The following is a 72,089-nucleotide window of genomic DNA, read 5'->3' as shown; positions in this document are numbered from 1 at the left end:
ACTATCCAACAACACTCTCCAACTTAATTGACGTGAAGTAGGCTTAGTAACATTAAGATTATATTCTCTAATTATTAGTTCTCATCTTTTATTGATTACACACTTAATTCGATAGTATTTGTAAGAAAAAATCAATGTTCGAACTAAGATTGTGATTTTGGTCTTTAAAGGTCAATTGTATGTTGCTACATCTAGAGTTAGAAATGTCAAAGGTCTAAAAATTTTGATCCGTGGTGACTCAAAAATTGTAATTCAATTACTATTGTAGTTTACTAAATTCTTTAAAATTTGTAATATTAAATACTATGTACTAAATTTTTAATATAGTTTAAGATTTGTAGTAATCACCCACCTTAAATATTATTTTAATTGTAAATATATTTATGTTCATAATTTTATCATAGAAATTCACACATAATAATTATTAAATAACAAAAGTTTTATATATGAATAAACCTCATATAGGGTATATTTTTATAACATATTTTCCGTGCATTGCACGGGACAAATACTAGTTGTGTTTTTTAATAAAATAATAATAATAATAATAATAATAATAATAATAATAGTAATAATAATAATAATAATAATAATAATAATAATAATAGTAATAATAATACTAGTAATACTAGTAATAGTAGTAATAGTAGTAATAGTAATAGTAATAATAATAATAGTAATAGTAATAATAGTAATAGTAATAATAGTAATAATAATACTAGTAATAGTAGTAATAGTAGTAATAATAATAATAATAATAGTAATAATAATAATAATAATAATAGTAATAATGATGATGATGATGATGATGATGATGATGATGATGATGATGATGATGATGATGATGATGATGATGATGATGATGATGATGATGATGATGATGATGATAATAGCAGAAGAATTATTCTGCGTTTTTTTTATCTCTTTGTGCGCAAACTAAGGTTTCGAAAATCTTTGAACAAAGTCAGTCAACAACGCCGGACGAGAAAGGAAATCCCCAAATGCATCTGGTTCGGTTATGTCAGCGAAGAAGCGGCTGGGCGGAACAATATAAAAGGAGTCCAAAGTTCATCATTAATCATCAATTTTTCTCCGACGTGATTCCGGAGGCGGAAACCAGATGGTTTCTGTTCGGGCAAAAATTTAGGTCGTTTCTGGTGTTCAACGGTTGGCGTGGACGGCAGCTCTAAACTAATCTTCTTCCAGCAGCAGCATCGTTAGTGGAGAATTAATTCCCAGTGTAGCAGGCTCCTCACCAGTAGCACTCAATTGTAATTTGGTTTGGCGGCTTTGATTCTGTTTGGCAAATGTTCATAGTATAGTATTTAGTATTTGTATTCATGCAGCAGCATCTTAGCAATTCTAATACGGCAATTCATCACTCCCTTTATTACTTTTATAATTGTTAATTTATTTTGATCACTCTTTATATTGTTAATTTACTTTGTCTTCAATATTGGAAGATTAAATGTTTTGATTTAATTGATGTTATTTCATGTTCTTAGACCTTTCTAATTTGATTGGTTAGTTAATATACTGATTTGTGGTAATTTACTTGTTTACTTTCTTAAGTTTTGATTCAATTATTCATTCGTTTAGCTTCCTGAATTTCAATTATTTTGCGTTTGATTCTTAATTAGCTTTGAACCTTTAAATTGTTTGATTAGTTAATTTAATTTTATGTTGTCCATCAATTGGTTTATGTTCCTAGTATTTATTGGATCTCTTGCTATTTCATTTTGAGGTTATTCAATTACTTTTTCCTGTCGTTATTTATTTTCTACTGGTAATTTAATTTAGTTAATCCATTCTGATTGTCAATTATGTTTCTTTCACTTTTGATTATTATATTTTCCTAAGTTGTTCTCGTTCGATTTAATTTCACTGCAATTCAAACTTTATTTTCTCTTTTCCCTCTTTTAAGTAATTAAATTGCATTGTAACAATTCCCTGTGCGATCGATCCTTGCTAAGCACACTATCACAACAACTGATTCGTGCACTTGTGAGGACATTAATTAAAATTGTTCATCAATTTTTAGCGCCGTTGCCGGGGAATTGTTTATTTTGCAATTTAACTTTCTATTCTTTTTCTTTCCTTAATTGCTTGAATTTTTTCGTATCCCTTGATTATTGTCATCTTTTTCATTTTTAATCTTGCTATTTATTTAATTCATTAGTCCATTTACAAACTGCTTTATATTTGTTTTTGCTTTCCCTATTCCCTTTATTTATTTTTCCCATTTTGTAATAATTGCTTTCCTTTTATTTATTTTCCCTATTTTTTTCTATCTCTTTTTTTATTATTATTATTATTATTATTATTATTATTATTATTATTATTATTATTATTATTATTATTATTATTATTGTCATTGTCATTTTTTTTTTCCTTTTTAATCTTTCTTATTTATTGATTCATTAGTTCTTTCAAATTTTTTTCACAAAAAAAAACAAAAAATTTTGAAAATTTCTACTTTTTGGAAAAATGTATGCAGTTAATCACAACACCGACTTGACTATTCAAATAAAAAATTTAACCAATCAAGTGAAAAATATGTGCTCTTTTTTAAGTTCAAACAAAAATAATCATTTTTGTAAATAAGAGAAGTAATAATGATTTTGGATAGGCAAATTCAATGAATGCTTTTAATCAAAGACATGTGCAAGACCCGTTTTATAATTATTATCATTCGGGTTGGGAAAACCATCCTAATTTTTCTTGGGGTCATAATCAAAATGATCTTCAACAAAATCATCATAATTTTATTTTTTTTTTGTGATTGTAATCAAAATGACTTTCAACCAATTGACCCAACCCAACCTGAAAAACCATCTTTGGAGGATACTTTACAAAAGTTCATTCAGGTTTGTAATGTTCCATTCCAACCTAAAAAACAATCTTTGGAAGTTACCCTACAAGATTATATATAGGTTGCAATAGGCAACAAGAAGCAGATGAACAACAATTGTAACAAAACGGGGTTTCCATGAGAAGAATGGAAGTACATGTAAGTCAAATTGTTAAAGCTTTGCAAAAGGTATGTGCCAGGTAAGTTACACAGTCAACTTGAAGAAGTTAAGGCTGGTGAAATGATTAAAAACAATTTAAAAGATAATACTACTTTTGCACAAACTGAAATGATTGAAAAATTGAACAATGATGCTGATGATATCATCGTTGAAAAGGATTAGTCTCAATTGCATAAATATGATAATGTAACACCCCCAAATTCTAAATACAAAAGCCAAAGAAAATGCAGAAGCGAATTCAAAACTTTAAACTCAATGGGGGTGTTATGCCACATTTAGGCCATACTAAACCTAAATGCACATGCCACAAAGGTTTTTTTTACTCAAATCCAAATACAAAGCTTTTATCTAATACAAAAGGTTCTATCTAATCAACTATACCATAATCGAGGTACAAATTCTACTCTGCACTCTCGACTAGCCACAAGATCCAGATTCTGAAATCACATTTTACAAAATTAGCGAATAATGCTAAGTAAAACCACTCCAACACGTAAAATTACGTAAGTATACTTTTATATCCAAAATAGGTTTTGCAATGGTATGATTACATATATATAAGACAGATACTCAATCAATAAAGCTCAATTCTAGGGGCATTAAACTCAATCAATAGAGTACTCAAATGTATTGAATTCAAGAAATTCAATGGGGAACCAACCCAACTCAACTTAGATTCAAGAGATCAATACCACAACATGAACAAGATAGAGTTCTAAGAGTTCTCTCATCAATCAAAGCATAATGGTATATATACATAGTCAAAGAATCATATATATAACAATAATCAAGTATTCAATATCAATATCTATTGGAACCGTTGGTAGAAAACAAATAATAATCAAATAAAATATGACTATTATTTTCTGGAAAGATGGAAAGAAAAGACGAAGAAAAATTGGCTAGTGTTTGGTGTTGGGTTTTTGCAAGAGTCAAGTGAGCACTCTTTCCTTAAAACCTTATTTGCCACCTCCCAAAGATGCTAGGAGCGTTGTGGCCTAGGCTTCCCAGGATAAAACTTGCTAGTGATTCAATGTTTGAGCACTCAAACAAGGAATCCGGCGAGCAAGAGAAGGAGTAGAAGCAGAATTTTGAAGCTGGAAAAACAAAGTTTTGTGTAGTGTGCTTGTTGTTCTCTCTGTGTGAAAAACTGCTTCTCACTACCCTCTCTTATATAGGGATCAAGGAGTTAGATAGCTTTTATTTTGGCATTAAAAGGCACCCCACAACTCCTGTAACAGCAACCAATACCTTGAGTTTTAATTCAAAATTAAAATTGGGATTAATTTCAAAGAATTAACTCCGTAACAGTTGAATTAAAACCCCAACGGTCACAGAAGGAGCTTCAGTTTAGCCACGAAAGGCCGAACTTTCGGGCACCAGGCCGAAACTCGCAAGTTTCGGCCACTGGGTGCATTAGGCCGAAACCAAGCTCGCAAGTCTCGGCCACGAGGCTTCTTGGTACCGAAGTTTGGCGTAACTTAGCCCGCAATGCCATCCAATTTCCAGACGACATTCGTGCCCGCAGGTGCCGGCGCACACGAGCTCGGGCTTGAATCAAGCTTTTTTCAAACTCGTCTAGTTGGAATTTGATTTGCACACCCCCCCTCCCCCCACGCGAGAGAGCCTCTATACTATATAATTCTACAAGCTTCAAAAGAGCTCTTGTATATAAGGGGGGCAAATCCTCTTTCCAAACCAATGTGGGACAAAAGCTCACTTTTTCCCTTCATTTTCCAACTCAAATGGGTCTACTTTGAGAATCAATATCTCATTCACCCATTATCCGTTTTGAGCGTACAATATATTGATCTCTTCGTCTCACTACGAAGAATCCGAATCCACTTTGACCCGACCCAAATCGGAAGTGGACCCCACTGATAATTGTACCACAAAATAGCCACTTAACATGCCATTTTATGCCATTTTAAGCTATTTTTTTCCAACAATATCAATATCAATATCCAACCGAACTCCAATCCAACCTTTAGACCACGAGTCCAACTTGTACACTAGTCCAACCTTATCCACTAAAGCGGAGCCAAAACTCTCTTCCACCTATGCAATTTATATTTCCACCAATGCAAATAGCCGAAGCTCAATAATACAATATAGCCAATAAGATGTATATATATATATACCATCATTTAACTCACGAATCATTTGGTATTAAGAAGCATGGATTCACAATTCAAACGAAGACCAAAGGGGTCACAAAATACTGGGAAAGACTCACAATGAACCAAAGATTGCTCAACAATGCATCAAAGGATAAACTCACTGGGCAGAATGCTCTCAGTGGTTGGCGGGCTGGAGTGGCGGGTGTTACCTACCCGTCACTCACCCTTGCAACATATCTTGCGGGTCTGTCTTGTGGGGATTAACCACCGGCGAGGTCCACCCACAAGGCAAAAAAAATGAACTGGCGGGGCTGTCTCACGGGGGCCAACCACCCGTTAAATAAACCCCTTAGGTAAAAAAACAGAGATACGAAGCAGTAACAGCAGACTTCAACATCAGGAGGCAAAATATACATAAGATTTTCCAAGCAATACACACCTCTATCAACAAGAATTCAAGAATACAAGGAATGTCACATTTCCAACACAAGAGACCATCAAGAATCAAGGCATACTTCAAGAATATCAACAAGAACATACTCGATAGGTTCATGAACAGCAAGAACATTTATATAAGTTGGAAATAGATTTTGATGGACATGGTATTTACCTTTCAAGCTAGGAAATCCAACCTCAAATCCCCAAGCAAATCACCCTAGCAACTCTTCTTCCTCTTGAACCTCTAAGAATCCCAAAACCCCAAAAGAGAAGAACGAATGCATGCTTAAAGATGATGAAAAGATGAAGGAAAATGAGAATACATGGAGTATTTTACCTATTATTGTGATGTAGATGAAGAAAAGATGAATCTTGATGAGTTATCTCTTGAAGAAGATGAAGGCAATATTTCTAGGGTTGAAGGAATGAAAATGGCGTATCAGTGAGGTGAGAGTGGAGTGGAGAGAAAGATAAGACTAGATCATTTAATGTAGGAATAGATAGGATAAATGATATATATATATATATATATATATATATATATATATATATATATATATATATATATATATATATATATATATATATATATATATATATATATATATATATATATATATATATATTGTATGTATTAGGTTAGGAAGATATGTAGATGGGTTATAATATATGGTTCATGGGCTATTATATTAATTAAGAATATAAGACTTTACTTTAGAGAAACTGGGCCAACACACCAATTAAATATAACTACAAAGAATATAACTACAAAGAATATGCTAGGGATTTATTTATTGTGAAGGAAATTGAGCTTTTAAATAAATACATATAGACTAGGAATTATCCATTTGAAGAATGTGGGATACTAGAAATAATAAATCCCTTACAAGAATAATTACGAGATATAACTTCCGGGATGAAAAAAACAGGGTGTCACGGATAATCCTTATGTGCCTCCCAAGCTTTATGTGCCTCTAATCCCTGTTGATGAAAGCTTTGAAAACACCAAACCTGTGCAAAATGAAGATTTTGAGGAAGAGGAACCCTATGTACCACCCAAGCCTTATGTGCCCCCAGTTCCTTATCCAAACAAGCACAAAAGTTGTGTGCCTGGGATGATAAGTGCAGTGCTACAAAATGAATTGCCTCCTATCCCAATTGATGTTCAAGCAGACAAATTGACCAAAAATATGTTTGATGAAACTACTGAGTTTTCAATTTTTACATCTATAAATTTACCTGGTAGATCTAACCAAGTTTTTGTAGTTAAGGGGTTAAATTTTGCTGAGGATGGTAAGTTGGAGTTTGATAAAATTCAAAAAAATCTTTTGAATGACGTTGATAAATCAGTTTCTTCTTGTTATTCTCAAACTGCAGGGCTAAATGAAAATTGCACAAAAGAAAAAATGAATAAGGGAGGGATTTCTTTATCTTCTTTTCTTTCCTCTCACAACATTGGGGACAATGTTGAAAATAAGTGTGGGGAAGGGGTTCTACCCACAAATCACAAAAAATAAAAAATTTCAAAAATTTTAATTTTCTTATGTACATTTTCTTAAACCTTCTTATTTTAAAATTCTAGCATTAGTTGAGCTTTACCCTTATGAGTGTTTTAAATACACGGTGATAGAAATAATGCAAGTTTTTGTCGGCTCTTAGTGTGTATATTTCATGTGGCTAGTTATTAATTTCTTTATTTTTATATTTCGAATAACATTGTAAAAAAAAAAAAAAAACCAAAAAAAAAAAAAAGAATTTGCAAAATCACAAATACCCTTATATGTGTTATGCATTTTCATTGATAGTTTATATGTTCGTTTCACTTTATATTACCTTTTTTCAAATTCTTAAACAATTCTTGAGTGCTATAAATTATGGTGTAGTGTTTTGGTTCAAGGATCATCTTTGTAGCATAAGTGAGGTGAAAAAAAGCTTTAAAAAATATATTTAAAAAATAAATGAGAGTGTTTGTTTATTTATTTATTTATTTTATTTGCAACAATTCATGGATTCTACGCCGCTGAATCAGTCACCTGCACATGTACCATAAATAAATAAATAAGTGTTGTGATCTAATTTATGAGTACACACAAAATTGAAAACCCAAACATGCTGGCGTAAAATGGCGAGGTTTTTTTGGGAAGTTCTCTTCGGAAAAAGTCATCAATAGAAAAAATAAAATAATGAGTGAACTTTGGAAGAGATGAGCATTTGAATTTGAATTTTAAAAATGCCTTTGATCATTGTTTCCTTTATATTCTGCACCTGCACTGTGATAGAATATTTTTGAACTTGGTTTAGTTTGTATTTTGTAAAATTTTCATATTTATTTTATTGAGATTTTGTATAGCTCATATAAGGGGTACTATCACACTTGCACATATTTCCTTATTTTTATTTGCATAGCAATAAAAAAATTCTAGTAAGTGTTTTATGCATTCTTTGAGTTGACACTAACCCTACATTTAAGAGACAATAAATTTGAAAGGATACTTGGGTAAAGCTCAGTTTAATGTTTGGTTATATTTTAATTTCTTTCTGATTTTTTTTAATAATGCTTTTGCTTGTGGACAAGCAAATAAATAAGTGTGGGGAAATTTGATAAACATTATTTTATTGTTATATTATAATTTTTATAGTTAATTTGCAATAGTTAATTAATTTTATATCTACTTTTATTTATTATTGTTATATTTAGCTTTACTAATATTGTTTAATTTTGAGGTTGTTTTTGTTATTAAATTAATTTTGTTAATAAATTTGTTAGCCCAATAATTTCTTAGAGCTAATTTAATAATAATAATAATAATAATAATAATAATAATAATAATAATAATAATAATAATAATAATAATAGATGAATTATTCTGCATTTTTTTATCCCTTTGTGCACAAACTAAGGCTTAGGATCTTTGAACAAAGTCAGTCCACAATGCCGGGCGAGAAAGGAGATCCAAATGTATCTGGTTCGGTCATGACAGCAGAGAAGCGGCTGGGCAGAACAATATAAAAGGCATTAGCAATGTTATTTTTAGTTGTAAATATTCTCTTTTCTTTCCTCATATTATTTTTCTGATCTTTTGATATTTATTTTCTTTGCATTGTATATTTTCCTTTTTATGTCATTAGTTTTCTTGGAGATCGGACAACCTCTTTGTATATATGTACTGTATTATTTTCAATGAAAGTGGAGGTGAATTTTTCCCTTCAAAATTCTTGATTTATTATGGCATCAGAGCCTTCAACAAAGAAACAGAGAGTGAAAAGAAGGCTGCTATTACCTACGTAGCTTCTTCTTATGCCTTGAACTCCAATGACAACCTAGGTAGTCTAATCACCCAGGTTCAATTGAAAAGAGAAAACTATGATGAATGGGAGAAGGCCATTCACATAGCTCTTAGGGCAAAAAAGAAATTTGGCTTTGCAGATGGAAGCATTCAACAACCAGTAGAAGACTCACCAGATTTGGAAGATTGGTGGACAGTAAACTCTATGATTGTCTCATGGATTCTGAATACTATTGAGCCTACTTTGCGATCTACTATAACACTTAAAGAAAAAGCAGCGGATCTATGGGAAGACATAAAACAACGATTCTCAGTAGCTAACGGGCCTCATATTCAACAATTGCGTTCAGCCTTAGCAAACTGTAGGCAGAATGGTGAGTCAATTGCAAATTACTTTGGACGTCTCAAATTGCTTTGGGACGAACTCAACAACCTTGAACGGATGCCTGTGTGTAAATGTGGAGGGTGTAAATGAAGTCTGAGCATCTAGTTGGAGAAAAGAAAGGAAGAAGAACGCGTTCATCAGTTATTGGTGGGCCTTGACGGAGAACAGTACAACACCATTCGTTTTAATATTCTGAGTCAAGACCCATTACCCAATCTAAATCGAGTTTATCATATGGTTGTTCAGGACGAACAAGCAAGGACGATAATGAGTACACACGACAATCGTTCAGACCCCGTAAGCTATGTAGTGCGAGCAAGACAAGGAAATCGTGTTACGCTAGGGGGGGGGGGGGGGGGGCTAAAAAGGATGGAGTGACATGTGGACACTGCCACCACATTGGGCATGATACAAGCGAATGTTTTCAACTCATTGGATACCCTGATTGGTGGGGTGCTAACCCACGATCTAATGGTTGAAGTGCAAGTCGGGGCATGCAACAACGACTGGACGAGGAAAAAGTGCAACACCAAGAGTCAATGTAGCACAAGCTGTTGTAGATGAAACCCCTTCTCAAGCTGCATCGGTGATAAATACAGAATAGACTGCTATTGAAGGACTTTCAAATGAACAATGGAGTGCTCTCTTGGCAGCTCTTAGTGTCCATAAAACTGAAACCATCCAACGTCTTTCAGGTAACTTACCATGGAATATTGACACCAGAGCGTCAAACCATATGACAAGGACACTCAATCATATGATGAATGTGACGACAATCGAACCATGTCATGTTGGGCTGCCGAATGGGGAAGAAACTTATGTAGCAAAGCAAGTCACTGTGGTGCTTGGTGAAAAACTGAGGCTGCAAAAAAGTTTTATTTATGCCTAAATTAAATTGCAATTTAATTTTTGTATCTCAACTCTTGGCTGATTCGCCCTACCGTGCTCAATTCATTGACAACTTTTGTGTTATTCAGGACCGCACCTCAAAGACGCTGATTGGAACGGGTGAACAACGGGGGGGGGGGGGGGGGGACTTTACTTCTTGAAGAAGACAGAATCCATGCAAATCAATAATGTTTTAAGTTTGTTGCAGGCAGAGTTGTGGCATCAAAGGTTGGGGCGTCCATCACCAATAGTTATGAATTTTCTTCCTAATTTTGAAGATGATAGAAGTTTGAATAATAGACACTGTGAAGTTTGTTTCCGGGCCAAAAAAACTCGTGAACCTCTTTCTTTAAGTTCTAATAAAGCAAGTTCAATTTTTGAGTTAGTGCATTGTGATTTGTGGGGTGCTTATCGTGTTCCTGCTCTATGTGGTGCTTATTACTTCTTGACAATTGTTGATAATTTTCCCTGTTCTGTATGGGTTTATTTAATACGGACTAAGGGTGAAGTTCCCGGGATCCTAAAAAATTTTATTGCCTTGGTTTACCATCAGTTTGGCAAACAAATTAAATTTGTTCGGACAGACAATGGGACATAATTCACATGTTTGAAAGGTTATTTTGATAGTGTTGGGATTATACACCAGACTTCGTGCATAGGAACACCCCAACAAAATGGTAGAGTTGAGAGAAAGCATAGATATATTCTAAATGTGGCACGAGCGTTGCGTTTTCAAGCCAATTTGCTAATTGAGTTAGAATGCATTCTCACTGCAGGCTATCTCATTAATCAGACACCCACTAAATTGCTCAAAGGTAAAACCCCTTTTGACATTATTTTTGGGCACTCACCCGATTATTCTCTTCTTTGCACTTTTGGGTGCTTGTGTTATGCGAAGAATGATGCTCGAATTAAAGACAAATTTGCAAGTCGTAGTCGTAAGTGTGTGTTTATTGGTTATCCATACAGCAAGAAAGGGTGGTGTTTGCGTGATTTGGAAAGTGGGGAGCGTTTTGTTTGACGGGATGTTGATAAGCCTCAATATATGCTAGTTTTAAGAGCCCTTTTAAGGAGTTTTGCGCATGTTTTTGATAGGAAAGTCTTGCATTATAGAGGAAATTGTCCTAAAAGCACGATTTAGTACGGAATTATCTTCTCAAATGTATTTTACTTGTTTTTAGGTATTTTTGGACAGAAAACGTGGTAAAAAGGTCAAAAGAAGTAAAGCCGAGAAAAAAGGCGCACACAAGATCACAAAGCCACACCGTGAGGAGGGAGAAAAAGGGAATTATTTCCCATTCACGCCTGCTTCACGACATGAGAGTAACGTGAGGGATGCACGGATCCGGAGCAACAAAGGGAGAAAGCTTATTTCTCATTCACGGGAGCCTCATGGTGTGAAGATTTGCGTGAATCTGAAATAAGGACGCCGAACAAAGCCAGACGCGGAAGAGAGGTAAAACCTATTCACGTCGGCCTCACGGCGTGACGCCGTGCATGAATAGTAGGCCGATGAAAATAGGCTATTTAAGTGCAAAATTTCTAATTTGAAGGGAGGGCAACATTTTTCTAGAGAGAAGTTTTAGAGAGAAGTTTTAGGTTTAGGTTAGTTTATATTTTTCTCTTTCTAGGGTTTTAGCCAAGATCTAGTTGTTTTGCGAGGATTGGAGATTTGGAGTAATTTGTAGTTTGGATCTTCATTTCCTACCCGCCATTGAAGAGATCTAGCTTGGATTTGGGTGAAATCTATTCCTTGACTTTTTATTGATTATCTATCTTGTTTCACATATTTTACAATTGCTTGATCTTGATCTTTATAATGTGTGGCTAAAATTCTAGGGGCATGGATTGTTGTGTAGATTGTATTGCTTGATTTGACTTGTGATTTTGTGATTCTTGTTGTTGTTAGCTTGAAATGTCTTGTTGGAAGAAGAATCTATTGTGACTCTTGTATGTGAGTGCACCACATACATGTAGGTTTAGGAAGGATTATGTCGTCAAGAGATTGAGACATAGTCCTAGCCCCTTCTCTTGCATTCCCTATCCTTCGATTCGAGAGGGCAAGGATCGGGAAGGAATGTAGGCAAGCTGTCCGATGAAATGCCTCGTAGAGAATGAGAATTCCTACGAGCGGCGTTTAGACCGAATTGGCTACACACTGGCAACACCATTCCTCTCGACTAGTGTCTCAACACTCTTTAATCACTCAAACTTCGGTATGGACACCCGTTTGATACAATCGACACGCAATCCGAGCCCCTTTTCACTTCTTTTGTTTCATTTTTTTCTATCTCCCCTTCACTCATTCCTCCTAAACCAATTAATGGACTTCCTCAACTAAGAACCTCAAACCCAAACGACCTAACTATAAAATTTACTCGACACTTCCAATTTATCACTCTTTGAGTACGACACTCGGGGTGGTTCTCACTCCCCCCGTTTTTTTCCCGTTACATCTTAAATCCCTACACGACCCTTGCACATCTAATCTTTTGATGACGCAATCTAAATAACCGTAAACGAAAAGTGACTCTGTCAGATGTCCAGTTTCTAGAGACCATCTTTCCCTTTTCATCTCCACCTACTGAGCATCGTATGTCTCCCATAATTGAAGATGTTGATGATTTTTCCAATAATCTTCCAGAGACAATTACTGCATCATAAGTGTTATTGACAGATGAAGTGACTAATATGAATGCAGCGAACTTACCCACTTCCAACTCTGTTTCCAGTGATGATGATGAGAACCTTGGTCATGGAAAATGGGAAAATGGGTTCCTACATATCTCTAGGATTATGTCACACACTATGCTAATTGCATATCCCCCCGCCATGTTCCACCTCTTCCAAAACGTCTTCAGGTACGGTACATCCCATAGCTCACTTTGTTAATTATGATAATTTTTCTGTGGCACATCGTCATTACCTTGCAGTAATTACTGCTTCACATGAGCCCACATTATTCTTGGAGACTGTAAAAGCTCCTCATTGGCGAGAGGCCATGCGCCAAGAGCTTCAGGCACTTGAAGACAATGGCACTTGGGTACTTGAAGATCTCTCTCCTGGTCATAAAGCCATTGACAGCAAGTGGGTTTACAAGGTTAAATACAATGCGGATGGCTCGATTGAGCGCTATAAAGCACGGCTTGTTGTCTGAGGAGATGGACAAATTGAAGGAGTTGATTACAATGAAACCTTTGCACCCACCATTAAAATGGTTACAGTTCGTGCCTTTCTCGCTGTTGCTGTTGCTCGTGGATGGCCTCTTTACCAAATGGATGTGAGTAATGCTTTCTTGCATGGTGATTTAACAGAGACAATTTACATGATGCTCCCCCCTGGATTTGTGTCCTCATGCCAGAACAATGTTTGTCGTCTCCGAAAGTCTTTGTACGGTCATCGTCAAGCTCCTCGGTGTTAGTTTGCAAAGTTGGCAGACTCTCTCACTAATTATGGGTTTCACCAGTCATCTTTTGATCACTCATTATTCACATTCAATCACAATGGTGTGCAACTGTATATTCTTATCTATGTAGATGATCTGGTTATCTCTGGCAATGACGACATTGCTGTGCATCGTTTCAAGCTCTACCTGAGTAATTGTTTTCATATGAAGGATTTGGGTACATTGAAATACTTTCTTGGTGTCGAAGTCGCTCGCAACGCATCTGGTATTTTCCTTAGCCAACGAAAATATTCTCTTGATATCCTTGAAGAGACTGGTCTCTTGGGTGCAAAACCAGCTGTTGTCCCACTCGAGGAGAACCACCAATTAGCTTTGGCTAATGGAAACGAGATGGCCGATCCTACCAGTTATAGGAGGCTCGTTGGTCGGCTTATATACTTGACCGTTACTCGTCCAGATATATGTTATAGTGTGCACATTCTCACACAATTCATGCACAAAGCGTAGGTTCCTCATTGGGAAGCTGCACTTCGTGTGGTGCGTTATTTGAAGGCTAATCCAGGGCAAGGGCTCTTCTTTTGGGCTGATTGTGATATTCGTCTATATGCCTATTGTGATGATGATTGGGTAGGATGCCTACTCACTCGTCGCTCATTAACGGCTCATTTTGTTCTTCTAGGAACTTCCCCGATTTCATGGAAAACTAAGAAGCAACAAACTGTCTCACGCTCTTCTGCTGAAGCTGAGTATTGTGCAATGGCTGCTGCAACAAGTGAATTAAAATGGTTGAAAGCACTTCTCCTTGATCTTGGTATTTCTCATGCTACACCAATGCAAATGTATTGTGACAGCCAAGCAGCATTGCACACCGCTCGTAATCCAGTCTTTCATGAGCGAACCAAGCACATTGAAGTCAATTGTCATTTTATTCGTGATGTAGTTCAGTCTGGTAATATTCAACGATCTTATGTTAATACTTCTATACAAGTGGCAGATGTTTTGACCAAGGCCTTAGGCAAATCTGAGTTTAAGTTTCTTTTAAACAAGTTGGGCATTCTTGATGTTCATGCTCCATCTTGAGGGGGGTATTAGCAATGTTATTTTTGGTTGTAAATATTCTCTTTTCTTTCCTCATATTATTTTCTGATCTTTTGATATTTATTTCCTTTGCATTGTATATTTTCCTTTTTTTTTTTGTCATTAGTTTTCTTGGAGATAGGACAACCTCTTTATATATATATATATATATATATATATATATATATATATATATAGTATTATTTTCAACGAAAGCAGAGGTGAATTTTTCCCTTCAAAATTCTTGATTTATTAAAAGGAGTCCAAAGTTCATCATTAATCATCAATTTTTCTCCGGCGCAATCCCGGAGGCAGAAACCGAATGGTCTCTGTCCGGGCAGAAATGTAGGTCATTTTTTTGTGTTCAACGGTTGGCGCGGACGACAGCCCCAAACTAATCTTCTTCCGGCAGCAGCATCATTCGTGGAGAATTAGTTCTTGGCGTAGCAGGCTCCTCATCAGCACTCAATTGTAATTTGGTTCGGCGGCTTTGATTCTGTTGGGCAGCGATGGAATTCTTTGGCAACAATCATTTATTCACTGCAAATATTCTCTTCACTCATCATTATTAATTACAACAGTATTTAGTATTTGTATTCATGCAGCATCATCTTAGCAATTTTAATACGGCAATTCATCACTCCATTTATTACTTTTATAATTGTTAATTTACTTTGATCACTTTATAATTGTTAATTTACTTTGTCTTCACTGTTGGAAGATTAAATGTTCTAATTCAATTTCTGTTAATTTCATGTTCTTAGACCTTTTTAATTTGATTGTTTAGTTAATATTCTGGTTCGTGGTAATTTACTTTTTCACTTTCTTAAGTTTTGATTCAATTATTAATTCGTTTAGCTTCCTGAATTTCAATTATTTTGCATTTGATTCTTAATTAGCTTTGAACCGTTAAATTGTTTGATTAGTTATTTTAATATCATGTTATCTGATAAGTGTCAAAGACACCAGTTTTAGGGTCTCATTAAGGTGTATTTTGAGCTAATTATGATCCTTTGTGCACCATTTCTAGGCCATTTAAGCTATGATTATGCATTATCCTATAAAATATCACCCCACTTTGTATTTTGTGCTTTTATAGGAAGTTTTGGCTTAAAACGAGGGGAAGTGGCACTTCCCGGAGCAAAGTGGGACAAGAAGACAATCCGATGCCAAACCGGGAGGAGGCAACGCACGTTGTAACGTGCGTTGTGGAAAAATAGAAAGTTCCACGCACGGCACAACGTGTGTTGCGCGAATGCGTGGATCGCGAAATAAACCGAACAACACATGTTTTCCAGTGCGTTGTGGAACGCGTTGCGGCTTGATAAGCGTCAAATGGTGTTAGTTTTTAAGAGCATTTTAAAGGTATTTTGCGAATGGTTTAGCCTTAAAGTCTTGTGTTTTACAGTAATTTATCCTAAAACACAGTTTAGCATAGAGATATCTTTCCAATGTTACTTTTCATGATTTTAGGAATTTTTGGACAAAGAAAGTGGAAAAAGAAGATAAAAAATGTAACATTGGAAAGATATCTCTATGCTAAACTGTGTTTTTAGCATTGGAAAGTGGAAAAAGAAGATAAAAAATGTCAAGGCTAAAGAAAGAGTACAACTGAGACCAAATTACGCTGCAGCCACGCACGTAAGGAGGAAAATGGGAATTATTTCCCATTTACGTTGGCCTAACGGCGTAACAGGCAGCGTAGCAAGCTGGAGGAGAGACGCACGCGGAAGGAGGGATTATTTCCCATTTACGCATGCATCACGGCGTGAGAAATAACGTGACTAGGAAGCTATGCGGATGAACACGCGCAGAGGAGTTATTCTCCATTTACGCCCGCGTCACGACGTAAGCACGGCGTAATTGGGGAGCCGAACCATTTAAAAGGCAGAGGCGAGAAAGGCTGGGGAGATTTTATTCATTCCAATTTTTACACTTTCCCCAATTCTAGAGAGAGAAACATTGATAGTTAGCTAGGGTTCTTAGATCTAAAGGAGATTTGTAGAGATCTACACATCATTTTGAAGGAAATTGATGCAATTGGAGGATCTTGTGTTGGTACAATCCTTTCTCTATCATTTGATTGCTATTATTGTGCTTATATTCATGGATTGTTCTAGCTTAAATTCTCCTATTGGGTCTTTTGAATTTGTGATGTGCTGTAACACCCTCGATTTTCAGCATATTTTAAAACCACTGAAGCTTACGAAATACGATAAAATCTATCATTAATACCAAAATAGAGCGGAAGCTAAACATAATAGTTTGGGGGTGCTATGCTACATCTAAGCTTGAGAACCTAGATGCACAGGCTACTAACTAACTAATCATAATCCATAAATATCATTCGAATACAAAATGGCTCCAAGATCAAGACTCAAGACACAACAACAGACTCGATGTTATAGAACAATCATAAAGACTAGCATGCGTCCTAAGAACACGATACGGGACATAGTAAACCGGCAGCCATATAAATAGCAAGTAGAGACAACAAAGGAACTCAAGGCAGTCAATTAACAAGTAAACATCAAGGCACACAATCCATCCTCCAACCTTATACCAAGTTCCAACCTTGTGGCTCCCCTTCGTCCTTATATCTGTTCCAACCTATACATCCAGGCCACCCTTATATCGCATTCCTTATTCCTCCAGGTAACTACATGCCCCCACCGACAAACCACCTATCAACCACCTCATATCATGATAGCGCCGTAGTGCCATTCGCATGATCCGTACCTCTAGTACCAATACCAAGGGGTCAGCGCATATAGCCCCGACATGGCACCGCAACACTTATAACCTGACCCATGCTCAACGGCAAGCTAGTCGAAGGTGGGTTTGTGCCTTTAGCACATTAACCGCTAGGTCTGTACCTTTAGTACAATGACCGGACACTAGTTGTGTCATCCACTAATAATTCATTTCCACCAATCATGATCTCATCATCATCATTAATCACACCGGTCATTGCGCAATGACCACGATACCCATCATCATTCAATTAATCAACACATAGTCAATCAATAACAATCAAGACATAACAACAATGACACATACTAGACATAGATTCCTAGAACGGTATTCAAAACATCCAACGAGACTCATATACGAAAACGGGGTACAACGGGACACGGGGAAACAACAAATGGGGAAAAACATCACGACCCACCAACAAATTCCAACGGGTGGGCGGCGGGTGGAGGACCACCCGCCAGCTACACTGGCTGCCCACTGGACAAGGGCGAGCCGGGCAGCGGAGAGGCGGCGGGTACCCGTGCCCCCACCTACCCTCCACTGATACACAGGTAACTTTTCGGTCCTGGGATCTCTCGTGGAACCCAAAACCTTGTCCAGACACATTCCAACACATAACAACAATACCACGGATTCAATTAACGAAGATTAAACCAAGAATCATTCCAAATACGTTCTATCACGACTCCTAAACATGCCAAGTGTAACACCCCGAAATTTTGAAACTTTTAAAAATTATATAACAATGGTAAATTCTCATTAAATCCCAAAAGTAAGCATAAGAGTACGGGGTGCTATGCCACACTTGAGTTAGAGAGCTCAGGTGCACAGGCAAACTAACTAAAATCCTCAAAGTAAAGGCAGTACATAAGCATGGCACGCAGGCCGAAAAGGGGAAACTAGCTACTCTACGCTTCAGGTCTCTAGTGCGCTCCGGTGTCTACTCATCTGTGCCTGAAAGCCAAATATATCTATTTAGCGAGAGATGCTGGTAACCCACTCCAACGCGTTGAAATACATTATAGATAGATATATATAGACATACAAAAATCATTTTGAAGCAGGAAGATATATACTTAAGAGACTCTAGCTTTAAAACCAGGAATAGACTCAGCAAATAGGGTAAGCACACAATCAATAATAATAGTTAAGGAGAATCATCATAAAGAGCACGCAACTAAGGTCACAGTCTATTTCCACATCAATTATATCATCATTTGATCATCATTTAATCATCATTCAATCATCATTTGTGACACTCAATCACACTGCACTGGCGCCACGGGACCAATCGCATGCCCCGAACATGAGGGTTAATGCGTATAGCATTAACATGGCCTCGCAGCACCCTACCTCATACAGCGGCATGAAGGGAGTTGATCGTAACAAACCCATAGAGGACCACTGACGAACTCAACGTCGGACCACAATCCGACACACCGCTGACGCGCACAGTCGGTGGACCGTGATCCCCTTTACAAGGGGGGACTTACGACCCTACACACCGTTGATGCGTACAGTCGGTGGACCGTAGCAGATCAAACCCTACACACCGCTGAGGGACTCAGTCGGTGGGCGAAGATCCTCGGAGACTACGGCCCTACACACCGCTGTCCCATCACTCGGTGGATCACAGCCAGCCGTAGCCCTACACACCGCCTGATTACTCAGGTCGGTGGACTACAGCCTTCCTCGGCTTATTGGCCCTACACACCGCCTGGCGCGTCCAGGTCGTTGGGTCATATCACCGAGGCCCATGTGGACCTGTAGTCCTATATAATCTTTATATACCTGACCGATCTCAACCAGCCTGGTTAACAGTTGGGATGGTTCTCAGCCCATTCAACTGCCCGTATAGCCAACTTGATCGCAACCAAGTTGGGGAATCATGCATCACATAACACACAATAGCGCATAATAGCACATTGGGAAGGGGGAGACATATAATTAGCTTACGTGTGATCATTCACATACTAAGAATAGTCCTAAGGGATTCATACGACTTCCAACTAGGTCAAAGGGTTACCAATTCAACTAGAATGCAATTCCTAAGACTCTTTTATCCTACGGACAGCACCCGAAACATCAAACTAGACTCAAGCACGACAAACGGAGTCCGTTGGGACACCACGGGGAATGGGAAACATCAAACGAGGAAACCGAGGACCCGGGGTGGGTAACAGACCAGCGGGTAGCCGGTGGGTGGGGGATCACCCGCCGGCTGCCCGCCGGAGATCACTGCCCGGCAGCGGGTTGCTGGTGGGCGGACGCCTGCCCGACGCCTTCCCGCTGCCCGGCGGTGATCTTCGGGCAGCGGGTAGGTGGCGGGAACCCCTACCCCCACCTACCCCACACTGACTCTTTCATCACAAATTCGTCCCGGGATCCTTTGTGAAACCCGAAACCATGCTTAGACAGTTTTAAACGCAATTAGCGACACCACGTAGTCAATTAATGGATCAAAAGCAAGAATCACGTATAACTCATCCTATTACAACTTCTAAACATAAACGAACGTGCGAATTCCCACCCAAATATATATCAAGAACATTATAACACAAATTCCCAATCCACCCTAGGGCTCTAATCCCTCCCAATTCATCAAAATCACAATTTTATCTTTAACATCAAGAAATATCAAGTTTTTTCAAGAATCATCACATCAATATCAAGAACATCTTTTAATCATCAAGATCATCAAGATTTCCAAGAATACACATGAATCATCTTATCAATCATCAAGAATATATCACAAACAGCATAGAGGAATTAATCAAGTCACAAGCATATAGAAGGAGGCCAAGGAAGGAGATTATAGCGAAGAAAATAGGTTTTGTTGAGACATGGGTTACCTCTTAGCCTTAATTAATTTCCTTGGCTATGAAGGGTCTTTCTTTAAGATTTCTTCTTTCTTGATTTCTCCTAAGGGAATTCTTGGAACTTCTTGTGTGGTGAGAGATTATTTGTGGTGTGAGTTCTAGGTGCCTCCTATGTCCCTATTTATATAATTAGGAGTCCTAATTAGGGTATAAGTGACATGGGTTCACTAATTCTATTTCTTATCGGACTAAGGGATTGGCTTTAGGGATAAAGACCCATGGACTATGGTGGACCTCATTTTAGCTAATTAGTGGATTTTAACTCCCTTTTTGGGCTGAGTAATTAATTAATTAATTTGGGTTTAGGGGTTGTAACACGGGGTGTTACACTCTCCCCCCCCTTACAAGAGGCTTCGTCCCCGAAGCCGGTGCGTGGATCCATTCTTTCACCCCCGGACGTCGCGTAATTTGGCCTCCCGATTAGGAAGTGTGGCCCCGCGCGTTGTCTTTTCTGGGGTGGACTGGATTTCTGGTGAAGTGGTGATTGGAAAGTTCGGGTCTACCTTGGTTTCCTGCTCCCGAGCTAGATGCCCCGCGAGTGCCCAGGATGGTCTCGATTGCTGCCACCCTCTGATCTAAGACGCGTGTTGCGTGGATTAGGGCCGAGAACCCTTCGTCCATGATTTGGTTCTGTCGGGTGAGCTGTGCGAGGATGCGCTCGTTGGTGGTTTTTTCATTTTGGCCCCCCGGGTTTCCCCTTGCTTGTGTGGGAGCGGTGGTTCGGGTTCGCTATCCTCTTCTTGCTCCCCATTTCCCCCACATTCTTGCATCGCCCGTTTAAACTTCTTGTTGGAGATATTTAGTCGATCAACTAACTCCCTCCGTTTCTCTTCAGGTTTAAGGCAAACCTCCTCGCGGATGATGTATTGTCCCCCTTCGACGTAGTAGATATCATTGCGACGGAGATTCTCGGCATTGAAAATCATGTCGCTTGCGGTTTTGACCTTGGTGTGGCTCAGGTCCACTCCTTTTTTCTCCATGATCCAACTTAGGATCATCCCGTAAGGTAGGCTAAGCCGGTTGCTAGTCTTGCAAAACTCCATTTGTTTCAACATAAGGGCCGGTAGATTGAACTTGATTTTGTGCTTTAGGAGGTAAGCAAACGTGCACTCCAAACTCCCCACATCCTTGCTCTTATTATTTGTAGGCAACATGCTATCTGTTACAATCATGACTAGTATCTTTTTTTCCGCGGCTAGCCATTTCCTGTTTGGTCGGGTGGCCGAGGTGAAGCCTTCTTCCTTTCCGAGTAGGTACCCGAGGTAATCCTTATACCCTTTGTCTTGGGTACCGATCCATCCCTTCCGGTCGTATCCATCCCTTCCGGTCATACTCTCCGAAGGCCGCTTGGCCAAACTCTTGAGACTGACCACCACGGGTGTGTCAGACTAGTCTTGCAAAACTCCATTTGTTTCAACATAAGGGCCGGTAGATTGAACTTGATTTTGTGCTTTAGGAGGTAAGCAAACGTGCACTCCAAACTCCCCACATCCTTGCTCTTATTATTTGTAGGCAACATGCTATCTGTTACAATCATGACTAGTATCTTTTTTTCCGCGGCTAGCCATTTCCTGTTTGGTCGGGTGGCCGAGGTGAAGCCTTCTTCCTTTCCGAGTAGGTACCCGAGGTAATCCTTATACCCTTTGTCTTGGGTACCGATCCATCCCTTCCGGTCGTAGTCTGACACACCCGTGGTGGTCAGTCTCAAGAGTTTGGCCAAGCGGCCTTCGGAGAGTATGATCTCCTTGCCTCGGACTTTAGCGGTGATTTCCAATTTATCACCCCGCTTGACGGCTACCAAATGGTGATAGAATTCTTTCACCAATTCGGGGTATGTATCCCCTTTGATGGTGAGATACGTATCCAAGAGTCCTTGAAACTTAAGCATATCGACCAACTCCGAGGAGAATTGGTCGGGTTCGAGGGCTTTACCTCCGATCACGGTGTAGTCTGCGTTGCTCCACTCCGGGGTTCGGATTCCGAGGGGCTTTTTCGGCATTGTTGGGATTCTTCGGGGGGTATTTTCCAATGGGTTTCCGGCGGCGAGTTTTTCCGGCGACGGGAGGGACGGCGAGGTCTGCCGTCTCCGGTGTCGATGGCGTGGTGTGATGTCCCGGTTAAGTAGTTGACGGCGGGAGGAGGCTGGGCGACGTACGACAGTGGCGGTGATGGAGGCTTCGTGGCAGCGGGGTGCAGCCGGGTGGGTTCCGGCTCCTCGACGGTGGGTCTCCAGCAGTGGGGTGGGCTGGGCGGCGGATGGCGGTTGCTGGCGACGGTTCGTTTTGTGGGACGGCCGGTGGTGCTGTTTGGGTGGTGGGCGGCAGTATGGAGAGGAGGAGAGGGAGAGAGAGAGAGAGTAGTTGTGTGTTTTGGAGGAAGAAGAAGGGTTTTTGATTTTGGGGTATTGTGGGTTTTAGGGATTTGTAGGGGTTTAAGAATGGAGTGTTCCCTTAAGGTTTCAAGAAATACTCATGGCTTAGTGGTTAGGTGCTTGGGCTTACTATTGGGAGGTTTAGAGTTCAATCCCCCTTTATGACATTAGTTTTCTTTATTATGTCTTCCTTGTCTTTTTCCTTCTTTTGTGTTCTAGTGATAGAAGATTTGGTTGGTTCCCCTTGTTGTTGATGTGGATAATCTAGTTCCTTTTCTTTATGCTAAGATTATTTTTATTTATAATAATTCCGAAGAAATTAATCTAAACAAGAAATTCTACTACGAGGGTGGCTACAAGGGGTTGTCGGTTATCCTAAACAGAACTCATCTTCTGGGTTTTCTTCTGGCGGTTCTGCGTGATCCCCGTCTTCTGGGGCCCTGTTTTCTTCGTCGAGGTTGCCTTGGTCCTCAAGTTCTGCTTGCGTGCGGCTCATGACGAACACTTTTCCGGGGGCACTGTTATTTCCTTGATTGTTCGTGCCCCCGCGTTGGCCCATGGTCACAGGGCGTGAATTCGAGGGTAGAGTGCAGTGGAAGGCTTTGTGCCCTTCCTTCCCACAGTTGAAGCATCGTAAGGGGTTCCCCATGCAGTCCTTGCCCCTATGGCTTTGTGACATTTTGGGCAAGGGAAGCCCCCTGTATTAGTTTCGTTGTTTCTTGGGGGTGGCCTTTGTCCAGCTGGGTTGCTTGGCCTTGCGTTGGTGTCGATTCTCGTTCTTTTCATAGGTGGTGCCCCACCTCCTGTGCTCCTTTTTCGAATCTGTTCTTGAACCCCACGTTGTAGTAGTTGGATCCGATAGAGATTGGCGGCACTGGAGTAAGCTTCGTTGAGGATCCAGGGCCCGCTTACTACTAGTGCTTTTCGCGCTTCGAAGTTGAGGCCCAATACAAACCTTTCTATTTTGGTTGATTTTGTCGGGACTAGTTCTGGCGCGAAGCGTGCTAGTTCGAGGAATCGTTTATGGTATTCCATGACGGTAGTCGTTCCTTGTTTTAGGTGGAGGAACTCTTCGTGCATAGATGCTTTTATGTGTGTTGGGTAGAATCATTCTCGCAGTCGTGCTTTCAGGTTTTCCCAGTTGAATCCCGGTTTTTGTCTGTAAGTGGGTCCCTCGTGGATCCACCAAAGGTCTGCCTCGTGTCCGAAGTAGAACGAGGCTATCTCTACACGACGTTCTTTGGGGCATTCTACCAACCCTAGAATTTTGTCGAAGGTCTGTATCCATTCTTCGAGGATGGCGGGGTCTTCTTTTCCCGAGAACGTGGGTGGTCGATGATTTGAAACTTGTCGGGCGACTTCTGAGTTTGTGTTTGGTGGAGGTGGTGGTGGTCTGTTGTTGCGGAGAGCTACGTCGCTTAGTGCTTGGGCGACTTGGGTGAGTTGCTGTAGGGTTTGAGTCAGGGGGTCTTGTGTAGCGGGTTCTGGGGTCCTTGATTGTCTTCTGGTTGGTGCCATGATGCTGATCTATAGAGCCAATGTTTATAGTTTGAGTTTGAGTGTTGTACCCTTACCTTGGTGTGATAAGCGAAGGGGAGTTCTTTAATTAAATGAGGTGAAGGTTACGTGACGATGGGCAGGCTCACGATCTCAACGCGTGTCCTAAGATTCCTAATTCGTGTGTTCTTAGGTACCTAAATCCTATCCTTACTGAACTCCTAGTGTTTTAAGCCTATTGTCCTAAGGTCTTGGTCTTAAGAGTCTTGTCCTAGGGTCAAACTTAGGCTCTAATACCAACTGTAACTCCCCGAAATTTTGAAACTTTTAAAACTTATATAACAAAGGTAAATTCGCATTAAATCCCAAAAGTAAGCATAAGAGTACGGGGTGCTATGCCACACCTGAGTTAGAGAGCTCAGGTGCACAGGCAAACTAACTAAAATCCTCAAAGTAAAGTCAGTACATAAGCATGGCACGCAGGCCGAAAAGGAGAAACTAGCTACTCTACGCTTCAGGTCTCTAGCGCGCTCCGGTGTCTACTCATCTGTGCCTGAAAGCCAAATATATATGTTCAGTGAGAGATGCTGGTAACCCACTCCAACGCGTTGAAATACATTATAGATAGATATATATAGATATACAAAAATCATTTTGAAGCAGGAAGATATATACTTAAGAGACTCTAAATTTAAAACCAGGAATAGACTCAGCAAATAGGGTAAGCACACAATCAATAATAATAGTTAAGGAGAATCATCATAAAGAGCACGCAACTAAGGTCACAGTCTATTTCCACATCAATTATATCATCATTTGATCATCATTCAATCATCATTTGTGACACTCAATCACACTGCACTTGCGCTACGGGACCAATTGCATGCCCCGAACATGAGGGTTAATGCGTATAGCATTAACACGGCCCCGCAGCACCCTACCTCATACCGCGGCATGAAGGGAGTTGATCGCAACCAACCCATAGAGGACCGCTGACGAACTCAACGTCGAACCACAATCCGACACACCGCTGACGCGCACAGTCGGTGGACCATGATCCCCTTTACATGGGGGGACTTACGAGCCTACACACCGTTGATGCGTACAGTCGGTGGACCGTAGCGGATCAAGCCCTACACACCACTGAGGGACTCAGTCGGAGGGCGAAGATCCTCGGAGACTACGGCCCTACACACCGCTGTCCCATCACTCAATGGATCACAGCCAGCCGTAGCCCTACACGCCGCCTAATTACTCAGGTCGGTGGACTACAGCCTTCCTCGGCTTATTGGCCCTACACACCACCTGGCGCGTCCAGGTCTGTAACACCCCCCTAAAACAGGCTAGTTAAAAACCTTAAAACATGCAGATAACACAACTAAATAACAAACACAGCGGAAGACTAAAAGATAACTGGATAAACATAAATCCAAGTCATGGGTTGTTATGCCACGTTCACCAACCAGGATGAACGCTACGGCAATATCTGCATTGTTTACAACTATCCAAAAGTCTCAAAAGTCTATAACTAGAGCGGCACACAGGCCATAGAACAAACGGGAGAAGCTATGCTAACAGGCACCAGACTGCGCACTCGCCTAGACATCACCTTAAAGAACACAATAAAACATGCGACAACGCCCGGTCAGCGAATAGTGCTGGTAACCCACCAATACATGTGAAATAACATACATAGATAAGATATAAGTTGTAAAGCCATTTTCGAAACGGAATACATGAGTATATAAGTCAAAAACCAAGATCAACAGTCAACACAAGACTCAACGCTCTCAACAAGGATACGGGAACTCATCCTAAAACCACAAGGGATAACCACAACACAAAAGATAACGACAAGACCAATAGCAACACATGCCCTTGTGACTACACACGTCACAAGAAAGAGAACTCACTACAATGGCTACACAAGCCCTCGTGACATCACCCATCACGAGTTGATATGCCTTCCTTATGCTCAGTTCCAACCTTATGGCTACCCCCAACCTTGTATCTTCTTTCCAACCATTACCTCCAGGACCCCTGTACTTCTTAGTCCAACCTTTTCCCTCCTGGGACCGTCGTCCCCCACCAACAAACCACCAACAAGACCACCAATTTCATAGTACACGAGGGTACCGTACACACACACGGCAACACATGCCACCCAATAATCACGTGAACCTTACACAAAGGTCACAACTCCATAATCACGTCACGGCCACCATGAGAACCTCTGCAAAACCTTGGTGACTAGTGTCCCATTCCACTAATCGTGCAATCCAGGTAAAGCCACACACACATCACATCTCAACAGGAATCAATCAACAGATCACAACGAAGATATGAAACCAAACTCAATCAAGGAATGGGTCACAGCCAACAACAACAACGATGAATAACACAAGTTATCATCAACCAATAAGAAGGTACAACCAACACACACGCTAGCATTTAAACACCGAACTAGCATGCTTATCAAACGGGTAAACCAAACGTAGTTCCGAAGAACACACACAAGACCCATCACGGTTCAACGAAACACAATGTTGAACACTTAGCACGATTCAAGACACCAAAACCTACATGGATTCCTACCATATAGTTCTAGACATACGAAACATCAAGAAGACACTCAAATAGTTCCACAAAAGAACAACGGGAAGTCAAAAGACCAAATACTGAGTCAAAAGAATCACGGGGAACAAATCCCAAATCATCCACACTTGTGTACCCGCGGGTGGGCCCACGGGTGGTGCCCCGCCTGTGGTTCCGCCCGCGGGAACACATTCCCACAAGCCTTGTACCCGCGGGTGGGGCGACCGGTGGTGCCCCGCCCCCGGGTACATGTCCTGTACCACAAAACACACTTCGCGGATTTTTCATCTCCAACTCAAATTCAAGTCCAAAACATGCCAAATCTCACCAAATACAACAAAATGACTTGAATCAGATGAAGGAGACTTTGAGCTAACTGTTCACTGGTGACGGCTTCTGAAGACCTTGTACGACGTCTCGATGGTGCCATCCTCAACTTCTACAGCAACAACACGATAACGGGAGGAAACTTAGGGTCCGCACCCTTACCTGGTGCCTCAACTAAAGAGAACCAAAGCTGAAAGGAAAACAAAGCACAGAAAACGACACAAGAACTCACGACCTCACCGCGTGTCCTAAAGTCCTAAGCCTAACACTTAGATTCTTAATGTCGCTTAAAGGTCTCAAACCACACCAAGCCACTTAGAAAGTCTAGACTTAACTCCTTCCTAGGCTCAAACCTAGGCTCTGATACCAACTGTAACACCCACTAAAAATGAGCTATTTAAAAGCCTTAAACATGCAGATAACACAACTAAACAATAGACCCAGCGGAAGACTAATAGATAACTGGATAAACATTAATCCAAGTCATGGGGTGTTATGCCACGTTCACCAACTAGGATGAACGCTACGGCAATATCTGCATTGTTTACAACTATCTAAAAGTCTCAAAAGTTTACAACGAGAGCGGCACACAGGCCATAGAACAAACGGGAGAAGCTATGCTAACAGGCACTAGACTGCGCACTCGCCTAGACATCACCTGAAAGAACACAATAAAACATGGGACGACGCCCGGTCAGCGAATAATGCTGGTAACCCACCAATACATGTGAAATAACATACATAGGTAAGATATAAGTTGTAAAGCCATTTTCGAAATGGAATACATAAGTATATAAGTGCAAAAACCACGAGCAATATTCAACGCAAGACTTATCACTCTCTCAACAAGGACACGGGAACACATCCCAAAACCACAAAGGATAACCACAACACAAAGGATAAAGACAAGACCCATGGCAACACATGCCCTTGTGACTACACACGTCATAAGAAGAGAACTCACAACAACGGCTACACAAGCCCTCGTGACATCACCCATTACGAGTTGATATGCCTTCCTTATGTCCGGTTCCAACCTTATGGCTACCCCCAACCTTGTATCTTCTTCCAACCATTACCTCCAGGACCCCTGTACCTCTTAGTCCAACCTTTTCTCTCCGGGGACCGTCGTCCCCCACCAACAAGACCACCAATTTCATAGTACACGAGGGTCCGTACACACACACGGCAACACATGCCTTCCCAAGAAAATACGTGAACCTGACACACAGCTCACAACTCCATAATCACGTCACGGCCACCACGAGGACCGCTGCAATACCTTGGTGACTAGTGTCCCATACCACTAATCGTGCAATCCAGGTAAAGCCACACACACATCACACCGCAACAGGAATCAATCAACAGATCACAACAAAGATATGAAACCATACTCAATCAAGGAATGGGTCACAACCCAACAACAACAACGATGAATAACACAAGTTATCATCAACCAATCGGAAGGTACAAACAACACACACGCTAGCATTTAAACACCGAACTAGCATGCTTATCAAACGGGTAAACCAAAGGTAGTTCCGAAGAACACACAAGACTCACCACGGTTCAACGAAACACAATGTTGAACACTTAGCACGATTCAAGACACCAAAACCTACATGGATTCCTACCATATAGTTCTAGACATGCGAAACATCAAGAAGACACTCAAAATAGTTCCACAAAAGAACAACGGGAAGTCAAAAGACCAAATACCGAGTCAAAAGAATCACGCGGAACAAATCCCCCAACAACCACAATAGTGTACCCGTGGGTGGGCCCACGGGTGGTGCCCCGCCCGTGGTTCCGCCCGCGGGAACACTCTCCCACAAGCCTTGTACCCGCGGGTAGGGCGACGGGTGGTGCTCCGCCCGCCGTTCCGCCCGTAGGTACACGTCCTGTACCAAAACAATCCCTTCGGGGATTTTCATCTCCAAACTGAAATTCAAGTCCAAAGCATGCCAAATCTCACCAAAACACAACAAAATGACTTGAATCAAAGGAAATGCCAAGCAATGGCACACAAGAACCCTAAACACAAGCTCTAGATATGCATTTTCACAGATCATGCATCAACACTCACATTTCATAGCAAAACACATGTAGAATCCAAGAAATCACATATAGGTAAGCAAAATAGATTTTGTAGAGCATGAGTTACCTCTTATAGACTAAAGACTTCACTTTACACCTTAATAAGCTCTTCTCAAGGCTCACCTTCCAAACCCACTTCAAGAACAAACCAAAAGATCATAAAGATCCTACCTTTAAGAAAAGACACCTAAGATGAAACCAAAAACACAAGATGAACTTAGATCTTACCCTCCTAGATGCCCAAATATAAGAAAGGTTGAATCTTGGAAGCAACTCTTGAAGTTTCGGCAAGGTTCCATCTTGGCTTGGAAGAAAAGCTACTCACCTTTTAGAGAGAGGGTGGAGTTAGATTTTTAGAAAAGTGTAAGGAGAGAATGAAGGTGGTCTTACTAGGTTAGGTTACATTACCAACAACAAGCTAAAGGTCAAGAATACCCTTACTAACATAATGAAGTGTAAGGAACAAGGGAACTCCTTATAAAGCTCAATGTACAACTTGACATTGGGGTTGACTAGTCAATTATTAGTCCCCAACTATTAAATTTCAGGAATTTAAGGAATTAAATTACAAATTGAAATAGGGTTAATTACTATATTAATCCCTTAATTGGATTTGGATTTTGGGGTGTCACAAGGTCGGTGGGTCATATCACCGAGGCCCATGTGGACCTGTAGTCCTATATAATCTTTATATACCTGACCGATCTCAACCAGCCTGGTTAAAAGTCGGGATGGTTCTCAACCCATTCAACTGCCCGTATAGTGGACTGCAACCCTATATAATATTTATATACCTGACCGATCTTAACCGGCCTGGTTAACAGTTGGGATGGTTCTCAGCCCATTCAACTGCCCGTATAGCCAACTTGATCGCAACCAAGTTGGGGAATCATGCATCACATAACACACAATAGCACATAATAGCACATTGGGAAGGGGGAGACATATAATTAGCTTACGTGTGATCATTCACATACTAAGAATAGTCCTAAGGGGTTCATACGACTTCTACCTAGGTCAACGGGTTACCGATTCAACTAGCATGCATATCCTAAGACTCTTTTCTCCTACGGACGGCACCCGAAACATCAAACTAGACGCAAGCACGACAAACGGGGCCCGTTGGGACACAACGGGGAATGGGGAACATCAAACGGGGAAGCCGAGGACCCGAGGTGGGTAACGGACCAGCGGGTAGCCGGTGGGTGGGGGATCACACGCCGGCTGCCCGCCGGAGATCACTGCCCGGCAGCGGGTTGTCGGCGGGCGGATGCCTGCCCGCTGCCCGACGGTGATCTTCGGTCAGCGGGTAGGTGGCGGGTACCCCTACCCACACCTACCCCCACTGACTCTTTGATCACAAATTCGTCCCGGGATCCTTTGTGGAACCCGAAACCATGCTTAGACACTTTTAAACGCAATTAACGACACCACGTAGTCAATTAATGGATCAAAAGCAAGAATCACGTATAACTCATCCTATTACGACTTCTAAACATAAACGAACGTGCGAATTCCCACCCAAATATATATCAAGAACATTATAACACAAATTCCCAATCCACCCTAGGGCTCTAATCCCTCCCAATTCATCAAAATCACAATTTTATCTTTAACATCAAGAAATATCAAGTTTTGTCAAGAATCATCACATCAATATCAAGAACATCTTTTCATCATCAAGATCATCAAGAATTCCAAGAATACACATGAATCATCTTATCAATCATCAAGAATATATCACAAATAGAATAGAGAATTAATCAAGTCACAAGCATATAGAAGGAGGCCAAGGATGGAGATTATAGCGAAGAAAATAGGTTTTGTTGAGACATGGGTTACCTCTTAGCCTTAATTAATTTCCTTGGCTATGAAGGGTCTTTCTTTAAGATTTCTTCTTTCTTGATTTCTCCTAAGGGAATTCTTGGAACTTCTTGTGTGGTGTGAGTTCTAGGTGCCTCCTACGTCCCCATTTATATAATTAGGAGCCCTAATTAGGGTCTAAGTGGCATGGGTTCACTAATTCTATTTCTTATAGGACTAATTGATTCGCTTTAGGGATAAAGGCCCATGGACTATGGTGGACCTCCTTTTAGCTAATTAGTGGATTTTAACTCCCTTTTTGGGCTGAGTAATTAATTAATTAATTTGGGTTTAGGGGTCGTAACACGGGGTGTTACACCAAGAGTCCACATCAATCACACAACGGTTCAGGCGCATCCGGATCCACAAGAACATCAAGAAGTCCATATGCAAAGTCCTAAATACAAGTCCTAGGCTAGACTCAACACCCGATCATGCATAAACCCACCCAAATATACCAAGAACACCATAATATGAAATTCACTATATAAACCCTAGGGGTCTAGATATAATTAAAATACAAGATCACACATATAATCAATTCATAACATCAAGATCACCAGATTATCAAATAAACACAATATAAATCCTAGGCAAAGCTCTAACAAGACTCAATCACAGAATCACACATCAAAGAAGCCAATAATAAGATATAGCGAGGAAAATAGGTTTTGTAAGACATGGATTACCTCTTAGCCCTAACCAATATCCTTGGCTACTAAGTTTCTTCTCTAAGATTCTTCTGCCAATTTATCTTCCTAGGCTTGTTGGTGGGGGATTTCCTTGACTGGATTACCTGAGAGTATTTTCGAGTGAGAGGGAGGTGAGGAAGGGTTCTATCTGCTTCCTAATCCTCTATTTATATGTTTAAGGGAAACCTATTCAGAGTCTGAATAATAAGGCACACTTTTCTTATTCCCAAAGGGCTTAAGGTTCCTAGTTCAGGCAAAGGTCCATGATTCATTGTGGACTGCCTGGATTAATTAAGACAATTATAATTGGATTAAATCCCTCTTAATTACTTTAATTAACGGAATCAATTTAATAATTAATTCAGATTTGAAGGCCGTAACACGGGGTGTTACACCCTCCCCCCTAACAGAAAGCTTCGTCCCCAAAGCTTAGACGTGATGAGGTCAAACCTAACTCCTTAGTTTAAGGTTCAGTCTTTTTTACCTTGTGCGAATAGTTCGGGGTAGAGTTCCATCATGGTGCTTACGAGTTCTCATGTCGCCTGCTCGGTTCCGTGGTTAGACCAGAGGACTTTAACCATTTCTATGGTCTTCCGGAGGGTTGCTCTTGTCTTTGTGTCCAGGATCTTCACAGGCTTTTCCTCGTAGGACAGGGCGTCATCCAAACACACGATTTTGGGTTGTAATACGTGAGCCGCTGTATCACCCCGTATTACGGCCTCTAACCCAAACTAATTATTTAATTATTTACCCTTAAAAGAGAATTAAATTCCCTTAATTAATTAGGAAGGGTCTACCATAGACCATGGACCCTTATCCCTAAACCAAACCCTTAGTCCTATAAGAAATAGAATTATTAATCCCATACCATTCAGATCCTAATCAGGACTCTTAGATATATATAAGGACATAGGAGGCACCTAGAATTCACACCACAATAGATTTCACCACACAAGAATTCCCAAGAATTCCCCTATCACCAAATGTAGGAGAAATCAAGAAGAGGAGATCTTAAAGAAAGAACCTTAATAGCCAAGGATTTTAATTAAGGCTAAGAGGTAACCCATGTCTCAACAAAACCTATTTTCCTTGCTATAATCTTCTTCTTTGGCTCCTTTTGATATACAATTCTATGCTTGTGTCTTGATAAATCTTTTATGGTGATTATGATATGATCTTGATGTTGATGAGATGATCTTATGTGTTGATCTTGATAATCATGATGATTATAAGAGGATCTTGATAATTGTGTGTCGTTCTTGATAAATCTTGATGTTCTTGATTTTAAAGATAAAAGTATGATTTGTTGATTTAAATATGATAAGAGCCCTAGGTTAAATCGTGAATTTTGTATTGTGATATTCTTGGTATATTTGGGTGGGATTTTGAATGATCGGGTGTTAATTATGTTTAGAAGTCATGTTATGATGTATTTAAATGTGATTCTTGGTTTTGATCCATTACTTGACTACGTGGTGTCGTCGTTTGTGTTAAAAGGTGTTTAAACATGGTTTCGGGTTCCACGAAAGATCCCGGGACCAAAGTATTGCAAAAGAGTCAGTGGGGGGTAAGTGGGGGTAGGGGAACCCGCCACCTACCCGCTGCCTCTAAGGGTGTCAAAGTTTTAAATTTTAGTTGGTGAAAGTTGGAAATCACCACCAAGGTCCGGGGCAAAGAAATAGTGCTCTCCGAAGGCCGCTTGGCCAAACTCCTGAAACTGACCACCATGGGTGTGTGAGACTACGACCGGAAGGCATGGATCGATACCCAAGGCACAGGGTACAAGGATTACCTCGGGTACCTACTAAGAAAGGAAGATGGCTTCACCTCGGCCACCCGGCCAAACAGGAAATGGCTAACCGCCGAACAGAAGTTGCTAGTCATGATGGTAACTGACAGCTTGTTGCCCACAAACAACAAGAGCAAAGACATGGGGAGCTTAGAGTGCACCTTTGCCTATTTTCTGAAACACAAAGTCAAGTTCAATCTACCCGCCCTCATGTTAAAACACATGGAATTTTGCAAGTCTAGCAACCGGCTTAGTCTACCCTACGGGATGATCCTAAGTTGGATCATGGAAAAGAAAGGGGTGGACCTAAGCCACACGGAAATCAAACTCGTAAGCGGGATGATTTTCAATGCCCAGAACCTCCGCCGCAACGACATCTACCATATCGGAGAGGGACAATACATCACCCTCGAGGAGGTTTGCCTAAAGTCCACGGAGGAACGGTGAGAGTTGGTTGATCAGTTAGAAATCTCTAACAAGAAACTAAGGCGGGCAATGCAAGAATTTGGGGAACAAGAAGAACAAGAGGAACAGGAGGAAGATAGCGAGCCTAACCCACCTGCACCCGCACAAGAGAGAGGGAATCCGGGAGGCCAAGATGAAAGAACCGTCAATGAGCGCATCCTCGCGCAACTCACCCGACAAAACCAAATCATGGATGAAGGGTTCTCGTCCCTAATCCACGCAACGCACGCATTAGATCGGAGAGTGGCAGCAATCGAGGCCATGTTGGGCAAACGCGGGGCATCTAGCTCGGGAGCGGGAAACCAAGGTAGACCCAAACTTTCCAAACACCACCTCACCAAGCTCCACTCTACCCCCAGCAAAACGACACGTGGAGCCGCATTTCCTAATCAGGAGGCCAAAATACGTGACGTCCGGGGGTGAAAGAATGGATCCACGCACCGGCTTCGGGGACGAAGCCTCTTGTAAGGGGGGGGGGGGGGGGGGAGGATGTAACACCCCGTGTTACGGCCTCTAACCCAAACTAATTATTTAATTACTTACCCTTAAAAGAGAATTAAATTCCCTTAATTAATTAGGAAGGTTCCACCATAGACCATGGATCCTTATCCCTGAACCAAACCCTTAGTCTTATAAGAAATAGAATTAGTAAACCCATACCATTCAGATCCTAATCAGGACTCTTAGATATATATAAGGACATAGGAGGCACCTAGAATTCACACCACAATAAATTTCACCACACAAGAATTCCCAAGAATTCCCCTATCACTAAACGTTGGAGAAATCAAGAAGAGGAAATCTTAGAGAAAGAACCTTAATAGCCAAGGATTTTAATTAAGGCTAAGAGGTAACCCATGTCTCAATAAAACCTATTTTCCTTGCTATAATCTTCTTCTTTGGCTCCTTTTGATATACAATTCTATGCCTGTGTCTTGATAAATCTTTTATGGTGATTATGATAAGATCTTGATGTTGATGAGATGATCTTATGTGTTGATCTTGATAATCTTGATGATAATAAGAGGATCCTGATAATTGTGTGTCGTTCTTGATATTCTTGGTATATTTGGATGGGATTTCGCATGATCGGGTGTTAATTATGTTTAGAAGTCATGTTAGGATGTATTTAAATGTGATTCTTGGTTTTGATCCATTACTTGACTACCTGGTGTCGTCGTTTGTGTTTAAAGGTGTCTAAACATGGTTTCGGGTTCCACGAAAGATCCCGGGATCAAAGTATTGTAAAAGAGTCAGTGGGGGGGTAGGGGAACCCGCCGGTCACCCGCTAGAAATTCCCAATGTGGGATGGTGGTTTTCCCCGTTTGATGTTTCCCCGACCCCCGAGGTGTACCAACGGACCCCGTCTGTTGTGCCTGAGTCTAGTTTGATGTTTCGGGTACCATTCGTAGGATAAAAGAGTCTTGTTTATTGCATGCTAGTTGAATTGGTATCCCGTTGGCCTAGGTGAAAGATGTATGAACCCCTTAGGAATATTCCTAGTATGTGGATGACCACGCATAAGTTTATTTATACGTTTTCTCCCCCTTCCCAATGTGCTAATGTGGGTTGCATGTACTTGCTATGTGTTATGTGTGCATGATACCCCAATTTGGTTGCGATCAAATTGGCTATACGGGCAGTTGGATGGGTTGAGAACCATCGGCTGTTAACCAGGCCGGTTGCGATCGGTAAGGTATATAAATATATATAGGGTTGCGGTCCACCGTTTGGTTGCGATCAAACGTTATACATGAGCTGCGGTTCATAATCTGGTTACGATAAGAAATACACTTTTTGGGTTGCGGTCCACCGTTTGGTTGCGATCAAACGTTATGATGAGCTGCGGTTCATCGGTTGGTTGCGATCAACCCCTCGTGCTGCAGTACGAGGCAGGGTGCTGCGGGGCCGTAAGCGCTATATGCGCTGACCCACATGTATGGGCATGCGATTGGTCTTGTGGCGCCACCAAAGTGTGCTTATGTGTTGAGATAATGATTGAATAATGATATGAATAATGTGAAATAATCTTGTGACCTTAGGATATATGCTAGTATCTTTATATGCATGATTATATCTGTTGAATGTGCTTGTCCCTACTTGTTGAGTCTATTCTCGGTTTTAAAACTAGATCTCCTAGTATATATCTTCCGGCTTCAAAATGGTTTTCATATATATATATATATATATATATATATATATATATATATATATATATATATATATATATATATATATATATATACACCTATGTTGTATTTTAACGCATTGGAGTGGGTTACCAGCATTATTCGCTGAACAGATATATTTGGCTTTCAGGCACAGATGATTAGCTCCGGAGCGCGCTAGAGGACCCGAGGCTTAGATAGTTAGTTTCCTATTCGGCCTGTGTGCCATAATGATGTAATGACATTGTTTGAGGATAATTAGATAGTTTAGCCTTTGCATCTGAGTTCTCCAGCTCAGATGTGGCATAGCACCCCAAACACTTATGATTAGTATGCTCTGTTTTGGGATTTTATGATAATATTACCTTTATATAGTAAGTATTCAAATTTTCAAATTTTAGGGGTGTTACAGCCGCGTCGTGCACATATTTCTTTAGTTGCGACACGTGAAATACGTTGTGTACCCGCTCTAGTTTGGCTGGCAATGCGAGGCGATAAGCTAGGTTCCCGACTTTCTCCAGGATTTTGTAGGGACCAATAAATCTAGGACTTAGTTTCCCTTTCTTTCCGAATCTCATCACTCCTTGAGTGGGTGAGATCTTTAGCCAAACTTTCTCTCCTGCCGAGAATTCGGCCTGTTTCCTACATAGATCGGCGTAGGACTTCTGGCGGTCCTGTGCAGCCTTCATTCTCTCTTGTATGTGTTTGATTTTTGTTATGGTGTCTTGTAAATACTGTGGTCCCAGAGTCACTGGATTGACCATGTCCTCCCAACATATGGGAGTCCTGCACTTTTGGCCATATAGTGCTTCGTCGGGTGCCATACGGATGCTCGCGTGATAGCTGTTGTTGTACGAGAATTCGATTAGATCTAGATGTTCCTCCCATGTTCCCTGGAAGTCTAACATACAGGCTCTTAACATGTCCTCGAGGGTCTGGATTGTCCTCTCGGTTTGGCCGTCGGTAGTGGGGTGGAAGGCGGTGCTCAATTTTAGTCTCGTCCCAATGCCGATTGTAGTGTTTTCCAGAATTGCGAGAGGAATCTGGGATCTCTATCTGAAACGATGTTTCATAGGATCCCGTGATATTTGACTACCTGATTTATGTAGGCTTTGGCTAGTTGTGTCATTGTCCAAGTCTCTTTCATGGGAATAAACCACGCCATCTTGGTTAATCGATCTACTATTACCCAGATTTTGTATTGAGGACAACGATGATCCATTACGAGTCCTAGTAGATGGTCCAATAACAAGGGCGAAGGCTAAACAATTACAAGATGCCGTTGGAGGGCTAATTAGCGCTCAATGGGATATGGATCAATTTGATGAGGACAAGGAGCGGCCGGTTAATCTAATTGGGGTCCAGTTGGAGGGCAATTAATATAATTGGGTTGTGCTGATTACATGGATAGTAAATAAACTTATTGGACTATCCATTAGTATTCAAATAATGAGTAGCATATTATTTCTTTTATAATAAGTAGTCTAGTTATTTGTTTTAGTTAGACTTTAGTGCTATGTTTGAATTTAAACTATCCATGTCCTAGTCTTTAGGCAAGAGGCATGCAAGGGAGCTATATATAACACTCATAATCTCTTTGTAAAGCACACACATCAGTTTTTGAGAAATAGAAAACAAGAGCACTACTTGTGCCTTGCCTTGTTCTTGAGTTCTTCAAGACTTTCCGACTTATCAAGGATTGTTTTCTTCCTTGTGGCGTCTCCTTCTTCGTATCACCTTCAAACCAGGTGTGGGCGAATCCCAATCTTAGAAAACAACATAACCCTTCTCGCAACACAACCCAAATCCGTCTAACAGAACAACATCACAAACTAACCGAGACAATGCTAGCTCCGTTCTACTAGAGACGTGGAAAAGCCCGAGGACCAAACAAGAACGCAAGGTTTCCAAACTTCGTCTCTAGCCCGAGGATCACATCATCTTTGGAATCAGAGCCAAGTTGGCTTATTCACGTCTTAGAGGTTACAAATCACAACCTAATTTATATATTTTCTTACCGTCTATCCTCTATTCAATTGCTGTCAGTTTTCTTCCTATTGTGTTGTCTTTTTATGATGCGGCCCAACATAATGAAGATCCATCAAGAGTACCAATTGGGCCAATCACAAGGCCCAAGTCCAAACGATTAAGACAACTCTTCATTGGTGATATTCAAAGACGGTGGAAATCCAAGTCAAGCCCATTTGCAAAAGATGAAGAAGATTACAAGGCTTTTTATATTTGTTTAAGTGCTGATTTTGGTGATTAAATTAGGCCCAAATCAGCCCTATTATTTTTCGTCATCATTAATTTAAATTATTTGGCATAAAAGAGAAAACACTAGTTGTATTTAGAAAGGATTGCTTAAATCCTTTTCTAAATAAAATTCTATTTACATGTTTTCTAGATTAGGTTTAGGACTCTTTTTCCCATTGTATTTAGATTACAATGCTGCCCTATACCTATAAATAGGGCACATCCATATCAGTTTGAAACAGACTTTAATTCAATAAAATTCTTAAGTTTTTCTTTACACTTGTGTAAGAAACCTTATGGCTAATTGTGGACTCAATTAGTGGCTAGTCGTGGACTCGACTAGCAAATTGATTCGTGGACTCGAATCAATCTTACTTTCTTCAACCTTAGATTTAGGTTCGTGGACTCGTTCTTGAATCGAAGGAAACTAGATCCGACTCTAGTTGATTGAAGATTGCATCATCGAGGTACTTGAAGCTACAACGGGATTCTTCTAAGTCTTTGAGAATTCGAGACAAAGGGTTTCTCGGGAGGTCTAAGGTATTTTGATCCATCTCTATCTTTAGTTTAATAATAAGAACCAGTACACATGGAATCCAATAAGGTTCTATAGTGGGCTCATCACAAGGCCCAAAACTACATCCTTAAAGAATCATTGGTGGAAGAAAAAAGAAGGCCCAATAATAATTCCATTCGATAGAGGAAAGTATTATAGTGGCCCATTTCAAGTGATATCATGGATCGAAGACAATGCTTACAAGATTCGAGGTCGAATCATTTTCAAGAAGGTGAGGATGATGCGGCCCAACATAATGAAGATCCATCAAGAGTACCAATTGGGCCAATCACAAGGCCCAAGTCCAAACGATTAAGACAACTCTTCATTGGTGATATTCAAAGATGGTGGAAATCCAAGTCAAGCCCATTTGCAAAAGATGAAGAAGATTACAAGGTTTTTTATAATTGTTTAAGTGCTGATTTTGGTGATTAAATTAGGCCCAAATCAGCCCTATTATTTTTCGTCATCTTTAATTTAAATTGTTTGGCATAAAAGAGAAAACACTAGTTGTATTTAGAAAGGATTCCTTAAATCCTTTTCTGAATAAAACTCTATTTACTTGTTTTCTAGATTAGGTTTAGGACCCTTTTTCCCATTGTATTTAGATTACAATGCTGCCCTATACCTATAAATAGGGCACATCCATATCAGTTTGAAACAAGCTTGAATTCAATAAACTTCTTAAGTTTTTCTTTACACTTGTGTAAGAAACCTTATGGCTAATTGTGGACTCAATTAGTGGCTAGTCGTGGACTCGACTAGCAAATTGATTCGTGGACTCGAATCAATCTTACTTTCTTCAACCTTAGATTTAGGTTCGTGGACTCGTTCTTGAATCGAAGGAAACTAGATCCAACTCTAGTTGATTGAAGATTGCAACATCGAGGTACTTGAAACTACAATGGGATTCTTCCAAGTCTTTGAGGATTCGAGACAAAGGGTTTCTCGTGAGGTTTAAGGTATTTTGATCCATCTCTATCTTTGCATTGAGAGTAATCTTGGGACAATACTCCATCTTATTTGGATATTGGACTAGGTTCATATCATTTTATCTACCAAAACTAATCCCAAAAGCAAAGTGAATAATTTGCTGTGAGCGTTGCTCCAAATTATTCATTCGTTTGAGTAACCTGTCTATCTTTTGTTCTACTGTCTGGGGCAGGTTTGGAACTTGTTCAGCCATCTGTATAGGAAAAAAAATCTAAAAACAAGAAGATATGTGAGTATTCATGTTAGTGAAACCAAAAAGTTGGCTCGCTCCCTCACTATTCTAAGCTCGCAAGTAAGAGGTGGATTATATGGCTCAGGGGGTGCACTACACACTCTTACAAACACACACTCCACTCGTGTATCACTCCAAGTGGCAGATACTCTCACAAGCCTTTTTCCAAAAAGGAAAATTCTAGTCTGGAACTCAAGTTGATATGGATTCAACCTCAAAGTTCAAGAAAACGTACCTTGGAAAACTTCACAAGACTTTGAGAGTAAGGTGTATCGCGAGGTAGGTAATAAAATTGAGAGCAAGAATGAAAGAAAAAGGACAATACAAGCAAAGAAACTAAGCAAGATTTGAAAGAAAAAGGGAAGCAAATAAAGAAATATGGCAGAAAGATATGCAGGACCAATATCTGTAGATACACACAAATAGAATGTAATAGGGGTTCAGGTGTACCACAACCAAATAGGAATATATCAAGAACTCCTTCCAACCTTATACTTTTCCCCTTCCTTGTCCCTCCAAAATTCTCCTACCAGCCAAATTCTTTCCCCAACCTTAATCTTCTTCTTTATTGCTTTCTCTTTTTTTCCTTTTTTTTTTCAACTTTCTTGATTTTTTTTGATAGGTAACCTCCAAATAACTACTGTAAATGACAACAAAAATTTCGGACCAAGAGGAACCACACAACCCCTTCAAAACAGAATCAAGAATTTCAAAAATCGCCCAGAAAAACAGAAACAATTCCCTGACTTTGAAGATCAATATCTCACTAACCAGAAGGAATTAGACAGTGTATAATATATCAAAAGAACTCCCCAGAAGAGATCTACAACATATCCAAATTTCAGATAAAACTAACTAGTGGATCTCGAGATATAGGTAATTCTTTGAAACTGGTCACAGCTCGCGGAAATCTGGACAGGGTGTGATTGAGACGTGATTGTGCGTAAATGCGCTTTGGATATAGGTAAGGGTGAGATGGGTTTATTTTCTTAACAGAATTTTTGGTAATATGGTGCTTTGGGCCAATCACAAGATCCAAGGCCCAAATCGGCTTTATTATTTGTGGTCATCGTTATTTTAAATTGTTTGGAATTAATGAGAAAACACTAATTTGTATTTAGAAAGGATTCCTTAAATCCCTTTCTAAATAGGACTATATTTACTTGCTTTCTAGATTAGGTTTAGGACTCTTTTTGTATTTAGAAAAGGATTCCTTAAATTCCTTTCTAAATAGGACTATATTTACTTGCTTTCTAGATTAGGTTTAGGACTCTTTTTCCCATTGTATTTAGGATTATAATGCTGCCCCAATACCTATAAATAGGGCACATCCATATCAGTTTCGAGCAGGCTTTAATTCAATAAAATTCTTAAGTTTTTCTTTACACTTGTGTAAGAAACCTTATGGCTAATTGTGGACTCAATTAGTGGCTAGTCGTGGACTCGACTAGCAAATTGATTCGTGGACTCGAATCAATCTTACTTTCTTCAACCTTAGATTTAGGTTCGTGGACTCGTTCTCGAATCGAAGGAAACTAGATCCGACTCTAGTTGATTGAAGATTGCAACATCGAGGTACTTGAAGCTACATGGGATTCTTCCAAGTCTTTGAGGATTCGAGACAAAGGATTTCTCATGAGGTTTAAGGTATTTTGATCCATCTCTATCTTTGCATTGAGAGTAATCTTGGAACAATATTCCATTTTTTTTTAACCTTGGACTAGGTTCATATCACCACTTCCCTTGGGGTATTTCGAGGGGCTGTACAAGTCCCTTGGGTTTGCACCGCTCAGGTTTTACTTTTTGGCAGTTTAGGCATTTGCTCACAAAGTCTGCTACCTCCTTTTTCATATTGGGCCACCAAAATAACTTCTTTACATCTTGGTACAGTTTATCGCCTCCAGGTGCGCGGAGTAAGGTGAACTGTGTCCCTCCTCTAGGATTTGTCTCTTCAGATGGGGGTGCGTTGCAGGTATGTACTGTAACACCCCGTGGTACGGCCTCTAACCCTGACTAATTATTTAATTGATTACCATTAATAATAATTAGAAAGGGATCTGATTGGATTAGGATCCCCTTAATTAATTGAGGGGGGCCCACCATGGATCATGGACCCTTATCCTTAAACCAAACCCTTAGTCCTATAAGGAATAGAATAAGTGAATCCTTACTATTCAGACCCTAGTTAGGACTCATATATATATATATATATATATATATATATATATATATATATATATATATATATATATATATATATATATATATATATATATATATATAAGGGGTTAGGAAGCATTTAGAGATCCCACCACAATTGATTATACCACACAAGATATTCCCAGGAATTCCCCTGTTACCAAACGTAGGAGAACCCAGGGCAAGAAGATCTTAGAGAAAGAACCTTAGTAGCCAAGGATATTGATTAAGGCTAAGAGGCAACCCATGTCTCAACAAAACCTATTTTCCTTGCTATATCTTCTTCATTGGCTCCTTTGATATATGATTATGTGCTTGAGTCTTGATAGAGTTTTGCCTAGGGTTTATATGGTGTTTATATGATAATCTTGATGTTTATGTGTTAATCTTGATGCTTATGTGATAATCGTGAGGTTCTTGATACTATGATAAGTTATATGAACGATCTTGTGTTTTGGTTATGTCTAGAGCCCTAGGGTAATAACATGGATTTCGTATTATGTTATTCTTGGTATGTTTGGGTGGGAATTTGCATGATCGGGTGTTGAGTCTTGGCATGTTTAGGAATCGCGTTAGGAAGTATTTGGTGTGATTCTTGGTTTAATCCCGTTGATTGAATACGTGGTGTGGTCATTGTGTGTTTGAATGTGTTTCGACATGGTTTCGAGTTCCACGAGGGATCCCGGGGCCATAAAGTTGCCTGTGTATCAGTGGGGGGTAGGTGGGGGACTGACCACCCGCCACCTACCCGCTGTTCGTCGCTACTGTTCCAGCAGGCAGTCGGTGGGCGGTGGACTGCCCGCTTGCCACCCGCTGGAACAGTGCACGCCGCCGGCGGGTGGTTGGCAGGTGGTCCTCCACCCGCCAACTACCCGCTGGAATTCCTGCATGATTCGTGGTGTTTTTTCCCGTTTGATGTTTCCCTGTGTCCCGTTGTACCCCATTTGTTGTATGTGAGTCTTGTTTGATGTTTCGAGTGCCGTTCTTAAAATAAAAGAGTCTTGTGTATTGCATGCTAGTTGAATTGGTATCCCGTTGGTCTAGGAGGAAGGTGTATGATCCCATAGGAGTGTCATGAGTGGTTTAATATGGTTTGTTACGTATAAGTTATATTAGGACAAGTGTTCCCCGACGATTCCCCCTCTTTATGTGTTAATGTGGATTGTATGTTGTTTGGCTTCTATGTTGATTGTGCATGATACCCCAATTGGTTGCGATCAATGGCTATAATGACTATCTGGTGGGTTGAGAACCACCAGGTATTAACCCGACCGGTTGCGATCGGTCGGCTATACAGGCAGTTGGATTGGTTGAGAACAATCGGCTGTTATATATATATATATATATATATAGAGCTGGCGGTCCATAATCTGGTTGCGATCAGATATACATGATAATAGGGCTGCAGCCCACCGTTTGGTTGCGATCAATCTCCTTGTGCTGCGGTACAAATTAAAGTGCTGCAGGGCCATGTTAGGGCTATATGCACTCACCCCTTGATATGAACCTAGTCCAAGGTTTAAATAAATATGGAATATTGTCCCAAGAATGCTCTCAATGTAAAGATAGAGATGGATCGAAATACCTTAAACCTCACGAGAAACCCTTTGTCTCGAATCTTCAAAGACTTGGAAGAATCCCATTGTAGCTTCAAGTACCTCGATGTTGCAATCTTCAATCAACTAGAGTTGGATCTAGTTTCCTTCGATTCAAGAACGAGTCCACGAACCTAAATCTAAGGTTGAAGAAAGTAAGATTGATTCGAGTCCACGAATCAATTTGCTAGTCGAGTCCACGACTAGCCCCTAATTGAGTCCACAATTAGCCATAAGGTTTCTTACACAAGTGTAAAGAAAAACTTAAGAATTTTATTGAATTAAAGCCTCCCTGAAACTGATATGGATGTGCCCTATTTATAGGTATAGGGGCAGCATTATAATTCTAAATACAATGGGAAAAAGAGTCCTAAACCTAATCTAGAAAACAAGTAAATAGAGTTTTATTTAGAAAGGGATTTAAGGAATCCTTTCTAAATACAAACAATTTAAAATAATGATGAACACAAATAATAAAGCTGATTTTGGGCCTTGGATCTTGTGATTGGCCCAATTTGTACTCTTAATGGATCTTCATTATGTGGGCTGCATCACCCCTTGGCAATGGAACTCAAGGTTCGGGTCATGTGAATGGTCCTGCAGCACCACCATATGTGTGTGCACCAATGTGTGTCTTATTGTTGATTGTTTGTCTGTAATGATAACTGGATATTGATATGATTAATATTGCGCGGTCGTAAGACCCTAGGATGCATGCTAGAATCTTTATGGTTGAGTCTAATTGTATTGAATGTATCTGTTGTTGCTTGACTTAGTCTATTCTCGGATTTAAATTAGAGTTTCTTAAGTATATATGTATTCCAGTTTCAAAATGAGTTTCTTATACCTACCTATATTGTACGTAACGCGTTGGAGTGGGTTACCAGCATTATTCGCTGACGGTTGTTATACCGAATGTTTTTCAGGTAATGAGCGCGCTAGTCGGAACCTGGACTTAGTTAGATTAGTTCAATTAGCGGCTTGCGTGTCTTGAAGTTGTATTGAATGTTGAATTGAGGATTTCTTATGTTTGGATAGTTTAGCCTGTGCATCTGAGTTCTCTAGCTCAGATGTGGCATAGCATCCCAACTATTATGTTTAGTATATGCTCTACTTGGGAGTTTATAATAGAGTTGCCTTTATTTCATAAGCTTTAAAAGTTTTAAAAATTTGGGGTGTTACAGTTGGTATCAGAGCCTAAGTTCGACACTGGGATAAGACTCTTAAGACAAGACTTTAGGACATTAAGCTTCAACTCTAGGTATTTAAGTACATAGGATTCAGGAAACTTAGGACACGCGGTGAGGCTGTGAGTTATCTATTATTATAAGCCTAACTCCCCCTCACTCTATTCTGTGCTTAGTTTAAAATCCCCTATACTTATCGCATCAAGGTAAGGATGCAACCCACTAACTTATCGTTACGATCAATATTGGCCCTATAGACCATCAGAATGGCGCCAACAAGAAGTCAGTCAAGGACCCCTGAATCCTCCGCTCACGAATCTCTAGCCCAGAACCTACAACAGCTGACTCAGGTCGCCCAAACACTGAGCGACGCTGTCCTCCATAACAATAACTGACCACTACCACCGCCAAACGGAAACTCAGATGTCGCTCGCAAAGTCTCGAACCATCGCCCGCCCACCTTCTCAGGAGAAGAGGACCCCACGATCCTCGAAGAATGGATCCGAACCTTTGACAAGATCTTCGGAGTAGTAGAATGCCCGGAGGGACGCCGCGTAGAAATAGCCTCATTCTACTTCAGACACGAAGCCGATCTTTGGTGGGTTCACGGAGGACCTACTTGTAGGCAAGAACCAGGGTTCAACTTGGAGTCCCTAAAAGAATGACTACGGGAGCGGTTCTACCCCGCACACATAAGGGCAACCATGTACGAGGAATTTCTCTACCTAAAACAGGGGATGGCTATGGTCATGGAATATCACAAACGATTTCTCGAGCTAGCTCGTTTCATGCCCAAATTAGTGCCTACAGAAACAACCAAGATAGAGAAATTTGTGATGGGCCTCAACTTCGAAGCCCGAAAGACTCTAATCGTAAGCAAACCCCGAACCCTTAACGAAGCCTACACTAGCGCCGCCGACCTCTATCGAGTCCAACTTCTTCAGCGGGGAGTTCAGGAACAGATCCGTAAGAGGAACGCGGGAAGCGGGGCGCCACCTACAAAAAGGGTTAGGAACGACTATAACACAAGGACGGTTAACCCAACTAACCAAGGATCGTCTATGAGAAATAACGAAGCCAACGCAAGACCACTCCTTTGCCGAAGATGCAAGAAGGATCATAGGGGCAAGGATTGCCTGGGGAACCCTTTGCAGTGCTTCAACTGCGGGGGAGAAGGACACAAGTCCTTCCAGTGCACTTGACCCCCGAACACAAACCCTACAGTCATGGGCCAACAAGGGGGCGCGAATAATCGAGGGAGTTACGGTGCTCCTGGAAATGTATTCGTCATTAGCCGCACCCAGGCCGACCTTGAAACCGAAGCCAACATCGACACAGAAAATGTGGCCCTAGGGGACGAGGATCCCGCGAATCAATAAGAGGAAAATCAGGAAGAAGAATTCTGCCTAGGATAAACTATGAACCCCTGTAAACTACCCTCTTAGTATAATCACTTGTTTAGTTCAGTAATTTAGAAATTCTTACGACCTAAAATAAAAGGCAAAGTCAATTAATTCGATCAGCTTAAAATTCCCTGAATACCACCCCTCGGAGTAAGTGAAGGGCTAAGATCCACGCCTTCTATAATCTATGAACCCCCAAAAACCCAACACGTGGTTAAACCAAAGGGCCGACAAGAAGATCTAACCAGAACACCTACCATGTCGGACCAAAAGAACGATAGGAAGCTCAAAGCATGGAAGGATGCACAAAAAGGGGCTAATGCAACCAATGGGAATTGAACCTTAGATCTCTCACTTACAAAACCAAAGCCTTAACCACTAGGCCATAAGTATATCTTGAAACCTCAAGGGGACACAACTTTCTTAAACCCTAAAATCACAAAATCCCCAAATCAAAAATCCTTCTTCCTCTTCTTCGTCCCACTCCTACTCTCTCTCTCTCTCCCTCTCTCCCTCTACGCCGGCCGACCACCCGAAATCCCTCAGCCGCTCTCCAGACAACCGCCGCCGACCACACACCACTGGCCATTCGCCGCCAGGACCCCATCGACCGCACGACCGACCATTGCTCAAATCCAAGCAAAAAGTGTCAATCCCATTGACTTTGAACCAAAACTCCTTGAGCAAGTAGTATTTGCCATAAGAAGTTTTCAAATGTGCCTTATAACTTTCCAGTGATTCCTTATCTCTATCAAATAAAGTTTTAGTAAAATCAAAGTTAAGGAATCTCGGATGTATGGATGCAAACAAATTTCTAACACATCTAGCAAGTAGATCATTAATAGAAACATGGCAAACAAATCTAGAGAATTTTAATGCATGCTTTTGAAATAAAAGTGAGTAAATAGTTACTCCCCTTCTTTTCTCTTGCTTAATATCCTTTGTAGTGACCAAGAGAGGTTGCACTTTGACACCTTGGGCTGATCCTTTCCACTGTATCACTGATTGTGGTCCCTTTGTTTGGCTACAAACTGAGTTAGAGGATTGGAGTGGTGATTGCAATTCCAAACATGGAGGTTCCACTTTTCTCTCTTTGATTTCTTCCTTCTTTGAGGCTGGTTTGAGAGCTTGCATCAATGTCAATTGAATTTCTTCTACTTGTTTAGGATACAAACGAGGCAAGACATATGTAACTCCATTCATGTGAAACACATAAGTGTTTCTCATTCCATCATAACTTATTTTTCTGTCAAATTGCCATGGTCTACCTAACAAGATATGAACAGCCTGCATTGGGATATTATAACACAAGATTTCATCAGAGTAACTGTTAATAGATAAAGGAATAAGATCCTGTTTGGTTACTCTAGCTTCTCCTGCATCAGTTAACCATTGCAAACAATAAGCATTTGGATGATTAAGCAAAGGTAACTGGAGAAATTTACCCATAACTGCACTAGCCATATTTGTGCAACTTCTAGAATCTATTACCATTGCACAAGCATTCTCTCTAATTGACCCTTTAGTACAAAATATATTTTCTCTTTGAGACTCATCTTCTTTTAAAGGGTGAACATTCAAAACCTCCTTAACAACAATAGTATGACTAGACTCACTAGCAACATATTTAGAATCAGAATCGAAAGGTATGAATGGTTCTCCCTCAACATGTTCATTGAGAGTTTCAAAATGGTCACATACCTCATCCTTAGACTTATATTCAAGACAAGAAGCAAAATTTTCAGATTGTTTTGTTATCTTAACTACCCTCTTGTTAGGGCAATCACGAGCTATGTGGCCTCTCCCATTACATCTATAACAAATCAATTCTCTATCATGTTGAGGCGTCACAGCCTCACTTACCTTTACCTTACCGTTGTCTCGTGAATCATCTCTTGGAGGAGGATTTTCATCACGCCTTTGAAGGGTGGAACAAGTGTTGTTCCATCTTGATGCAATATTGTTGGACTTGTGCATTTTCATCTCTTTAATTTTTGCCTCAGATTCACGTGCAGCATACAAAGCATCATAAAGGGTGTCATATCTCTGAATACTCATTCCACATCGAATTTCTAATTTCAATCAATGTACAAAACGAGCAACAGTTTTTGTCTCTTCTTCATGTATGTTTCCCTGTTTAAGCAAAATATTTATAGTTTGGTGGTACTCATCAACTGACTTTGTTCCTTGCACCGTTCCCTGCAATTTTCTTTCAAGATCATACAAAAAAAATTTAGGACGAAAGGTTAGGCGCATATCTTCCCTCACTTGAACCCAAGATTCATAAGGAATAAAATTAGCAACTCTCTCTCCATTTCTTTTTCGCCACCAAGATAATTCATAACCCTTAAAAGATGTAGCAACTAGCCTAATTTTTGTAAAATCAGAATAGTGCTTTAAATGAAAAAGAGTTTCAACAGCATTCTCCCATTCTATGTATTCAGTAGGTCCTTTCTCACCGGTGAAGTTAGGAATTTCATGTTTAATGTTTCCTAACTCCGCATTACGCTGCTGGATCCTTTGACATCTAGGATCCACTATTCCTACCGGTGGCAGGTGTCGCTCATCATTGTGTGGTGGTTGCACTTGGTGTGAGCGTTGCTCCAAATTATTCATTCGTTTGAGTAACCTGTCTATCTTTTGTTCTAATGCCTGGGGCAGGTTTGGAACTTGTTCAGCCATCTGTAGAGGAAAAAAATATCTAAAAAAAAAAACAAGAAGATGTGTGAGTAGTCACGTTAGTCAAAGCAAAAAGTTGGCTCGCTCCCTCACTATTCTCATCTCGCAGGTAAGAGGTGGATTATATAGCTCTGGGGGTGCACTACACAGTCTTACAAACACACACTCCACTCGTGTATCACTCCAAGTGGCAGATACTCTCACAAGCCTTGTTCCAAAAAGGAAAATTCTAGTCTGGAACTCAAGTTGATATGGATTCAACCTCGAAGTTCAAGAAAACGTACCTTGGAAAACTTCACAAGCCTTTGAGAGGAAGGTGTATTGTGAGGTAGGTAATAAAATTGAGAGCAAGAAGGAAAGAAAAAGGACAATACAAGCAAAGAAACTAAGCAAGATTTGGAAGAAAAAGGGAAGCAAAGAAAGAAGTATGGCAGAAAGATACGCAGGACCAATATCAGTAGATAGACACAAATAGAATGTAATAGGGGTGCAAGTGTACCACAACCAAATAAGAATATATCAAGAACTCCTTCCAACCTTATACTTTTCCCCTTCCTTATCCCTCCAAATTTCTCCTACCAACCAGATTCTTTTCCTAACCTTATTCTTCTTCTTTATTGCTTTCTCTTTTTTGTTTTGTTTTTTTTTCAAATTTCTTGACTTTTTTTTTTGATTTTTTTGATAAGTAACCTCCAAATAACTAATGTAAATATCAACAAAAATTTCGGACCAAGAGGATCTACACAACACCTTCAAAACAAAATCAAGAATTTCAAGAATCACCCAGAAAAACAGAAACACTGCCCTTAATTCGAAGATGAATATCTCAATGAAAGTAAGGAATTAGCACGTGTATAATATATCAAAAGAACGCCCTAGAAGAGATATACAACATATCAAAATTTCAGATAAAACTAACCAGTGGATCTCTAGATATAAGTCATTCTTTGAAAATGGTCACAGAACGCGGAAATCTGGATAGGGTGTGATTGAGACGTAATTGCGCGTAAATGCGCTTTGGATATAGGTAAGGGTGAGATGGTTTATTTTCTTAACAGAATTTTTGGTAATATGGTGCTTAGGAGGTGCGAGGTCTCGTTGATATTGGACGGGAAAAAAGCAAAACTCTTTCGGGATTGTTTTTCAAGAAACTGGAGAACATGTATCAAGATTCAAGAACACAATCAAGAATGCGAAGGAACATTTTTTGGGGGTTTTTAATGAATAAGACACGAATAAAAGTAGTATGTAAGATAAGAACGAGAAAAACCTAGGGAACCAAAGAAACCAAATTTCTAATGATAATGAGATAAACCTAGGCTCTGAATACCAAATTGATATGAATCTAGTCCAAGATTCAAATAAAGATGGAATATTATCCCAAGATTACTCTCAATACAAAGATAGAGATGGATCAAAATACCTTAAACCTCATGAGAAACCCTTTGTCTCGAATCCTCAAAGACTTGGAAGAATCCCATTGTAGCTTCAAGTACCTTGATGATGCAATCTTCAATCAACTAGAGTCGGATCTAGTTTCCTTCGATTCAAGAACGAGTCCACGAACCTAAATCTAAGGTTGAAGAAAGGAAGATTGATTCGAGTCCACGAATCAATTTGCTAGTCGAGTCCACGACTAGCCACTAATTGAGTCCACAATAAGCCATAAGGTTTCTTACACAATGTGAAGAAAAACTTAAGAATTTTATTGAATTAAAGCCTCTTTCAAACTGATATGGATGTTCCCTATTTATAGGTATAGGGCAGCATTGTAATCTAAATACAATGGGAAAAAGAGTCCTAAACCTAATCTAGAAAACAAGTACATAGAGTTTTATTTAGAAAAGGATTGAAGGAATCCTTTCTAAATACAACTAGTGTTTTCTCTTTTATGCCAAACAATTTAAATTAATGATGACCAAAAATAATAGGGCTGATTTGGGCCTAACTTAATCACCAAAATCAGCACTTAAACAATTATAAAAAGCCTTGAAATCTTCTTCATGTTTTGCAAATGGGCTTGACTTGGATTTCCACTATCATTGAATATCACCAATGAAGAGTTGTCTTAATCGTTTGGACTTGGGCCTTGTGATTGGCCCAATTGGTACTCTTGATGGATCTTTATTATGTTGGGCCGCATCATCCTCACCTTCTTGAAAATGATTCGACCTCGAATCTTGTAAGCATTGTCTTCGATCCATGATATCACTTGAAATGGGCCACTATAATACTTTCCTCTATCGAATGGAATTATTATTGGACTTTCTTGTTTCTTCCACCAATGATTTTTTAAGGATGTAGTTATGGGCCTTGTGATGAGCCCACTATAGACCCTTATTGGATTCCATGTGTACTGGTTCTTATTAGTACCTCTAGTACCAATACCAAGGGGTCAGTGAATATAGCCCCGACATGACACCGCAGCACTTATAACCTGACCCATGCTCAACGACAAGCTAGTGAAGGTGGGTTTGTGCCTTTAGCACAATAACCGCTAGGTCTGTAACTTTAGTACAATAACCGGACACTAGTTGTGTCATCCACCAATAATTCATTTCCACCAATCACAATCTCATCATCATTAGTCATACCGGTCATTCCGCAATGACCACGATACCCATCATCATTCAATCAATCAACACATAGTTAATCAATAACAATCAAGACATAACAGCAATGACACATACTACACATAAATTCCTAAAACGGTATTCAAAACATCCAAGGAGACTCATATACGACAAACGGGGTACAACGGGACACAACGGAACATAGAGAAACAACGAACGGGGAAAAACATCACGACTCACCAACAAATTCCAGCGGGTGGGCGGCAGGTGGAGGACCACCCGCCAGCCACCATTCCAGCGGGTGGCCGGCGGGCAGCACTCTGCCCGCCGATTGGCTACTGGACAAGGGTGATCCGGGCAGCGAGTAAGTGGCGGGTACCCGTGCCCCCACCTACCCCCCACTGATACACAGGCAACTTTTCGGTCCCGGGATCTCTAATGGAACCCAAAACCTTGTCCAGACACATTCAAACACATAACAACAACACCACGGATTCAATTAACGAAGATTAAACCAAGAATCATTCCAAATACGTTCTAACACGACTCCTAAACATGCCAAGACTCCACATCAATCACACAACGGTTCAGGAGCATCCGGAACCACAAGAACATCAAGAAATTTATATGCAAAGTCCTAAATACAATTCCTAGGCTAGACTCAACACCCGATCATGCATACACCCACCCAAATATACCAAGAACACCATAATATGAAATTCACGATATAAACCCTAGGGCTCTAGACATAATTAAAATGCAAGATCACGCATATAATCAATTCACAACATAAAGATCACCAGATTATCAAATAAACACAATATAAATCCTAGGCAGAGCTCTAACAAGACTCAATCACAGAATCACATATAAAAGGAGCCAATAATCAAGATATTGCGAGGAAAATAGGTTTTGTAAGACATGGGTTACCTCTTAGCCCTAACCATAATCCTTGGCTACTAAGGTTCTTCTCTAAGATTTTTCTCCCAATTGATCTTTCTAGGCTTGTTGGTGGGGGATTTCCTTGGCTGGATTACGTGAGAGTATTTTTGAGTGAGAGGGAGGTGAGGAAGGGTTCTATCTGCTTCCTAATCCTCTATTTATATGTTTTAGGGAAACCTATTCAGAGTCTGAATAATAAGGCCCACTTTCCTTATTCCCTATGGGCTTAAGGTTCCTAGTTCAGGCAAAGGTCCATGATTCATTGTGGACCGCCTGGATTAATTAAAAGAATTATAATTGTATTAAATCCTTCTTAATTACTTTAATTAACGGAATCAATTTAATAATTAATTCGGATTTGAAGGCCGTAACACTTGGTGCTACAAATGCTCCTCGCCCATCTATACCGCCAATCTGTTCCGCCGATCCAAGCACACATAGTGCCAAAGGTAGCGCAGCACCATAACATAAGATAAGTGCACTGCAGCGCAATATACCGCCAATCTCATATCCTTTATCATACATGGACATCAACACCACATTCGTCCCGAAACTTAGAACAAACGAATGAATCACTTGGTAAGGAAACTTTCAGAAGGATACTAGGAGTATCGAGATTTGGTTTAAGGATTTCTTGAGGAACACTTTGGTGAAATAGGAATCTCTGAGTTCTTAATTATTTTAATTAAATCTTAAACGCAACTAGCTACGCAAGCTTAACTACTAACTGAACTTTAAAGCTTAACTGATTACCTTGATCAAAGCCTCCTGAGGAACCCCCTGGTGGCATGTAGCTAGGGTCCCAACCATACGGGGTCCATCTCTGGACATTCTCAATGCCCATCCTTTCCTCTAACACAATTGCTCTTTGATCAAAATTAGCAAATCCATAATTGACTTGTGCACTCAAATTGTTAAACCTTGTGTTAATCATCTCATACATTTCATCGTATGAGTGTCCCCAAGGTCCTCCCATATACTCTCCTTGCGGCACTATCGGAGGTGTTGCAACTGGTGCTCCCTCATCCTCAACTCTCATCTCTTGATCTGTTCCCACAGCGTTACCTTCGCCACTCGCCTCAACAATGTGTCTGGCTTTGATATGAACCTAATCCAAGATTCAAATAAGATGGAGTATTGTCCCAAGATTACTCTCAATGCAAAGATAGAGATGGATCAAAATACCTTAAACCTCACGAGAAACCCTTTGTCTCGAATCCTCAAAGACTTGGAAGAATCACATGTAGCTTCAAGTACCTCGATGTTGCAATCTTCAATCAACTAGAGTCGGATCTAGTTTCCTTCGATTCAAGAATGAGTCCACGAACCTAAATCTAAGGTTGAAGAAAGTAAGATTGATTCGAGTCCACGAATCAATTTGCTAGTCGAGTCCACGACTAGCCACTAATTGAGTCCACAATTAGCCATAAGGTTTCTTGCACAAGTGTAAAGAAAAACTTAAGAATTTTATTGAATTAAAGCCTCCTTGAAACTGATATGGATGTGCCCTATTTATTATAAGTATAGAGGCAGCATTATAATTCTAAATACAATGGAAAAAAGAGTCCTAAACCTAATCTAGAAAATAAGTAAATAGAGTTTTATTTAGAAAAGGATTTAAGGAATCCTTTCTAAATATAACTAGTGTTTTCTCTTTTATGCCAACCAATTTAAATTAATGATGACCAAAAATAATAGGGTTGATTTGGGCCTAATTTAATCACCAAAATCAGCACTTAAACAATTATAAAAAGCCTTGAATTCTTCTTCATCTTTTGCAAATGGGCTTGACTTGGATTTCCACCATCTTTGAATATCACCAATGAAGAGTTGTCTTAACCGTTTGGACTTGGCCTTGTGATTGGCCCAATTGGTACTCTTGATGGATCTTCATTATGTAGGGCCGTATCATCCTCCCCTTCTTGAAAATGATTCAACCTCAAATCTTGTAAGCATTGCCTTTGATCCATGATATCATTTGAAATGGGCCACTATAATACTTTCCTCTATCGAATGGAATTATTATTGGGCCTTCTTGTTTCTTCCACCAATGATTCTTTAAGGATGTAGTTATTGGCCTTGTGATGAGTCCAGTATAGACCCTTATTGGATTCCATGTGTACTGGTTCTTATTACTCTCCCCTTCTTGAAAAGGATTCGTCCTCGAATCCAAATCTTCAATGAAAGACAAATTAGCAAGCTCACTTTGTGTTTTATCACGGTCATGGAACTTTTTCTTGGGATGCTTGACACGAGTCGCTCCAATCATCATCCTAAAATCAACAAGTAAGGCAATTAAGTCTAATGACACATCGAGAAATTTAAACATTCTGGATGGCAATAATTCAACAAAATGAGACATATTAAATTTAGGCATCTTGTTTGAATTGTCAACAAGCACAAAATCTTTCCTCCTAGAGCTTAAAGGTAAACCAAACACAAAATCCATGGAAATATCAAGTAATGATTTAGATGCATTGTGGTGGTAAGCAGCATAATTATGAACATAAGATTCTACATCTTTTTTCTTCTTAGGCCAATGAAAATATCCATGCAAAAACATCATCACTCTTTGGAAAACCAAAGTGTCCCTTATGTGAATCAACAATTAAATCTTTACCCAAAACAAAGCAAAAATTGTCAATCCCAGTGACATTGAACCAAAACCCCTTGTGCAAGTAGTATTTGCCATAAGAAGTTTTCAAATGTGCCTTATAACTTCCAAGTGATTCCTTATCTCTATCAAATAAAGTTTTAGTAAAATCAAAATTAAGGAATCTTGGATGTATGGATGCAAACAAATTTCTAATACATCTAGTAAGTAGATCATTAATAGAAACATGGCAAACAAATCTAGAGAATTTTAATGCATGCTTTTGAAATAAAAGTGAGTAAATAGTTACTCCCCTTCTTTTCTCTTGCTTAATATCCTTTGTAGTGACCAAGAGAGGTTGCACTTTGACACCTTGGGCTGGTCCTTTCCACTGTATCACTGATTGTGGTCCCTTTGTTTGGCTACAAACTGAGTTAGAGGATTGGAGTGGTGATTGCAATTCCAAACATGGAGGTTCCACTTTTCTCTCTTTGATTTCTTCCTTTTTTGAGGCTGGTTTGAGAGCTTGCATCAATGTCAATTGAATTTCTTCTACTTGTTTAGGATACAAACGAGGCAAGACATATGTAACTCCATTCATGTGAAACACATAAGTGTTCCTCATTCTATCATAACTTATTTTTCTATCAAATTGACATGGTCTACCTAACAAGATATGAGCAGCCTGCATTGGGATATTATCGCACAAGATTTCATCAGAGTAACTGTTAATAGATAAAGGAATAAGATCCTGTTTGGTTACTCTAGCTTCTCCTACATCAGTTAACCATTGCAAACAATAAGCATTTGGATGATTAAGCAAAGGTAACTGGAGAAATTTACCCATAACTGCACTAGCCATATTTGTGCAACTTCTAGAATCTATTACCATTGCACAAGCATTCTCTCTAATTGACCCTTTAGTACAAAATATATTTTCTCTTTGAGACTCATCTTCTTTTAAAGGGTGGACATTCAAAACCTCCTTAACAACAACAGTATGACTAGACTCACTAGCAACATATTTAGAATCAGAATCGAAAGGTATGAATGGTTCTCCCTCAACATGTTCATTGAGAGTTTCAAAATGGTCACATACCTCATCCTTAGACTTATATTCAAGACAAGAAGCAAAATTTTCAGATTGTTTTGATATCTTAACTACCCTCTTGTTAGGGCAATCACGAGCTATGTGGCCTCTCCCATTACATGTATAACAAATCAATTCTCTATCATGTTGATGCCTCACTGCCTCACTTACCTTTGTCTCGTGAATCATCTCTTGGAGGGGAATGTTCATCACGCCTTTTAGGGGTGGAACTTGTGTTGTTCCATCTTGATGCACCATTGTTGGACTTGTACAATTTCATCTCTTTGATTTTTGCCTTAGATTCACGTGCAGCATACAAGGCATCATAAAGGGTGTCATATCTCTGAATACTCATTCCGCATCGAATTTCTAAGTTCAATCCATATACGAAACGAGCAACAGTTTTTGTCTCTTCTTCATGTATGTCTCCTTGTTTAAGCAAAATATTTGTAGTTTGGTAGTACTCATAAACTGACTTTTTTCCTTGCACCGTTCCCTGCAATTTTCTTTCAAGATCACAGAAAGAAGATTTAGGACGAAAGGTTAGGCGCATATCTTCCCTCACTTGAACCCAAGATTCATAGGGAATAAAATTAGCAACTCTCTCTCTATTTCTTTTTCGCCACCAAGATAATGCATACCCCTTAAAAGATGTAGCAACTAGCCTAATTTTTGTAAGATCAGAATATTGCTTTAAATAAAAAAGAGTTTCAACAGAATTCTCCCATTCTATGTATTCGGTAGGTCCTTTCTCACCGGTGAAGTTAGGAATTTCATGTTTAATGTTTCCTAACTCCGCATTACGCTGCTGGATCCTTTGCCATCTAGGATCCACTCTTCCTGCTGGTGGCAGGTATCGCTCATCATTGTGTGGTGGTTGCACTTGCTGTGAGCGTTGCTCCAAATTATTCATTAGTTTGAGTAACCTGTCTATCTTTTGTTCTAATGTCTGGTGCAGGTTTGGAACTTGTTCAGCCATCTGTATAGGAAAAAAAAATCTAAAAACAAGAAGATATGTGAGTATTCATGTTAGTGAAACCAAAAAGTTGGCTCGCCCCCTCACTATTCTCAGCTCGCAGGTAAGAGGTGGATTATATGGCTCTGGGGGTGCACTACACACTCTTACAAACACACACTCCACTCGTGTATCACTCCAAGTGGCAGATACTCTCACAAGCCTTTTTCCAAAAAGCAAAATTCTAGTCTGGAACTCAAGTTGATATGGATTCAACCTCAAAGTTAAAGAAAACGTACCTTGGAAAACTTCACAAGCCTTTGAGAGTAAGGTGTATCGTGAGGTAGGTAATAAAATTGAGAGCAAGAAGGAAAGAAAAAGGACAATACAAGCAAAGAAACTAAGCAAGATTTGAAAGAAAAAGGGAAGAAAAGAAAGAAGTATGGCAGAAAGATATGAAGGACCAATATCAGTAGATAGACACAAATAGAATGTAATAGGGGTTCAAGTGTACCACAACCAAATAGGAATATATCAAGAACTGCTTCCAACCTTATACTTTTCCCCTTTCTTGTCCCTCCAAAATTCTCCTACCAGCCAAATTCTTTCCCCAACCTTATTCTTCTTCTTTATTGCTTTCTCTTTTTTTTTTTTTTTTTTTTTTTTTGCTGTATTTTTTCCAAATTTCTTGATTTTTTTTGATAAGTAACCTCCAAATAAATACTGTAAATATCAAAAAAAAAAATAATCGGACCAAGAGGATCCACACAACCCCTTTAAAACAGATTCAAGAATTTCAACAATCACCCAGAAAAACAGAAACACTACTCTTACTTCGAAGATCAATATCTCAATGACAGTAAGGAATTAGCAAGTGTATAATATATCAATAGAATTCCCTAGAAGAGATCTAAAACATATCAAAATTTCAGATAAAACTAACCAGTGGATCTCGAGACATAGGTCATTCTTTGAAACTGGTCACAGAACGCGGAAATCTGGACAGGGGGTGATTGCGCGTAAATGCGCTTTGGATATAGGTAAGGGTGAGATGGGGTTGTTTTCTTGACTGAATTTGGGGTAATATGGTGCTTAGGAGGTGTGAGGTATCGTTGATATTGGACGGGAAAAAGGGAAAAACTCTTTCGGGATTGTTTTTCAAGAAACTTGAGAACATGAATCAAGATTCAAGAACACAATCAAGAATGCAATGGGAATTTTTTTTTATGGTTTTCTAAAGAATAAGACACGAAAAAAAAAGTACTATGTAAGATAAGAATGAGATAAACCTAGGGAACCAAAGAAACCAAATTTCTAGTGATAATGAGATAAACCTAGGCTCTGATACCAAATTGATATGAACCTAATCCAAGATTCAAATAAGATGGAGTATTGTCCCAAGATTACTCTCAATGCAAAGATAGAGATGGATCAAAATACCTTAAACCTCACGAGAAACGCTTTGTCTCGAATCCTCAAAGACTTGGAAGAATCCCATGTTGCTTCAAGTACCTCGATGTTGCAATCTTCAATCAACTAGAGTCGGATCTAGTTTCCTTCGATTCAAGAACGAGTCCACGAACCTAAATCTAAGGTTGAAGAAAGTAAGATTGATTGGAGTCCACGAATCAATTTGCTAGTCGAGTCCACGACTAGCCACTAATTGAGTCCACAATTAGCCATAAGGTTTCTTACACAAGTGTAAAGAAAAACTTAAGAATTTTATTGAATTAAAGCCTCCTTGAAACTGATATGGATGTGCCCTATTTATAGGTATAGAGGCAGCATTATAATTCTAAATACAATGGAAAAAGAGTCCTAAACCTAATCTAGAAAATAAGTAAATAGAGTTTTATTTAGAAAAGGATTTAAGGAATCCTTTCTAAATATAACTAGTGTTTTCTCTTTTATGCCAAACAATTTAAATTAATGATGACCAAAAATAATAGGGCTGATTTGGGCCTAATTTAATCACCAAAATCAGCACTTAAACAATTATAAAAAGCCTTGAATTCTTCTTCTTTTTTTGCAAATGGGCTTGACTTGGATTTCCACCATCTTTGAATATCACCAATGAAGAGTTGTCTTAATCGTTTGGACTTGGGCCTTGTGATTGGCCCAATTGGTACTCTTGATGGATCTTCATTATGTTGGGCCGTATCAGGCTTCAATTCCCACACTTGCCCACCTCTTTTCCGGTATATTCAAATTTACCACAAGTGTTATTCTTTCATCCAAAGGTTTCCTCGCAATCTGTGACAAAGTGAGGTAATCCTTATCAATTGTCTGATACAACTCTTATTATCTCAGATTGGTGGCAGTTAAAGCCGTCCTCATGGTCCTTTGTACTCTTTCCCCACGCTCGGGCAGAGTCATCTTGATAAATACCCAACTCAACATCTTGCCATAGGGCAAAGACTTCCTGTTCCTGGTCTTGGTATAGGACATGTGCTTGAGGATTAAAGCTGGCAAATTTATCTCATGTGCAAATCTCAAAAAGAAAGCAATAGTGCAAGTCCAACTACCGATCTCATTAGCATTGTTCCTACACGGGAACAAACACTCTTCTATCAGCAATACCAACAACTTTTTCTTGCCGTTCAAAGCCGACTTTTCAGGTCTATATTCCTTAGGGAACTCTTCCCTACTACCAGTCATATATCTCAGATATTCAAGGTAGGTCACCCTATCATGGGAAATCCAATCATCCCGATCATATGTATCTATCCCACTCAACGGCAAATCAAACCAACTAGCCAACTTTTGTGGTGTCAATTCTATCTTGATACCTCTCACATTAGAGATAACCTTTGTGATTCCCTTCTTGTGCTTGGTGAACAGGTTCTCATAAAATTCAATAACTAAATCCAGATAAATTTCCTCCAGAATCCTTAGAAACTTCCTCAACAACCCTCGACTTTCTAACATTCGATTAAAATCCTCAGAAAAGTGCTCAGGAAAATAAGTTTTACCTCCAATGACCGAATAGTTGGAACCTTCATGGCTAGATTCTTCTACTTGGTTATTTCTTTTTGCCAATTCTATCCAACTTCTTGCTTTGAACTTGTTGGGAAGAGGTAGTTGTAACACCCCGAAATTTTAAAACTTTTTTAAGCTTATGTAATAAAGGTAGAATCTCATTAAATCCCAAAACACAATACAGAGACTACAGGGTGCTATGCCACACCTGAGCTGGAGAACTCAGGTGCACAGGCTAACTAGCTAATATCCTTAATAAAGAGAATGCATAACATGGCACACAGGCCAAAAGGAAACTATCTACTTCTATGCTCCGAGGTTCTAGCGCGCTCCCGTGCTTACTCTTCTGTGCCTGAAAGCCAAATATATCTGTTCAGCGAGAGATGCTGGTAACCCACTCCAACGCGTTGAAATATAATACATATAGAGGTATATATAGATATACGAAAACCATTTTGAACATGAAGATATATTCTACGAACTCTAGCTTTTAAAACAGGGATAGACTCGACACATAGAGCTAAGCACAAACGGCAGTTATAGCAAGCATATATAGTTCGCGACAGGTAAGGTAGATAAGACTGAGCATAATCAATAATCATAACCCAACATAAACAATCCCCAACGTAAATCCCGTAGTCACATCCCCAAGATACTCATAATCACAACTTATCCATATGTCATCACATAAGCACACATTGTTAGCGCCACAGGACCAATCGCATGCCCATACATGAGGGTCAGCGCATATAGCTCTGACACGGCCCCGCAGCACCCTGCCCCGTCTCACAATACGGAGGGGTCGATCGCAACCGACATATTAACCGCAGCTCATCATAGTTTGATCGCAACCAAACAGTGGACCGCAGCCCAAGAGTATGTCATCTGACCGCAGCCAGGAAAATGAACCGCAGCTCATGTAGAACAGTGGACCGCAGCCCTATATAATATTTATATACCTGACCGATCGCAACCGGCCTGGTTAACAGTCAGTATGGTTCTCAACCCATCCGACTGCCCGTATAATCCATTTGATCGCAACCAAACGCTGGACCGCAGTCCTATATAATATTTATATACCTGACCGATCGCAACCGGCCTGGTTAACAGTGAGTATGGTTCTCAACCCATCCAACTGCCCGTATAGCCAATTTGATCGCAACCAAATTGGGGTATCATGCACACATAACACATAGCAAGCACGTGCAACCCACATTAACACATTGGGAAGGGGGAGAAAGCGTATAACAAAACCTATGCGTGATCCTTCACATACTAAGAATAATCCTAAGGGGTTCATACTTCTTTCACCTAGGTCAACGGGATACCAATTCAACTAGCATGCAATATATAAGACTTGTACAACCTACGAACGGTACCCGAAATATCAAACTAGACATAGGTACGATAGACGGAATCCGTTGGGGCACCACGGGGGTTGGGGGAACATCAAACGGGGAAGCCAAAATCCCGGGTTGGGGTATTTTTCAGCGGGTAGTCGGTGGGTAAGGGTTCACCCGCCGGCGGCAGCCTTTTCGGGCAGCGGGTAGCTGCCCGCCCGCCGGCTGCCCGCTGCCGGCGACGCCATCTTTAGCCGCGGGTAGGTGGCTGGTCCCCTACCCCCACCTACCCCCCACTGACTCTTTCATCACCAAAAACGCACCGGGAACCTTTGTGGAACCCGGAACCATGCTTAGACACTTTTAAACACAATTGACAACAACACGTAGACAATTAACGGATCAAAGCGAGAAACATACGAAAAATAACCTATCATGCTGTTCTAAACATAATTAACACCCAAACATGCGATTTCCCACCCAATACACCAAGAATAATATCATACGATACAACCTAGGGTTCTAATCACTTTTAAATCAACAAGGACACAAGTCATCTTCTAATATCAAAATTCAGTAAGAATATCACATAAACACCAAGAACATCCTACAATCATCAAGAACATCATATAATCATCAAGAACGTCATATAATCATCAAGAAAACCATAATTATCAAGAACCTCTCATCATCAAGATCACCCATGGAATCATCACACCAATCATTAATAATAGTATCCCAAATCATCAATACACAATAATATGGGGAAATCCTAAGAGGGGAATCATAGCTATAAAAATAGGTTTTGTTGAGACATGGGTTACCTCTTAGCCTTAATTGATTCCTTGGCTATGAAGGGTCTTTCTTTAAGCTTTCTTCTTTCTTGATTTCTCCTAGGGGAATTCTAGGAATTCTTGGTGTGGTGAGAGATTATTGTGGTGGGAGTTCTAGGTGCCTCCTTATGTTCCCTATTTATATATCTAAGAGTCTTACTTAGGGCCTAATTACTATAGGTTTGCTAACTCTATTCCTTTTAGGACTAAGGATTGGGTTTAGGGATAAGGGCCCACGGACTATGGTGGGCCTCTTCTAATTAATTATTGTCATTTAATTCTTTCTTTTGGGTAATTGGTTAAATGATTAATTTGTTTTAGGGATCGTAACACGGGGTGTTACACTCTCCCCCCCTTAACAGGAAGCTTCGTCCCCGAAGCTTGGTCCTTGTCGAGTGACTTCTTCTTAGTTACCTGGTGTGAAAAGTTCGGGGTAGCGTTCCCTCATTGTGTCCTTGAGCTCCCATATCGCTTCCTCGGTCCCATGGTTGGTCCAGAGGACTTTCACCATTTCTATGGCTCGACGTCGGGTGGTTCTTGTCTTGGTGTCCAGGATTCTCACGGGTTTTTCTTCGTATACTAGTGACTCGTCGATGTCCACGACCTCGGGTTGAAGCACGTGGCTTGGGTCGTGCACGCATTTCTTTAGCTGGGATATTTGGAATACGTTGTGTACTCGTTCTAGTTCAACGGGTAGAGCGAGGCGATAGGCTAGGTTCCCAATTCTTTCTATGATTTCGTAGGGGCCGATAAATCGTGGGCTGAGTTTCCCCTTTCTTCCGAATCTCATCACCCCCCGTGTGGGCGAGATTCTCAACCAGACCTTGTCCCCGGTGTTGAATTCGGCTTGTTTCCTCCTTAGGTCGGCGTAGGACTTCTGGCGGTCCTGGGCAGCCTTCATCATTTCCTGGATGTGTTTGACCTTGGTTATGGTATCTTGTAGGTATTGGGGCCCTAGTGCTACTGGGTCGACCATGTCTTCCCAACATAAGGGGGTTCTACACTTTTGTCCGTATAAAGCTTCGTAGGGCGCCATACGAATGCTTGCGTGGTAGCTGTTGTTGTATGAGAATTCAATAAGGTCTAGGTGTTCCTCCCATGTCCCTTGAAAGTTTAACACACAGGCTCTTAACATGTCTTCGAGAGTCTGAATGGTTCTCTCGGTTTGGCCGTCAGTGGTGGGGTGGAAGGCGGTGCTCAGTTTTAGTTGTGTCCCCAAGGCTAATTGCAGCGATTTCCAGAATTGTGAGAGAAACCGGGAGTCTCTATCGGACACGATGTTCCGGGGGACTCCGTGGTACTTCACTACTCGGCTCAAGTAGGCTTGGGCCAGTTGTGTCATTGTCCATGTTTCCTTCATGGCAATGAATCGCACCGTTTTGGTTAGTCGGTCCACTATGACCCAAATTTTATCCTTGCCGGTTTTTGTTGGGGGTAACCCTCCGACGAAGTCCATGGATATGGAGTCCCACTTTCCTTGTGGTATCTCAAGGGGTTGTACGAGTCCCTTGGGTTTGCATCGTTCGGCCTTCACCCTCTGGCAATTCAGGCATTTGGCCACGAAATCTGTGATTACTTTTTTTCATGTTGGGCCACCAAAACGACCTTTTCACATCTTGGTATAGTTTTTCACCCCCTGGGTGAACTGAGTATGGGGAGTTGTGCCCTTCCTCCAAGATCTGTTGTTTCAGGTGGGGGTGCGTTGAGGGCACACACCACCTACCTTGGTAACGGAGACTGCCGTCTTCGTGTATTTCGAAGGGCCCTTCCTTCCCCTGGGTTAGGTCGAGACGGATTTTATCTAGTTCCGGATCCGGCTGTTGTCCTATTTTGATTTCCTCGAAGAGTGTAGGTATGATTTGCGTGTTGAATAAGTGGACGTCGGGGTGCATTTGATCTTGCTCTATTATTTCCAAATTCAGTCTTTGGAAGTCCTTGTACAGCTGGTCCGGTAGGATCCAGGTGGTGTTGAGGGAGTGGTTAGTCTTTCTGCTAGGGCGTCTGCCACAATGTTAGCTTTTCCCTCGTGGTATTGGATGTCTAGATCGTAGTCCTTTATGAGTTCTAGCCACCTTCGTTGTCTCATGTTTAGGTCTTTCTGGGTGAAGATGTACTTTAGGCTCTTATGGTCCGTGTAAATCTTGCATTGCAGCCCATATAAGTAATGCCTCCAAATTTTTAGTGCGAACACGATAGCGGCTAGTTCGAGGTCGTGGGTGGGGTAATTCTCTTCGTGGGTTTTGAGTTGCCTGGATGCGTATGTTATTACCCTGCCTTTTTGCATTAGCACGCACCCCAATCCCTTTTTGGACGCGTCACTGAAGACCTCGAACCCTTCCTCCCCGGAGGGGATGGCGAGCACGGGTGCCGTGGTTAGCTTATCCTTCAATTCTTGAAAGGCCGAGATGCAGTCGTTGTCCCATCGGAAGGGGGTTTCCTTTTTCATGAGTTTGTTGAGGGGTTGGGCTATCCTGGTGAAGTCGGGTATAAACCTCCTGTAGTAGCCAGCCAATCCTAGGAAGCTTCAGACTTCTGAGAGTGAGCTCGGTGTGGTCCATTCCTTAACGACACGGATTTTGGCGGGGTCCACCTTAATTCCTTCCTTGGCTATCACGTGGCCCAGGAAGGCCACACTGTCTTTCCAGAATTCACATTTAGAGAACTTGGCGTATAGTTGGTGCTCTCTTAGAGTTTGCAGGGTTATGCGGAGGTGTCTTTCATGTTCTTCCTTGTTTCGGGAGTAGACTAGGATGTCGTCAATGAATACAATGACGAAGTCATCCAAGTGGGGTCGGAATACTCGGTTCATGAGGTCCATGAATATGGCGGGTGCGTTGGTGAGTCCGAAGGGCATTACTGTGAATTCATAGTGGCCGTAACGTGTCCGGAAGGCCGTTTTCTGAATGTTCGGTTTGGCCACTTGTATTTGGTGATATCCGGACCTTAGGTCAATTTTCGAGAACACCCCTGCCCCTTTCAGTTGGTCGAACAAGTCATCGATCCGGGGAAGGGGGTACCTATTCTTTATTGTGACTTGGTTAAGTTCCCGGTAGTCGATGCACAGGCGCATGCTTCCATCCTTCTTTTTAACAAATAGTACCGGTGCCCCCATGGGGAGGTGCTGGGCGGATGTACCCCTTATCTAGCAATTCCTGTAGTTGCGTTTTTAGTTCCTTCATTTCTTTTGGTGCCAACCTGTAGGGTGGTTTAGAGATCGGGGCAGCGCCGGGTATGAGGTCTATGGTGAACTCGACTTCTCTGGCTGGGTTTACCCCGGGGATTTCGTCCGGAAAGACGTCGGTGAATTCGTTTACCACTGGAATGGTTTGTGGTTCGGGGGTTTTGGTGTTAAGGTCCTCGACCGAGCATAGGAAAGCCTCGCTTCCCTTGTTTAGGTATTTCTTCATTTTCATCATGTTTACCAATTTGATCCCTGATTCCTCGTGGATCCCGCGGTGTGATACCCTTTTACTGTTTGGTCCCCGTAGGACCACTTTTTGTTCTCCGCATAGGATTTGTGCTTGGAATTTCCCTAGCCAATCCATGCCCAAGATCACTTGTACCCCATCCAGTTTGAATCGTATTAAGTTGCTGGGAAATTCCACCCCTTGGATGGTAATCATTACGTTCTCGTACATGCGGTCGCATTTTATGATTTCGCCGGAGGCCACCTTGACCTGAAGTCAGACTTTGGTGCTGGTGTTGAGGCCGAGCTGAGTGGCAAACTCGGTTGCTATAAACGAGTTGGTAGCCCCCGAATCAAATAGTATAGTGGCGGGGGTGGCGTGTACTAGGAAGGTTCCGGAGACTATGTTGCTGTCTCCGATCCTGGCCTTGCTTAGGGTAAGGATTCTTCCTTGAATGATTGGCGTTGCGACCTTGTGGGGTGAGACGGTCCTGGGGTTTTTAGGTCCTCGGGTGGGAATTGTGTGATTCCCCTCAGGTTTCCTTTTGTATCCCAGGTGTGTCTCCCGGGGTTGGTTTGATACTTGTTGTAGTTGGAATGCCTTGGCATAGGCTTCCCTGAGGGTTCTCGGTTCCTGTGTGGCTAGGGCTTTCTGGTGTTCGGGGTCAAGGCCTGTTATGAACTTCTTGGCCTTGCTCATCTCGGTGGTCACCAGCTCGGGGGTGAGGCGAGCCAGTCTGCGGAATTGCTGGTAGTATTCCGTGATCAGGGCCGCCCCTTATTTTAGGTGGAGGAACTCTTCGTATATGGTGGCTTTTAGATGGTTGGGGTAGAATTGTTCTCGTAGTCGTGTTTTTAGGGTCTCCCAGTTGGATTCGGGGCTTTGTTCGTACGCGGGTCTTTCGTGAGCCCACCAGGTGTCGGCCTCGTGTCTGAAGTAGAAGGAGGCTATTTTTACTTGGTGGTTTTCTGGGCATCTGGTTGCCCTGAATATCTTGTCAAAAGTCCCGATCCATTCTTTGAGGGTCGTGGGGTTTTCGTTCCCCGAGACGATGGGTGGTTGGTGTGCTGAGACTTGGTGGTGGATTTCCAAGTTCTCGTTTGTTGGTGATGGCTGGGGAATGGAAGTGCTCAGTGCCTGGGCAATTTGGGCCAGGCGTTGCAGATTCTGAGTCAAGAATACCTGGGTGGGGAGTTTCGGTGTTCCTACCTGTTTCCTTTTTGGCACCCATCCTGGTGTTCATGGGTTTATGTTATTTTGCATTCTTACCTTGATGCGATAAGTGGAGGGGGAGTTTTCTTTAAATAAGTGAGGGAGGATTATGTGTAGGTTTCACAGTCTCACCGCGCGTCCTAAGGTTCCTGAGTCCTATGTTCCTAAATACTTAGAGTCCAAGCCTATTGTTATAAAGTCTAGTCTTAAGAGTCTTATCCTAGGGTCAAACTTAGGCTCTGATACCAATTGTAACACCCCGAAATTTTAAAACTTTTTTAAGCTTATGTAATAAAGGTAGAATCTCATTAAATCCCAAAACACAATATAGAGACTACGGGGTGCTATGCCACACCTGAGCTGGAGAACTCAGGTGCACAGGCTAACTAGCTAATATCCTTAATAAAGAGAATGCATAACATGGCACGCAGGCCAAAAGGAAACTATCTACTTCTATGCTCAGAGGTTCTAGCGCGCTCTCGTGCTTACTCTTCTGTGCCTGAAAGCCAAATATATCTGTTCAGCGAGAGATGCTGGTAACCCACTCCAACGCGTTGAAATATAATACATATAGAGGTATATATAGATATACGAAAACCAGTTTGAACATGAACATATATCCTACGAACTCTAGCTTTTAAAACAGGGATAGACTCGACACATAGAGCTAAGCACAAACGGCAGTTATAGCAAGCATATATAGTTTGCGACAGGTAAGGTAGATAAGACTGAGCATAATCAATAATCATAACCCAACATAAACAATCCCCAACGTAAATCCCGTAGTCACATCCCCAAGATACTCATAATCACAACTTATCCATATCTCATCACATAAGCACACTTTGTTGGCGCCACAGGACCAATCGCATGCCCATACATGAGGGTCAGCGCATATAGCTCTGACACGGCCCCGCAGCACCCTGCCCCGTCTCACAATACGGAGGGGTCGATCGAAACCGACCGATGAACCGCAGCTCATCATAGTTTCATCGCAACCAAACAGTGGACCGCAGCCCAAGAGTATGTCATCTGACCGCAGCCAGGAAAATGAACCGCAGCTAATGTAGAACGGTGGACCGCAGCCCTATATAATATTTATATACCTGACCGATCGCAACCGGCCTGGTTAACAGTCAGTATGGTTCTCAACCCAGCCGACTGCTAGTATAATCCATTTGATCGCAACCAAACGGTGGACCGCAGCCCTATATAATATTTATATACCTGACCGATCGCAACCGGCCTGGTTAACAGTCAGTATGGTTCTCAACCCATCCAACTGCTCGTATAGCCAATTTGATCGCAACCAAATTGGGGTATCATGCACACATAGCACATAGCAAGCACGTGTAACCCACATTAACACATTGGGAAGGGGGAGAAAGCGTATAACAAAACCTATGCGTGATCCTTCACATACTAAGAATAATCCTAAGGGGTTTATACTTCTTTCACCTAGGTCAACGGGATACCAATTCAACTAGCATGCAATATATAAGACTTGTACTACCTACGAACGGTACCCGAAATATCAAACTAGACATAGGCACGATAGACGGAGTCCGTTGAGACACCACGGGGTCGGGGGAACATCAAACGGGGAAACCAAAATCCCGGGTTGGGGTATTTTTCAGCGGGTAGTCGGTGGGTGAGGGTTCACCCGCCGGCTGCAGCCTTTTTGTGCAGCGGGTGCCCGGCGGGTAGCTGCCCGCCCGCCGGCTGCCCGCTGCCGGCGACGCCATCTTTAGCCGCGGGTAGGTGGCGGGTCCGCTACCCCCCACTGACTCTTTCATCACCAAAAACGCACCGGGAACATTTGTGGAACCCGGAACCATGCTTAGACACTTTTAAACACAATTGACAACAACACGTAGACAATTAACGGATCAAAGCGAGAAACATACGGAACATAACCTATCATGTTGTTCTAAACATAATTAACACCCAAACATGCGATTTCCCACCCAATACACCAAGAATAATATCATACGATACAACCTAGGGTTCTAATCACTTTTAAATCAACAAGGACACAATTCATCTTCTAATATCAAGATTCGGTAAGAATATCACATAAACACCAAGAACATCCTACAATCATCAAGAACATCATATAATCATCAAGAACGTCATATAATCATCAAGAACACCATAATTATCAAGAACCTTTCATCATCAAGATCACCCATGGAATCATCACACCAATCATTAATAATAGTATCCCAAATCATCAATACACAATAATATGGGGAAATCCTAAGAGGGGAATCATAGCTACAAAAATAGGTTTTGTTGAGACATGGGTTACCTCTTAGCCTTAATTGATTCCTTGGCTATGAAGGGTCTTTCTTTAAGCTTTCTTCTTTCTTGATTTCTCCTAGGGGAATTCTTGGAATTCTTGGTGTGGTGAGAGATTATTGTGGTGGGAGTTCTAGGTGCCTCTTTATGTTCCCTATTTATATATCTAAGAGTCTTACTTAGGGCCTAATTACTATAGGTTTGCTAACTCTATTCCTTTTAGGACTAAGGATTGGGTTTAGGGATAAGGGCCCATGCACTATGGTGGGCCTCTCCTAATTAATTATTGTTATGTAATTCTTTCTTTTGGGTAATTGGTTTTAGGGATCGTAACACGGGGTGTTACAGTAGTTGACTCCACCAATATTTTTCTTTTACTTAGGATGGCTTGTAGAATGAATCCTTGAATTTTCTAGGAAGAAAACTGATGATTTGAAGAAGATAGGGTTTTTGTGATGTTGAGGCAGTAGCTACGCAGCAGGGAAGGGAAAGAAGAATTCAAGACTATGATTTGGGTAGATTCTGGATTAAGGCCTAGGGTGAGCGGTTCTTGGAGACGGCTCTCTTAGGGCTCCGGTTAGAGAGCCGGTGTCAGCGCCCCTGACACGGCCCTAGGTCATGGGCTGTTACGTGGCCCGTGACCACGTTCCGTCCAACGGAACGGGGTCCGTTGCTGTGACACCCCCAAATCCAAAATTCGATTAAGGGATTAATTAAATAATTAATCCTATTTTAATTTGTAATTTAATTCCTAAAATCCTGAAAATTCAATAGTCGGGTACTAGTAATTGACTAGTCAACCCCAAAGTCAAAGTTGTACCTTGAGCTTTGTAAGCAGTTCCCTTGTTTCCTTACACCTCTTCATGTTAGTAAGGGTATTCTTGACTTTTCACCTTGTGTTAGTATTGTATGCTAACCTAGTAGAACACCCTCATTTCTCTCCTTACACTTTTCAAATTCTAGCTCTACCTTTTCTCTAAAAAGGTAGATAGCTTTTCTTCCAAGCCAAGTTGAAGCTTTGTCAAAACTTCAAGAGTTGTCTCCAAGGTTCTACCTTTCATACATTTGGGCATCTAGGAAGGTAAGATCCATGTTCATCTTGTGTTTTTAGTGTTTTCTTAGGTGTCTTTTCTTAAAGATAGAATCTTTATGATCTTTTGGTGTGTTCTTGAAGTGGGTTTGGAAGGTGAACTTTGTTAGGAGCTTGGTGAGGTGTTAAGAGAAGGTTTTTGTCTACAAGAGGTAACCCATGCTCTACAAAATCTATTTTGCTTACCTATATGAATATTTCTTGGATTCTACACGTGTTTTGCTAAGAAATGTGAGTGTTTATGCATTGTCTTGTGAAAATGCATATCTAGAGCTTGTGTTTAGGGTTCTTGTATGCCATTGCTTGGCTATTCCTTTGATTCAAGTCACTTTGTTGTATTTGGTGAGTTTTGGCATGTTTTGGACTTGAATTTGAGTTTGGAGTTGAAAATCCCCGAAGGGATTATTTTGGTACAGGTTGGTGTACCCGCGGGCGGAACGGCGGGCAGAGCCCTACCCTCCGTCACACCCGTGGGAACATGGTTTGTGGGTGTTGGTACCCGCGGGCAGGACCACGGGTAGGGGCCTACCCATGGGTCCACCTGCGGGGTACACTTTGGTGTACGATCGGGATTTGTTCCCCGTGATTCTTTTGACTCGGTATTTGGTCTTTTGACTTCCCGATGTTCTTTTGTGGAACTATTTGAGCGTCTTCTTGATGTTTCTTATGTCTAGAACTATATGGTAGGAATCCATGTAGGTTTTGGTGTCTTGAATCGTGCAAAGTGTTCAACATTGTGTTTCGTTGAACCGTGATTACTCTTCTCTGTTCTTCGGAACTACGTTCGGTTTACCCGTTTGATAAGCATGCTAGTTCGGTGTTTAAATGCTAGCGTGTGTGTTGTTTGTACCTTCCTATTTTTGATGATAACTTGTGTTATTCATCGTTGTTGTTGGATAGTGATCCATTCCTTAATTGAGTATGGTTTCATATCTTCGTTGTGATCCGTTGATTGATTCCTGTTGAGGTGTGATGTGTGAGTGGCTTTACCTGGATTGCACGATTAGTGGTATGGGACACTAGTCACCAAGGTATTGCAGTGGTCCTCGTGGTGGCCATGATGTGATTATGGAGTTGTGGCCTGTGTGTCAGGTTCACGTGTTTTAGAGAGGCATGTGTCGCCGTGTGTGTGATCGGTACCTTGTGTACTATGAAATTGGTGGTCTTGTTGGTGGTTCGTTGGTGGGGGACGACGGTCCCAGGTGGGAAAAGGTTGGACAAAGAAGTACAGGGGTCCTGGAGGTAACGGTTGGAACTAGATATAAGGTTGGGGGTAGCCATAAGGTTGGAACTGGGCATATGGATGGCATATCAACTCGTGATGGATGATGTCACGAGGGCTTGTGTAGCCGTTGTTGTGAGTTCTCTTCTTGTGACGTGTGTGGTCACAAAGGCGTGTGTTGTCTTGGCATGTGTTGCCGTTTGACGTGTCCTTATTCCTTTGTTATGCATGTTGGGTATTAATCTATTTTGTGATGATAGATTATATCTTGAGACTTCTTGTGAGTCGTTGTTGTTCTTTGTAGTCCTGGGATGTGTTC

At 40.9% G+C, this 72,089-nt stretch overlaps 1 long non-coding RNA gene across 1 annotated transcript; it reads right to left on the bottom strand.

The window, feature by feature from the left end:
- Positions 1-36,648: 36,648 nt before the first annotated feature.
- On the bottom strand, positions 36,649-54,752 carry LOC109174946. Its single transcript, XR_002053211.1, has 3 exons — positions 54,741-54,752; positions 52,955-52,958; positions 36,649-36,732 (listed from the first exon to the last, which is right to left on the bottom strand). It is a non-coding gene; the product is annotated as an uncharacterized LOC109174946 (long non-coding RNA).
- Positions 54,753-72,089: the final 17,337 nt, after the last annotated feature.

This window comes from Ipomoea nil, unplaced genomic scaffold (assembly GCF_001879475.1).
Source record: "Ipomoea nil cultivar Tokyo-kokei standard unplaced genomic scaffold, Asagao_1.1 scaffold0672, whole genome shotgun sequence".
NCBI classification, from domain to species: Eukaryota; Viridiplantae; Streptophyta; class Magnoliopsida; order Solanales; family Convolvulaceae; genus Ipomoea; species Ipomoea nil.
The sequence above is the reverse complement of the archived record's forward strand: the minus strand, read 5'-3'. Positions and strand labels throughout refer to the sequence as shown.